Source organism: Staurois parvus, unplaced genomic scaffold, assembly GCF_062004578.1.
Source record: "Staurois parvus isolate SC_StPar_1 unplaced genomic scaffold, SC_StPar_1.0 ptg000503l, whole genome shotgun sequence".
Lineage (NCBI taxonomy): Eukaryota > Metazoa > Chordata > Amphibia > Anura > Ranidae > Staurois > Staurois parvus.
Window position 1 is genome coordinate 549,110 of NW_028318299.1, and position 72,089 is coordinate 621,198.

A 72,089-nucleotide genomic window follows, 5' to 3' on the forward strand; every position below is an offset into this window, starting at 1 on the left:
GCCCCTTTCTGTCCAATGAATGTGAGTTAGGGACCTTAGATTGTTCACCCCTTGAGGGTTAGGGACTGATGTGAATGTACAATATATATGTAAAGTGCTGCGCATATTGATGGCGCTATATAAGTACCTGAAATTAAAAATAAATAAATGTGGACGTATGTTCAGTCAGGACAGATGCAATGACAATCTAACAGAAACCAAATCAGTTTTATTGGGAGTGAGGATCTATATGTTATGACCACAGCTCGCTAACCTAAGGGGTCCTCTAAGGGCCAACATTCATTCTGTCTTCTACATTCTGTTCTATTTTGGCTAAACGGCCCCAATAACGCGTCTCACCTGTAAACAAATATGGGAACAAGGAAGTCAGTGGTAATGTTGTCCGGTTTATATTCTATCAGGGCTGACACCGCTTCCTTAAAGTTCTCTTTCCACTCCACAGGCTGATCCAAAGAATAAAAATTTCCTGGAAAGAAAAGAAGAGAACAAGAACTTGCAATCAGTTGACCCACTTCGACAAAGATACTGGAGAATGTGGCGTACGCGGTATCAGACCACTGCCCTTTAGACCAACTCGTGAGTCGTGACAAATGACTGGTTGATCTCAAACCTCGCTGTCACTAATACGTCACAATGCCATTCTCCGCCTCACCCTGCACAAAGGTTCTCCAGCTCGTGGGACCACAATCTAGGTGCCAGCAGCCCGAGAGCAATTGTCCCTGGGTTAACCACTTGACCTTCGGAAGATTTTTCACCCTTTATGACCAGGACTGTGTTTGTGATATGTCACTGCATTATTTTAACTGACAATTGCAATGCCATACATACTCTCACCGGTCACTTTATTAGTGTGATGGAGCGCCTGTCACCCCGATTGGGTGACTCCATCAGAGAACTGCTTCCTCACCACTGGGACACAGGTCATATTGGTTTATTAATTTATTTTGGATTGTTCTTTGGTGGTGGGTTGTGGTAACAGCAAGAAATTTACAGCTCCATTAAAAAAAAAAATGTTCGCTATTTTGGGCCAGTTTTCCCTTTATGATATAAAAAAAATTCAGGAGATATCTGTTACCAGTTAGATGTGTATCCTCCTTATACCCTCAAAAAGTTAATACTTTCCACCCTAGAAAGTGTTAGATATATATAAAAGCCTTTTTGTGATATGATAAATTCCCAAATTAAATTCAAAATCCTAAATACATCGCAAATAATATAAATGCAATAAATAACAAATTCCCCAAATCAAATAGTCCAATATTAAATCCAAAAATAAGTCCAAAATAAGTCCAAAAACAGTGTCCAAATTTCAATCTTTTTCCTCCAAATATGAGAATTGTTCCTCCAAACACGTACCTCGAGAAATAAAAATAGACAATCTAGTGCAATTCAATTAATTAAAGAAAATCACCCCATGAAACTCCACACTTCACTGCAAAAAATATATATTTGTGAAAAAAAAAAAATATATATATATATACTACTGTACTATATATACTTATATGTACTACTGTGTGGTGGTTGAAGGCACTCACTGAGTTGCAGTGATCACAGAGTGTGCACATTTTGGATTGATGTGTTTAATGCACTATGATAAAGTAATAAATTAAGATTGGTGGAATCTAATTCAAATATATATATATATATATATTTTTTTTTTTTCACAAATATATATTTTTTGCAGTGAAGTGTGGAGTTTCACGGGGTGATTTTCTTTAATTAATTGAATTGCACTAGATTGTCTATTTTTATTTCTTGAGGTACGTTTTTGGAGGAACAATTCTTATATTTGGAGGAAAAAGATTGAAATTTGGACACTGTTTTTGGACTTATTTTGGACTTATTTTTGGATTTAACCTCTTGCCGACCGCGCATAGCCGAAAGACGGCTTCACCGCGGCCAGCCAGTTCTGAGTGGACGTCACATGACGTCCTCCCAGAACGCGCTCTCCTGCGCGCCCCAGGGGGCGCGCACCCGGCGATCTCCGTGATCGCTGTGTCCTACGGACACAGCTGATCACGTAATGTGGTAAAAGGCCAATCCCACCGGCCTTTTACCACGTGATCAGCGGTGTCCAATGACACGCTGATCACAGGGAAATGCAAGTGCCGGTTCTCGGCTGCACTTTCCTCACGCTGTCAGATCGTGAGGAAAGTACTGCCGAGAACCGGCAGTTGTCAGAGCGAGGATCGGCACCGATCATCAGGGCACTGATGATCAGTGCCCTGATGATCGGTGCCCAGCAGTGACACCCGCAAGTTACGCCCAGCAGTGCGCCCACTAGCCCCGCCCACCCATTCCCAGCAGTGCCCCCACCTGTGCCCAGCAGTGCACCCACCTGTGCCACTCTGCAGTGCCACCTACCTGTGCCCAGAAGTGCCACCTACATGTGCCCATCAGTGCCACCCACCTGTGCCCACCAGTGCCACCCACCTGTGCCCACCAGTGCCACCCACCTGTGCCCACCCACCAGTGCTGCCCACCAGTGCCACCCACCAGTGCAGCCCACCAGTGCTGCCAGTCAGTGCCACCAGTCAGTGCCCAGGGGTTGTGCCAGTCAGTGCCGCCAGTCAGTGCCCAGAAGTGATGCCAGTCAGTGCCGTCTATCAGTACCCATCATCAGTGTCACCTATCAGTGCCGCCTATCAGTGCTGCATATCAGTGCCGCCTATCCGTGACCCCTAATTAGTGCTGTCTATCAGTGCCGCCTATCCGTGCCACCTCATTAGTACTGCCTATCAGTGCCCTTTAGTGCTGCCTATCAGTGCCCATCAGTGCCGCCTATCAGTGTCCATCAGTGCCGCCTCATCAACGCAAATCAGTGAAGGAGAAAAAATACCTGTTTGAAAAATTTTATAAAAGAAACAAATAAACTTTTTTTTTTTTTCAAATTTTTTGCACTTTTTTAAATTTATAGCGCAAAAAGTAAAGCGCCCAGTGGCGATTAAATACCACCAAAAGAAAGCTCTATTTGTGAGAAAAAAATGATCAAAATTTCATATGGGTACAATGTTTCATGACCGCGCAATTGTCAATCAAAGTGCGGCAGCGCTGAAAGCTGAAAATTGGCCTGGTAAGGAAGGGGGTATAAGTGCCCAGTAGGCAAGTGGTTAATATTGGACTATTTGATTTGGGGAATTTGTTATTTATTGCATTTATATTATTTGCGATGTATTTAGGATTTTGAATTTAATTTGGGAATTTATCATATCACAAAAAGGCTTTTATATATATCTGTTACCATTTACCAGCAAAAGAAAGTTCAATTTGTCCTGAAAAACAAAAATGCGCTATAATCCACCTGAATGTACAAGGTCCTCACGATGATATGGATGGTTTTCCTAACACATGTCAAAGCTGCAAAGTGGTGTTTAGGCAATAATGTTTGTTTTACCCTCCGTCACTAAGGGGTTAACCCTCTAACAGCACAGGGAATAGGTCTTCTAGTAGTTAATCAGAATAATTACATTTGTATTACTGGAAGTATTAGAATGCTCACTGTTACTCACCGAGTTGGGCGTAGACCTCGGCTCGTTCAAAGCTGGTCATCTTACTGCAGCCTCGGTTGTCCACGATGGTGATATTGGGGGTAAGCTCATAGGATTTTCTTATGAGTGTCATGCTGCCTCCATCTTCCCTCTGTCCAGCATGAGCATACATTTTAAATGGTCCTCCATCATTCAGGACATATTTACAGGAGTTTATGAAGGAGGATTTGCCATGACCAGTGTAGCCAAACAGCTGTAGGAGGACCCGCTCATAGCCCTGACTGCCCCGAACTCCATCACCCAGGCTGAAGGTCTCAATCATACTTCTCAGCTCCTTATAGTCCATTTCTCAGTATTTATAGCCCTCGGCGCTTCGTTTTCTCTCTCTTACAAAGATGAACTTTTCTGGAATACTTTCGGTTTCACTTGTTGGAAGAAGTCCATTGTTTTGCACAACTATGGCTGAGTTAAAGGGAAACAGTCATCATTTTGAAACTATTGTTTTTCTAATTTTTTTTATTGGGTTTTACAAGGTAAACCTGCACAACGTACAAGTGGCATTTTGAAGTTCTAGCCTCTTTGCAGTTGTGCTTCATTTGCCTCTTTGCAGGGATACTGTGTTACGCGGGATGAATTCAGAAATGCAGTAACCCCTCATGCACACTGGGGGGACGTTCTGTTAATTCTGGTAACGTTATCTGTGTAAAGTCACGTTAAAAATGGGTGTTTTTTTAGCTTTTTTGCATTAGCGTTTAGCTGCGTTTTTCAGCATTTAGCTTTGCTTTTTCGTGTTTGTGTTTTTTAGCGTTTTTTTTTGGGGGGGGGGGTAAAAAAAGTCAAAAAATGCTGGTTTGTGGCGTTTTGCTGCATTTTTCAGCGTTAGAGCGTTTTTACAGCTGAAAAACTCCTCTAGAAACCCACTAGTTTTGGGGTTTTTTTTCAGCCAAAAAACATTGATTCCCGTCTGTGTGTACAGACACATAGGATAACATTGTGGAGAGTTTACTGGCTGCAGAAAAAAACATCAAACGCCAAAAACAGTTGCTGTAAAAATGTCTTGTGTGCATGAGGACTAATCATTGCTTTTACATGCAGAAGTGTTAATAAATCTAAATTATGATTCGGCACTTATATTGATGGCAAGCTTGCAAAATATTTGGTTTTTATGATTAGTCATAATTAATATTAATATGTGTGAAAGGTCTTTTGACAAATGGTAGTATTACAATTCTTCAATTATAGCTGAGACCAAAAGATATACAAGTTAAGCTGAGACAGCTAAACCAGCTGAAGGCTGAGTATACTATATTTAGGCTGGTAGTTATGTCAAGGTTATTAGGAGGACTCATTACATTATGTATTTCAATTAGAGATGAGCGAATTATTCAAAAATTTGATTCGGCTGATTCGCCGAATTTGAGGAAGAAATTCGATTCAATGCGAATTTATTCACTACGAATTTAACTTATAAAAAGGGTTTCTAGGCTTTAGAGAGCCTTTAAATTAGTGCAGAACACTGTACCTTTAATTTAAATGCCCTTGGAGATGAGGAAGGAGAAGGAGAAGGATGAGAAGGAGAAGGAGAAGGATGAGAAGAAGGAGAAGGAGAAGGATGAGAAGAAGGAGAAGGAGAAGGATGAGAAGAAGGAGAAGGAGAAGGATGAGAAGAAGGAGAAGGATGAGAAGAAGGAGAAGGAGAAGGATGAGAAGAAGAAGGATGAGAAGAAGGAGAAGGATGAGAAGAAGGAGAAGGAGAAGGATGAGAAGGATGAGAAGAAGGAGAAGGATGAGGAGAAGGATGAGAAGAAGGATGAGAAGAAGGATGAGAAGAAGGATGAGAAGAAGGATGAGAAGAAGGAGAAGGATGAGAAGAAGGAGAAGGATGAGAAGAAGGAGAAGGATGAGAAGAAGGAGAAGGATGAGAAGAAGAAGGATGAGAAGAAGAAGGATGAGAAGAAGAAGGATGAGAAGAAGAAGGACGAGAAGAAGGAGAAGGATGAGAAGAAGAAGAAGGATGAGAAGAAGAAGAAGGATGAGAAGAAGGAGAAGGATGAGAAGAAGAAGAAGGATGAGAAGAAGGAGAAGGATGAGAAGAAGGAGAAGGATGAGAAGAAGAAGAAGGATGAGAAGAAGGAGAATTCCAAGCCAGCAAAAAGTGTATCTGCAGAGCTCCGCTATTTCTTAGCGGAGCTCTGCAGATACACTTAGCGGAGCTCTGCAGATACACTTTTTGCCGGCTTGGAATTCTTCTTATTTTCATCCTACTTCTTCTTCTTCTTCTTCTTCATCCTCATCCTCATCCTCTTCTTCTGAGGATGAGGATGAGGATGAAGAAGAAGAAGAAGTAGGATGAAAATAAGAAGAATTCCAAGCCGGCAAAAAGTGTATCTGCAGAGCTCCGCTAAGTGTATCTGCAGAGCTCCTCTATTTCTGACAGTTCTCTGACATTCACATTTACAGCGGTTGAAACATTGTATCTGTTTCCGAATAAAAACATCTGTATCCTAAATGGAAACAAATAGATACAATGTTTCAACTGCTGTACATGTGAAGGAACTGTCAGAGAACTGTCAGAAATAGCGGAGCTCTCTGCAGGGACACTTTTGCCGGCTGATCGGGAAAAATCCGATTCGCGCACCCAAAGTATGCTAATATTCGGATTCGACGCGAATCAAATTTTTCCTGAAATTCGAAACGAATTCCACTTCGCCTGGTTCGATACGCTCATCTCTAATTTCAATAGTATCTGTGTGTATTTAGTATACGTTTCTATCATTGATACATATATAGTTTAGTGATTCTACATTGATATGTTCTTAAGCTATACTATTCTTTAAATATATAGCTGAGGGTTCATCAGCATACATACTGTATGTTCCTGTCCATCAAACATCATATGTATAGCATCCCTTCCTTATATGAAATGGCTTTGCTAAGCAGTAATAATTTCCATAGAAGGCATTAAGATCACTAACTATGACGTAAATTTGCCTCATAAAAGGCCATGAGACAACGGACAAGTGGGATTCACACTCACGCTCACACACTAATATTGACACTTTGACATACACGTACACACACGTATGAGAAGCAGGAACAGGTGCTTACTGAAGACCAGATCATCCTTTCCGGCTGTTTCTTCACAAAGTCTAGAAGGACAGCATGAAGGACATGTTCGCACATGGCCGGACTTCTAAGTCAAATAATGGTGACTTATCTGTAAACGTTTGCTTGTTATTTCTACAGTAGTTTTATCTCCATGGAACTGTTCATAATACGCTTTACATTGTTATTTTACACCATTGTGTGATAGAATAAAATCACACTTCATTTTTTATTTCAATGGCTCTTTCATTCATAATCGCCTCAAGACACTAGAAGAAGTATTATATGTGTCTAAAAATCCAACAAGAAGTTTTCTATTCATGACATAATAATTCATTGTTCAATTTACACAACATTGGCATTATTATTATTATTATACAGGATTTATGGCGCTAACAGTTTGCTCAGCACTTTACAATATAACGGGAGACAGGGGCGGACTGACCATTTGGAAACTCGGGCACTGCCCAAGGGCCCGGGGTCAGTAGGGGGCTCCATGAGTTGTCAGTCTGCCCCTGACGGGACACAATACAGCCACAATACAGTTCAATACAAGAGGGATAGGAGGACCCTGATCCTGGGAGCTTACAATCTAAGAGATTTAAACCAATGGAGGCCATACATGAAACTGGTAAGGTTTTAACCCCCTCCGGTCACATCAAAGTTGAAGTGAAGTCGCGTGGTTTCAAGATCAGATGACCTGCCGATTTTAGTTGCGATTTGCAAGACTTCTGACACACATGTCTATGCAAAGCGTAACAAAAGTAATGCACGGACAACTTTAACAATCGGTGCGGCTCCGACCAAGTCAGAACCGCATCGATATGACCGCTCTAATACCAGACAATAGGGTGCAGGGGTGGACTGACAACTCATGGGGCCCCCGGGCAATAGGCAATCATGCGGCTCCTGAGTCCTCGCCTACACTCAAACTACACCCAAAAAAACCTATGAAAGGTACCAGGGGCATCTCATGGGGCCCCCTACTGACCCCGGGCCCTCGGGCAGAGCCCAAGTACCCTAATGGTCAGTCCGCCCCTGATAGGGTGCGACTTTCCATACGGTTTGCAAGTCACATAGCATGCAAATCGCACTCGATATGACCGGGGTGTAATTGTTATTCTTCTAACAAAAGTAGTCTATAGATAGGACTTTCACATCTGTACATTTCAAACCAACCCAAAATAGAGGAATGTAACTGTTACTCCACCATGTCAGATTTTTGAGGAAGAGGCGACTGCCAAACCTGTCGTAAAAAATGTAATTCATTCACAATGTTTCTCAATAAGATATTGGTTGAATCTGCAAGGATCCAAAACATACACAACTTGCTTAATTAACCCCTCGCCCTCCTGAGGATTACCCCACCCCCCCCCCCCCCCCCGAACTGACCAGGGCATTTTTTTGCGATACGGCGCTGCATTACTTTAACTGACAATTGTGCATGCATGTCATGCAACGCTGCACCTAAATTAAATTTACATCTTTTTTTACCACAAATTAAGCTTTCTTTCGGTGGTATTTGATCAACCGTGCGTTTTTAGTTTTTTGAGCTATAAAAAAAAAAGATCGACAATTTTGAGAAAAAAAAAATATTTTGGACTTTTTGCTATTAACTAGTTGCCGACCGCAGATAGCCGAATGACGGCTTCACTGCGGCCTGCCAGTTCTGGGTGGACGTCATATGACGTCCCCCCAGAACGCGCTCTCCTGCGCGGCCCAGGGGGCGCGCACCTGCCGATCTCCGTGATCGCTGTGTCCTACGGACACAGCTGATCACGAGATGTGGTAAAAGGCCGATCATACCGGCCTTTTACCACGTGATCAGCGGTGTCCAATGACACGCTGATCACAGGGAAATGCAAGTGCCGGTTCTCGGCTGCACTTTCCTCACGCTGTCAGATCGTGAGGAAAGTACTGCCGAGAACCGGCAGTTGTCAGAGCGGGGATCGGCACAGATCATCAGGGCCACTGATGATCAGTGCCCTGATGATCGGTGCCCAGCAGTGCCACCCACAAGTTCCGCCCACCTGTGCCCAGCAGTGCGCCCACTAGCTCCGCCCACCTGTGCCCAGCAGTGCACCCACCTGTGCCCAGCAGTGCCACCCACCTGTGACCACCCACCTGTGCCCACCAGTGCCACCCACCTGTGCCCACCAGTGCCACCCACCTGTGCCCACCCACCAGTGCTGCCCACCAGTGCCACCCACCAGTGCAGCCCAGCAGTGCTGCCAGTCAGTGCCACCAGTCAGTGCCCAGCGGTTGTGCCAGTCAGTGCCGCCAGTCAGTGCCCAGCAGTGATGCCAGTCAGTGCCATCTATCAGTACCCATCATCAGTGTCACCTATCAGTGCCGCCTATCAGTGCTGCATATTAGTACCGCCTATCCGTGACACCTCATTAGTGCTGCCTATCAGTGCCGCCTATCCGTGCCACCTCATTAGTACTGCCTATCAGTGCCCTTTAGTGCTGCCTATCAGTGCCCATCAGTGCCGCCTATCAGTGCCCATCAGTGCTGCCTCATCAACGCACATCAGTGAAGGAGAAAAAATACCTGTTTGAAAAGTTTTATAATAGAAACAAAGAAACTTTTTTTTTTTTCAAATTTTTTGCACTTTTTTAATTTATAGCGCAGAAAGTAAAGCACCCAGTGGCAATTAAATACCACCAAAAGAAAGCTCTATTTGTGAGAAAAAAATGATCAAAATTTCATATGGGTACAATGTTGCATGACCGCGCAATTGTCAATCAAAGTGCGGCAGCGCTGAAAGCTGAAAATTGGCCTGGTAAATAAGGGGGTATAAGTGCCTGGTAGGCGAGGGGTTAAACACGTCCAGTAGAAAAAAAAATTAAAAATCTAATTTTGTCATAAATTTAGGCCCATCTTCTCCGTGTCTTTGCAAACAAAAATCCCTTTTAGTGTAAATGAATTGGTTTACTTGAAAGTTATAGTATTTAGATATGGTGGCATATATACTGGGATTTTAATTGTTTTTTATTTTTACTAGTAATGATGGCGATCAGCGACTTATAGCGGGACTGCGGAGGACATTCTGACACTGGGGGGGAACTAACTTGGTGTCACTGACATCCCCAGTGATGCCAATACAGTGATCAGTGCTAAAAAAAAGCACTGACACTGTACTAATGGCACTGGGCAGGAAGGGGCTAACATAAGGGGTGATCAAAAGGTTAACTGTGTGCAGGGAGCGTTTACAAATGGCAGTATATATACTGGCATTTTTTTTATACTTATTGCTGGACTGTGGTGGGCATTCTGACACTGGGGGAGGGGGGACTGACTAACTGCCACTGGCATCTCCAGTGACACTAATACAGTGATCAGCGCTAATAAAAAGCACTGACACTGTACTAATGGCACTGGGCAGGAAGGGGTTAACATCTAGGGTGATCAAAGGGTTAACTATGTGTGTTTTCCTGGAGAGGCATGCTGTGCAATGCAGAACATTCCACTTCTTTCCCTTAAAAAACTCTTTGGTGTCTTTTGCAGTCTGCTTTGGGTCATTGTCCATCTGCACTGTGAAGCGTCCAATGAGTTGTGAAGCATTTGGCTGAATATGAGCCGATAATATTCTCGAAACACTTCAGAATTCATCCGGCTGCTTCTGTCAGCAGTCACATCATCAATAAATACAAGAGAAGCAGTTCCATTGGCAGCCATACATGCCCACGCCATGACACTACCACCACCATGATCACTGATGAGGTGGTATGCTTAGGACCATGAGCAGTTCCTTCTCCATACTCTTCTCTTCCCATCACTCTGGTACAAGTTGATGTCGGTCTCATCTGTCCATAGGATGTTGTTCCAGAACTGTGAAGGCTTTTTTACATGTCGTTTGGCAAACTCTAATCTGGCCTTCCTGTTTTTGAGGCTCACCAATGGTTTCCATCTTGTGGTGAACCCTCTGTATTCACTCTGGTGAAGTCTTCTCTTGATTGGTGACTTTGACACACATACACCTACCTCCTGGAGAGTGTTCTTGATCTGGCCAACTGTTGTGAAGGGTGTTTTCTTCACCAGGGAAAGAATTCTTCGGTCATCCACCACAGTTGTTTTCCGTGGTCTTCCGGGTCTTTTGGTGTTGCTGAGCTCACCGGTGTGTTCCTTCTTTTTAAGAATTTTCCAAACAGTTGTTCTGGCCACGCCTAATGTTTTTGTTATCTCTCTGATGGGTTTGTTTTGTTTTTTCAGCCTAATGATGGCTTGCTTCACTGATAGTGACAGCTCTTTGGATCTCATCTTGAGAGTTGACAGCAACAGATTCCAAATGCAAATAGCACACTTGAAATGAACTCTGGACCTTTTATCTGCTCATTGTAATTGGGATAATGAGGGAATAACACACACCTGGCCATGGAACAGCTGAGAAGCCAATTGTCCCATTACTTTTGGTCTCTTAACAAGTGGGAGGCACATGTGCAAACTGTTGTAATTCCTACACCGTTCACCTGATTTGGATCAAATTAAAGCTGACAGTCTGCAGTTAAAGCACATCTTGTTCATTTAATTTCAAATCCATTGTGGTGGTGTATAGAGCCAAAAATGTTAGAATTGTGTCGATGTCCCAATATTTATGGACCTCACTGTACTTTTAAAATGAAATACTACTCTATATACCGTTTTCCGGGCTCCGTGTGGTGAGCATTTCCTTTCAGAACATAAATGGACCATCGAGTTGTCGGAGAGTGGATAATACAGACCCTTTGTTACATCTGCTACCTAACAAGTAGTCCTCAGGTGAGTACATGGTGGTGGTGGATTGCACATTGGACTCTAGAGCACTGTGTGGGACTGAACACGATTCGTTGTGATTACTACTATCACACCACTGATACACAGATTCATCCTGGAAGGATTTTCGTTAATTATTCATTATATTGGTTGCACTGAGATACATGTACATTCAAGAATCCAATTACAAATCTGCCCCATGTGTATAAATACCATTTACTGCTCATATAGTCACAGAGGAGTCTGAGGTAAGTGTATAAATGGATTTTATTTCATTCTGAGACAGACAAAAGCAATTACAAACTGTTTAGATGATTGGATAAAAATAAAAACAGAGAGGTTAATATCTTGTGTTTCATACTCTCTTTATGTATTATGGTCATAATTAAAATAAAATTAGTTCAGAATATATTTCTATATTGTTCCCATTTAGTTAAATATGTATTGCAAAATTTGTAAATATTTGTATTATCCAGCCAACAGAGGGAGCTAACGGCTCCAGTGTTTCAGCTCCAGAATTCAGTGACTCCTCCCCCTCCCTCCCTTCCTTCATAAGGTTCTTTACAAGGTGTCAATCAGACAAGTGGAGCCATGAAGCAGGCAGCATCTCCTGTGCCCTCTCTCCCCATAGTGACTGTATACATATAGATAAGAAAAATTTTAAAGATATAAAAGACGAGTTTAAAACTTTTAAAAACTATTTCAGAAGAAGATATTAAGGTAAAACTAAAGGCAACACTTTTTTTTTTGTTTGAGTGGAGAGGGACTAGAACCCCTAGTCCCTAGTTTGAGACTGGGATCTGCTTTTAACCTGTCATAAAAAAAAACATGGTGCTGTCATGGATGACCTCCTTCTTAAAATCCTAGGTGCTGGCTGTCATGATGATACTGTGACCTTAGATTTTCTTGACTTGAAATTAGCATGCAGCCAGTGAAGTCATGCTTTGCATACTTTTTGAGGGTTAGCAAGGTTTTTTTACTCAGAGAATAGGTGCAGGAACTCGCTCCTTCACCCCTTGCAGAGGGAGCCATACAGGGGATCGGTTCCAGTAATTGCCCCCCCCCATCACCCTCTCTGTGCACTATACATTTCCCTCTGCTGCCTGGGCCCCCCTGTATGCCCCCACCCCTGCAGTGCTGCTGGCTTCCCTCCTCTCCAGCAGCTGCAGTCACGCAATAGGATCCTTTAGGATGGAGAGTGGGGGAAAGGTCTGGTAAATATATCACATTTATCAGCCCCTTCTTTTCCTGAGTGAACACAATGATTGATTGGCACCAATCACTCACTGTGTTCAATCATAACTGAATGTCAAGGTCCTACCTTTTCCCTGAGGTTATGTTACTCCATGTGCTGGCGTCCATCTTGGATTTCTGCTGAGCATGGTGGGAATCCTTTATGCCTTCAGGTCTCTGAGGTCCATCCCCCAGAGGGGTGTGGCTGATGACATATAAGCCTGTGGTCCGCACATGCTCTTTGCACTTGTGTCTTGTGTCTTTGTGTTGCTACTACTCTGTTCTGACTCTCGTGACTCTCCTGGAATCTGACTCGGCTTGTGACTCGACTATTTTTTGCGTTCTCCTTTGATCTGACCCTCCGTTGCTAAACCCGGCTCGTGACCTGTGATTCTCATCTGCTGTCCTGTACCGTTTTGTCCCGTTGTTATTGACCCGGCCTGCCTGACTACTCTTTTGTCTTTTCCACCAGTTCGCGCCATTGGCGGTGGCCATTACCGCAACTGAGGTGTCTCGGGGGCCGCGACCTGGTTCCTGGCTGCGTCATGTCCATCCCCACCATCAGGGGCCCTGGTGAAGGGCAGCCTGGGACTTAGACTCCGCGCCCTGAGGGACTTCGGTCTGTGGGTGGTGGTTGTCGTCAGCCAGTGCCTTACATTGTTAGTCCTGCCTGTCCGTTCCTCTGCTCCTGCCCTGACACTGAAACCTAGTAAACTGTTTTTTTTCCCAAGGGGCCCTGTCAGGTTGGCTGTATGGTTTCTAACAGCAGCCCTGCCGCCCTGCCAGCTAGAATAGATCCCCCCAGCAACAAAGGACCACCCGAAACAAAATATCCCCCAACAACAATTGACCACCAGAAGAAACAACAGTTCTCCTTGCAGCCAGCATCAATAGACCCTCTTGCACCCCTTGCTATTACATACATTCAGTGAGTCCTGCTGAAAAAGCCCTGAGGGTTAGCATTTTCTGAAGGAGGTCAGCATTAACCACCAGATATTTCTTTGACACAGGTTTCCTTTAAAAAGCTAGAAGGTGAATTTCAAAGCCTTAACTCCGACCAAAAACATCTTTGTTTTGGATGGTGTGGGCAAGGGTTAGAGCCTTTTTTGGGTTTTTATTGCCATCTGTGTCCTGTTGGCGAGATTTCTCTACATTGGGATTCAGGACTCTTTTTGTAGAGTGAAGAAGAACTTCTGGCTGGGTTTTTATGGTTGTCTGTGCCTTCCTGTCTCAGTGACAACGTCTCCCCATTTATTGGAAGGGACAGGAAGTCTCCCCAAAGGGGTCACAGGCAAAACAGTGAATCCTGGCAGCAAGTGACTCTTCTTCACTATGACCAAAATTAAAAAAAAAATGACTGGAGTTTGGCTATAAAAAATTTGCCATAATGTTCCTAAAAGAATAGATTGGTGGGACCAACTGGTGATGCATAGCAAAAATTGGCCAGATCCAATGGAAATCCTAATTTTGGAGAACCAGTCCAATGATCCCTACTCATCATCACAATGTTACTGAAGTACACAAAATTTCTTAAAAAACCAGTTAGTCTTCTCCTGGCTTGTGTCGTCCTTCATTAATTTTTCTGTTTCGCATTTGAGCTCTGCCTCGTGGATGTAGTTGAGCAGAAATTTCTTCCTCTCTTTCTGGTCTCTTTTCGGGTCTCTTGGTAGACCCAGGCAGAATGTGACATTTTCCAGAGCCTTTTGTATGATACTCAGGATGTCGGTGGTTCTTCCCAGAGTTTTCACATTGCTGTCCTCTGTGTAATTCTCAATGATGATCATTGTCTCCGCTCCCATTAGTTTGAATGTTTTCTCTACCTCCATGAAGTCTCCACAGGTTTTATTGGTGATAACAACAATGGGGACAACACCTGGAAAATACATTTCAAATTGAAATTGAGTCCCACACTGCAAACCAGAACAATGTTCATCCCATCAAATGATTTCACAGGCTAGCCAAGGAAATCATCAATTTATATTTTGTTGGTTATATCCTGCAAGTACCTTTTGAAAGCTTCAAATTTTCCTTTTCTTTGGAAGATCAGCAATCAAGTTATCAACTTCCCCCTAAGTTTTCTTCCCCTCCCACAGACAGACCATAGGTACAATGACCGCTTATAAGCAGGTGCTTACAAGGGGTGCTGCTATTAGACAGGAATTCTAGGCTGCCTAGGCAGGAAGGGGTTAACTCAGGTTCTACAGTTTTCCCAGGTTTTTATGGGCCCTGCCCTTCACCCTGTGCTGTTGATAAAAGGTGGGAAGGCTCTGCTCAGAGGGAATCCACTGTGGCTGCATGGGAAAAAGGATCAAGAGGCTTGCAGTTCCATATGTAACCAAGAGCAACCTGCAAGCACCCTCCAATGGATTCAACCAGTCTATGACTTTTCCAAACCATGGACTATTACCTAGAAGGGTATACCTGGGCAGCCTGAGACTAGTTAGTTAGGGTGAGGCTGTGGTTATACTTTGGACTGTAATGTTGAAGAGTGTCTTAGTAAGAGTTGTTATCCTTCAAATGCCTGGTCTGTAGTCACTACAAAGGGGTGCATGGTGGGTACAAAGAACAAGGCCTGCAACACACACACGGGGGGAAGAGGAAGACATGTGGTTGCTAAGGGCAGCCAGTGCAAAGGAATTACATGACAGCCAGACAGCAGGAGTACAGTACTGGCAGGGGTGATAGGAGCGCATTGCTGTTTCCCCTAATTGTCGGTGTCCCAATTAACCAGGACCAAATTCACGTGGTGTAGACCTCAGGGACCTAGCCGCAGATACAGGAGGAGTAAAAATCGTGCACTCAGAAAGGTTCACGTGGGTACAGGGCAGAACCCACAAGTTATCACTCGGAATAAGGTGATAGGAAGGCTGGATATGGTGGAACGGGGTATATGCTCAGTAGTGTCCCCTTCAAAATGTTGCATACAGTCCATACAGTTGTATGTATCATGGGACAGTGTGGATCACGCAGTAAAGCCTACATTAGGACACTGCTGCATCAGAGTGCCGCCTTAACGTTGAATCACCATGAACCTGGCTCTGCCTTGTCCTGGGCATTACTGAGCGTGTACACTGGAGGGGGGAGAGGAAAGGCCACTGGTGTACAGGCGAGGTGGCTCCACTCACACACTCTGTTTAGGCAACCAAGATTGGCCAGATGGACTGCGGGGGGAGGCAGAACTTAATAAAGTTCTCAGCTACACTGCTTACCCCTGGGATTGGAGATCTTCCTGGGAGCACAGAACAAAGATTTGAAGGTCCTTGCAGGTTGCATAGTTGTTAAGGCAGAATAAAGTCTCCAGTGTGTGTGTGTGTGTGTATTTATGTCTCTACCACCTCCCATATCTCTGTATATTGTGTTCAGTAAGATGTCCATTTAATAGTTTTTTTAAACTTCCCGCTAAAACCACCAATTGTGGAAGGGAGATCCACATCATTACCATTCTATCAGTAAATAACCCCCTACGCAGTTTAGGATTCAACTGATTGTTCAGCTTCACTGAGTGGCTGCTTGCCTTCTTAACCCCTTTGCGCCGGCCGCACACAAATGTGTGCGCCGAGCGGCCGCACATTTGCGTCCATGTAACTAAATACATATGTGCTGAGAGCGCGCGCCCTGCGCGCTCCCAGCACACATGTTTGGTACTCACGGAAAGGTCCCGGTCCGCTCTTTCGAACGGGACCTTTCCCGATCATGTGACCGCCGTGACGCGTCATCACGGCGGTCACATGAATCCTAAACCACGCCCCAACCGCCCCGCTTCCCGGCGTCTGAATCTCTTAAAGGGCCGGGAGGCGTCGGTGGGAAGGGGTTAATCTCCCTGAGACTGAAAAGTTTCCTCCCTAGGCTAGAATCACCATTGAGGTATTTGTATATCGCTGTCATATCTCCCCTTAAAGTGTTAGTAAACCCGGGACACTCAATCACTATATCCGCTCTCCCCGGACCCCGCATTCACTATATCCGCTATCCCCAGACCCCGCATTCACTATATTCGCTCTCCCCGGACCCCGCATTCACTATATCCATTCTCCCTGACCCCGCATTCACTATATCCGTTCTCCCAGCACCCTGCATTCACTATATTCGCTCTCCCCGGACCCTGCATTCACTATATCTGCTCTCCCCAGACCCTGCATTCACTATATCCGCTCTCCCCGGACCCCGCATTCACTATATCCGCTATCCCCAGACCCCGCATTCACTATATTCGCTCTCCCCGGACCCCGCATTCACTATATCCATTCTCCCTGACCCCGCATTCACTATATCCGTTCTCCCAGCACCCTGCATTCACTATATTCGCTCTCCCCGGACCCTGCATTCACTATATCTGCTCTCCCCAGACCCTGCATTCACTATATCCGCTCTCCCCGGACCCCGCATTCACTATATCCGCTCTCCCCGGACCCCGCATTCACTATATCTGCTCTCCCCGGACCCCACATTCACTATATCCGCTCTCCCCGGACCCTGCATTCACTATATCCGCTCTCCCTGGACCATGCATTCACTATATCTGTTCTCCCCGGACCCTGCATTCACTATATCTACTCTCCCTGGACCCTGCATTAACTATATCCGTTCTCCCCGGACCCTGCATTCACTATATTCGCTCTCTCCAGACCCCGCATTCACTATATCCGCTCTCCCCAGACCCCGCATTCACTATATCTGCTCTCCCCGGACCCCGCATTCACTATATCTGCTCTCCCCGGACCCCGCATTCACTATATCCGCTCTCTCCAGACCCCACATTCACTATATCTGGTCTCCCCGGACCCCGCATTCACTATATCTGCTCTCCCCGGGCCCCGCATTCACTATATCTGCTCTCCCCAGACCCCGCATTCACTATATCTGCTCTCCCCGGACCCCGCATTCACTATATCCGCTCTCTCCAGACCCCACATTCACTATATCTGGTCTCCCCGGACCCTGCATTCACTATATCTGCTCTCCCCGGGCCCCGCATTCACTATATCTGCTCTCCCCAGACCCCACATTCACTATATCTGCTCTCCCCGGACCCCGCATTCATTATATCCGCTCTCTCCGGACCCCGCATTCACTATATCCGCTCTCCCCGGACCCCGCATTCACTATATCCGCTCTCCCCGGACCCTGCATTCACTATATCCGCTCTCCCCAGACCCCGCATTCACTATATCCGCTCTCCCCGGTCCCTGTATTCACTATATCTGCTCTCCCCGGACCCTGTATTCACTATATCCGCTCTCCCCGGACCCCGCATTCACTATATCCGCTCTCCCCGGACCCCGCATTCACTATATCCGGTCTCCCCGGACCCCGCATTCACTATATCCGCTCTCCCACAGTACACACAACATGGAAATTGTACGCCCCTTGAGGGTTAGGGACTGATGTGATTGTACAATATATATGTGTAAAGTGCTGCGTAAATTGACGGCGCTATATAAGTACCTGTAATAAATAATGGAAGTGAATGTTCTACTTTTTTTTTCTGCACCGGAACGCACTGGAACTGCAAGCACTATGACATTGACATCCATATAACCTACTTTCTGTGCCTCTTTGGATGCAGAAAAAAAGAAACTAAAACACATGGAGTGTGAACTGGCCCCAAGGGGCCACACATCAATGCTTGCAGTTCCTGTGCATTCTGGCTGCAGAGAAAAAAGTAGAACAGGCAGCATTTTTCTTGCACAGAAATGTACTGGAATGCAGTAAAATGCATACAAAATGCACCGGAATGCAGCAAAACACACCAAAAATGCACCGGAACGCACATGTCCCTATTTAAATTTAAGAAAAAAGAAAATTAAATTTAAAATTTTTTTATTACATTTCCACATTTATAAAATCATAGGGCGGCATTCAGTGCACTGAATATTACTGCAGCTGCAGCATTTCATTTCTGGTCTCATGCTGGCAGTCCATTAACTAGTTGCCGACCGCAGATAGCCGAATGACGGCTTCACTGCGGCTGGCCAGTTCTGGGTGGACGTCATATGACGTCCCCCCAGAATGCGCTCTCCTGCGCAGCCCAGGGGGCGCGCACCCGGCGATCTCCGTGATTGCTGTGTCCTACTGACACAGCTGATCACGAGATGTGGTAAAAGGCCGATCATACCGGCCTTTTACCACGTGATCAGCGGTGTCCAATGACACGCTGATCAGAGGGAAATGCAAGTGCCGGTTCTCGGCTGCACTTTCCTCACGCTGTCAGATCGTGAGGAAAGTACTGCCGAGAACCGGCAGTTGTCAGAGCGAGGATCGGCACCGATCATCAGGGCCACTGATGATCAGTGCCCTGATGATCGGTGCCCAGCAGTGCCACCCACAAGTTCCGCCCACCTGTGCCCAGCAGTGCGCCCACTAGCTCCGCCCACCTGTGCCCAGCAGTGCCACCCACCTGTGCCCACCCACCTGTGCCCACCAGTGCCACCCACCTGTGCCCACCCACCAGTGCTGCCCACCAGTGCCACCCACCAGTGCAGCCCAGCAGTGCTGCCAGTCAGTGCCACCAGTCAGTGCCCAGCGGTTGTGCCAGTCAGTGCCGCCAGTCAGTGCCCAGCAGTGATGCCAGTCAGTGCCATCTATCGGTACCCATCATCAGTGTCACCTATCAGTGCCACCTATCAGTGCTGCATATTAGTGCCGCCTATCCGTGACACCTCATTAGTGCTGCCTATCAGTGCCGCCTATCCGTGCCACCTCATTAGTACTGCCTATCAGTGCCCTTTAGTGCTGCCTATCAGTGCCCATCAGTGCCGCCTATCAGTGCCCATCAGTGCTGCCTCATCAACGTACATTAGTGAAGGAGAAAAAATTCCTGTTTGAAAAATTTTATAATAGAAACAAAGAAACATTTTTTTTTTTTTCAAATTTTTTGCATTCTTTTTATTTATAGCGCAAAAAGTGAAGCTCCCAGCGGCGATTAAATACCACCAAAAGAAAGCTCTATTTGTGAGAAAAAAATGATCAAAATTTCATATGGGTACAATGTTGCATGACCGCGCAATTGTCAATCAAAGTGCGGCAGCGCTGAAAGCTGAAAACTGGCCTGGTAAGGAAGGGGGTATAAGTGCCTGGTAGGCAAGGGGTTAATTTGGAATTTTATGGCTTATATATAAACATTCATTGGATGGATGTCCAGCACATTTGCGCAGGCTGCATGAATATTGGCTATAAATTCTCAGAGTAATCCCTATGGTCGCTGTCCCTATCTAGTGGCCACCATGCGGCATATATTTTCTCATTGAGGTATTTCAGAAAGTGATACTGAATTCTGGCCACTAGATAGCGCTGAAGATCATAGGAATTCATCTATTAAAATAATGATGGCCGGAATTTGCACAGCGCCCACAAACGTGAGGGACATTCGTTGAACAAATGTATAATTGGATGCATTCGTGTGATGCAGAAAACAAGGAAAATAAATACTGAATGATAATGCACCACAATGGACTGAAAAAGTCTTAAAGGACCCTTAGGATTTTCACTTACATTAATTAAGAGGCTATTTACCTGTCATCTTGTCACAGTTCAGAAGAAAAGCTTTCACGTCCTCCTGTTCATGTGGTGAAAGTTTGTATTTAGCGCTAATTAAAAAAAAAGAAAAAAAAATCAAAAAGAAAAAAGAAAAAACAGAAAATATAACACTGGCTCTACAGAGGTGACATGGTTGGAACCTTTCATTGCGAGTTTCATTTTTTTGGCTACTGAGCGTGTTCATACTTTAACCCCTCGCCCTCCAGAGGATTTACCCCCCCTTCTTAACCAGGCCATTTTTTGTGACACGTCAAGCAACGCTGCACCCAAATGAAATGTACGTCCTTTTTTCTTTCTTTCGGTGGTATTGGATCATCTCTGTGGTTAGCACTTCCGCCTGACAGTACTCGGGTCGTTGGTTCAAATCCCAACCATGGCACCACCTGCGTGGAGTTTGCATGTTCTCCCTGTGCCTGCGTGGGTTTCCTCTGGGTACTCCGGTTTCCTCCTACACTCCAAAGACATGCTGGTAGGTGAATTGGCTCCTGTCTAAATTGGCCCTAGTATGTGTATGAATGTGAGTTACAGAAAGAACAAATTGGCACTGGGAGGGGACCACACATGTAAAAATCAAAATTAGGTTAATGACAAAATGCAGATAAGGAAGAGCAAATAAAAGTATATAGAAAAATACAATGATAAAAAAATGTATAGTGATAAGGCGAAAAAGGGACAAACAAGACATAAAAGTCAATAGTCCAGGGGTCCTAGGTAGAGGATGATGGGCGAAGGCAGCTCCTCATAGAGCGAAGCAGTACTATGCAGAAGATAAATCGGACAGAAGGGGGCGCCAATCTCAGTGTAGAGGCCTAATAATTTATTGGTAACAGATGGTGTAAAAACTATTCACAAACATAAGAAGTAATGAGGCATGGTCTAGTGACCTCAGTGGTCTGAAGAAGAAGCAAGTGCTTCGAAACGCGTCACCTAGCCTTGTTCCTGCGTTGCCATTGGTCGCCCGCTGGGGTCCTGACTTCCTCGCAGTCCACACTGGTTTTGGCACCATTTTCAGAACTCTCTGCACTGCTGAAGGTTGCATCTCTGCTCATCCTGTATGAGGAGGACCAATTTACACATCGCTGGCAGACTGACGGCTTACCAAAGGAATTCTTTTACCACGCCTCATTACTTCTTACCTTTGTGAGTAGTTTTTACATCGTTTGTTACCAATAAATTATTAACCCTCTATACTGAGATTGGCGCCCCCTTCTGTCCGATGAATGTGAGTTAGGGACCTTAGATTGTACGCCCCTTGAGGGTTAGGGACTATTCTGACTCAGACTATGAGGCCATAAACCTTATCTCCAGCGATGTATACAGCTATACCACGTGGTGTTGAATTCATCCCTTGCATCGGGTCGGACAGTTTAACTCAATGAATAAACTCACATGTTGAGGAAGTCAGATGAGGAAACCCATTCAAAGGTTCCATTTAATGGCGAATATTCATAGGTAGAAAAACGTTAAGGCTCTGGCCTCATGGAAGATGCATTCAGGAAGACAGGATACAGTGGAATGATTACAGAGAGAGGCAGGGGGGAGGAGTATACGGTGAGAGAAAGAGCTCGGCTTAGACAGATGGAGACAGCTTAAAGGCACAGAGCAATAATAAACAAGTGATGATCACAGAGAAATAATAATGAATCAAATAGTGTAACACAACAGGGACTGATGTGAATGTACAATATATATATGTAAAGTGCTGCGTATATTGACGGCGCTAAGTACCTGAAATTAAAAATAAATAAACGTGGACGTATGTTCAGTCAGGACAGATGCAATGACAATCTAACAGAAACCAAATCAGTTTTATTAGGCGTAAGGATCTAGATGTTATGACCACAGCTCGCTAACCTAAGGGGTCCTCTAAGGGCCAACATTCATTCTGTCTTCTACATTCTGTTCTATTTTGGCTAAACGGCCCCAATAACGCGTCTCACCTGTGAACAAATATTGGAACAAGGAAGTCAGTGGTAATGTTGTCCGGTTCATACTCTATCAGGGCCGACATCGCTTCCTTATAGTTCTCTTTCCACTCCACAGGCTGATCCAAAGGATAAAAATTTCCTGGAAAGAAAAGAAGGGAACAAGAACTTGCAATCAGTTGACCCACTTCAACAAAGTTACTGGAGAATGTGGCGTACGCGGTATCAGACCACTGCCCTTTAGACCAACTCGTGACAGGACATTGTTTGCGGAAGTGACGTAGGCCAAGAAGACGGCAGACCGGAAGTGCGTCAACGCGTTTCGCCCCACCCACAGGGCGTTTTCAAGACCCTAGTATTACAGTATTACACTATGTAGCCTTTCTTTCCTTGCACACTATTGAGGATTCCATGGAGAAGTAGAGTGGAGTCGATTGCTGTATCTAAGCAGGGTGAAGGCGATTTGAGTTCCTCCTGAGGGGCTATAGGATCCCTTATATCCTATGAGGCTAATTACTCACCTCCATCTGGTGAGTGCGGTCAATATTATTTTTCACGTGGTGATTAGGTGGAAGCACATTTTGGAACATTGTTTTGAAAATCCTTTTGGGAAAATAAGGACTTATGTTTGAAATATTATATATATATTTTTGCACGGACATTTATTTATTTGTGATTATTTTTATTTATTTAATTTTTGCGCTGTTTTTTGTGTTATTCATTATTGGTGGTTTTCACTGGTGCACAGCTGCATAATTGTATACTTTCTTTGATTGGCGCTGGGATTTTTTTAGTTCATATTGGTTTATTAATTTATTTTGGGTTGTTCTTTGGTGGTGGGTTATGGTGACAGCAAGAAATTTACAGCTCCATTAAAAAAAAAAAATGTTCACTATTTTGGGCCAGTTTTCCCTTTATGATATAAAAAAAATTCAGGAGATATCTGTTACCATTTACCAGCAAAAGAAAGTTCAATTTGTCCTGAAAAACAAAAATGCGCTATAATCCACCTGAATGTACAAAGTCGTTGCGATGATATGGAGGGTTTTCCTAACACGTGTCAAAGCTGCAAAGTGGTGTTTAGGCAATAATGTGTGTTTTACCCTCCGTCACTAAGGGGTTAACCCTCTAACTGCACAGGGAATAGGCCTTCTAGTAGTTAATCAGAATAATTACATTTGTATTACTGGAAGTATTAGAATGCTCACTGTTACTCACCGAGTTGGGCGTAGACCTCGGCTCGTTCAAAGCTGGTCATCTTACTGCAGCCTCGGTTGTCCACGATGGTGATATTGGGGGTAAGCTCATAGGATTTTCTTATGAGTGTCATGCTGCCTCCATCTTCGCTCTGTCCAGCATGAGCATACATTTTAAATGGTCCTCCATCATTCAGGACATATTTACAGGAGTTTATGAAGGAGGATTTGCCATGACCAGAGTAGCCAAACAGCTGTATGAGGACCCGCTCATAGCCCTGATTGCCCAGATCTCCATCACCCAGGCTGAAGGTCTCAATCATACTTCTCAGCTCCTTATAGTCCATTTCTCAGTATTTATAGCCCTCGGCGCTTCGTTTTTGCTCTCTTACAAAGATAACCTTTTCTGGCGTACTTTCGGGTTTCACTTGTTTGAAGAAGTATGTTGTAATGTTTTGCACAACTATGGCTGAGTTAAAGGGAAACAGTCATCATTTTGAAACTATTGTTTTTCTAATGTTTGCAGTTGTGCCCCATTTGCCTTTTTGCAGGGATACTGTGTTACGCGGGATGAATTCAGAAACGCAATAACCCCTCATGCACACTGGGGGGACGTTTTGCTAATTCTGGTAACGTTAGCTGTGTAAACTCACGTTAAAAATGGGCGTTTTTTAGCTTTTTTGCATTAGCGTTTAGCTGCGTTTTTCAGCATTTAGCTTTGTTTTTTCGTGTTTGTGTTTTTTAGCGTTTTTTTTTTTGGGGGGGGGGGGGGGTAAAAAACGTTCAAAAATGCTGGTTTGTGACGTTTTGCTGCATTTTTCAGCTTTAGAGCATTTTTACAGCTGAAAAACTCCTCTAGAAACCCACTAGTTTTGGGGTTTTTTTTCAGCCAAAAAACATTGATTCCAGTCTGTGTGTACAGACACATAGGATAACATGCTGGAGAGTTTACTGGCTGCAGAAAAAAACATCAAACGCCAAAAACAGTTGCTGTAAAAACGTCTTGTGTGCATGAGGACTAATCATTGCTTTTACATGCAGAAGTGTTAATAAATCTAAATTATGATTCGGCACTTATATTGATGGCAAGCTTGCAAAATATTTGGTTTTTATGATTAGTCATAATTAATATTAATATGTGTGAAAGGTCTTTTGACAAATGGTAGTATTACAATTCTTCAATTATAGCTGAGACCAAAAGATATACAAGTTAAGCTGAGACAGCTAAACCAGCTGAAGGCTGAGTATACTATATTTAGGCTGGTAGTTATGTCAAGGTTATTAGGAGGACTCATTACATTATGTATTTCAATAGTATCTGTGTGTATTTAGTATACGTCTCTAACACTGATACATATATAGTTTAGTGATTCTACATTGATATGTTCTTAAGCTATACTATTCTTTAAATATATAGCTGAGGGTTCATCAGCATACATATGTTCCTGTCCATCAAACATCATATGTATAGCATCCCTTCCTTATATGAAATGGCTTTGCTAAGCAGTAATAATTTCCATAGAAGGTATTAAGATCACTAACTATGACGTAAATTTGCCTCATAAAAGGCCATGAGACAAGGACAAGTGGGATTCACACTCACGCTCACACACTAATATTGACACTTTGACATACACGTACACACACGTATGAGAAGCAGGAACAGGTGCTTACTGAAGACCAGATCATCATTTCCGGCTGTTTCTTCACAAAGTCTAGAAGGACAGCATGAAGGACATGTTCGCACATGGCCGGACTTCTAAGTCAAATAATGGTGACTTATCTGTAAACATTTGCTTGTTATTTTTACAGTAGTTTTATCTACCTGGAACTGTTCATAATACGCTTTACATTGTTATTTTACACCATTGTGTGATAGAATAAAATCACACTTCATTTTTTATTTCAATGGCTCTTTCATTCATAATCGCCTCAAGACACTAGAAGAAGTATTATATGTGTCTAAAAATCCAACAAGAAGTTTTCTATTCATGACATAATAATTCATTGTTCAATTTGCACAACATTGGCATTATTATTATTATTATACAGGATTTATGGCGCTAACAGTTTGCTCAGCGCCTTACAATATAACGGGAGACAGGGGCGGACTGACCATTTGGAAACTTGGGCACTGCCCAAGGGCCTGGGGGTCAGTAGGGGGCCCCATCAGTTGTCAGTCTGCCCCTGACGGGAGACAATACAGCCACAATACAGTTCAATACAAGAGGGATAGGAGGGCCCTGGTCCTGGGAGCTTACAATCTAAGAGATTTAAACCAATGGAGGTCATACATGAAACCAGTAAGATTTCAAGCCCCCCCCCCGGTCTCATCAAAGTTGATTTTGAAATTGTGCGACTTACAGTGAAGTCGCACGATTTCAAGATCAGGTGACCTGCCGATTTTAGTTGCGATTTGCAAGACTTCTGACACACGTCTATGCAAAGCGCAACAAAAGTAATGCATGGACAACTTTAAAAAACGGTGCAGCTCCAACCAAGTCAGAACCGCACCAATGTGACCGCTCTAATAGCGGACAATAGGGTGCGACTTGGCACACAATTTGCAAGTCGCATGTCATGCAAATCACACCCGATGTGACCGGGGGTGTAATTGTTTTTCTTCTAACAAAAGTAGTCTATAGATAGGACTTCCACAGTACCACATCTGTACATTTCAAACCAACCCAAAATAGAGGAACATAACTGTTACTCTACCATGTCAGATTTTTGAGGAAGAGGCGACTGCCAAATGCAGGGGCGGACTGACCATTTGGAAACTCGGGCACTGCCCAAGGGCCCGGGGTCAGTAGGGGGCCCAATGAGATGCCCCTGGTACCTTTTTCATAGGCTTTTTTGAGTTTGGGAAAGGACACAGGGGCCCCATGATCCCCTATTGCCCGGTGGCCCCATGAGTTGTCAGTCCGCCCCTGGCCAAACGTGTCGTAAAACATGTCATTCATTCACAATGTTTCTTAACAAGATATAAGTGAAATCTGCAAGGATCCAAAACATACACAACTTGCTTAATTAACCCCTCGCCCTTTTAAGGATTTCCCCCCCTTCCTGACCAGGACAATTTTTGCGTTACGGCGCTGCATTACTTTAACTAACAATTGCGCGGTCATGCAATGCTGCACCCAAATTAAATTTACACCTTTTTTTCCACAATCTGAGCTTGCTTTCGGTGGTATTTGATCACCTGTGCGGTTTTTTATTTTTTGCGCTTTAAAAAAAAGACCAACAATTTTGAGAAAAAAAACAATATTTTGGACTTTTTGCTTTTAAACATGTGCAGTAAAAAATTTTTTACAAATCTAATTTTATCATAAATTTAGGCCAAAATGTATTCTGCTCCATGTCATTGCTGAAACAAATCCAAATACGTGTGAATTAATTGGTTTACTTGAAAGTTATAATGTTTAGATATGGTGGCATATATACTGGGATTTTTTTTTTAATTTTTACTAGTAATGATGGCGATCAGCGATTTACAGCAGGACTGCGGAGGACATTCTGACACTGGAGGGGAACTGAATTGGTGTCACTGACATCCCCAGTGACACCAATACAGTGTTCAGTGCTAAAAAAAAAGCACTGACGCTGTACTAATGGCACTGGGCAGGAAGGGGTTGACATGAGGGGTGATCAAAAGGTTAACTGTGTGCGGGGAGCGTTTACAAATGGCGGTATGTATACTGGCATTTTTTTTTTATACTAGTAATGGCGGCAATCAGCGACTTATTGCTGGACTGTGGCAGGCATTCTGACACGGGGGGAATTAACTGCCACTGACATCCCCAGTGACACCAATACAGTGATCAGTGCTAATAAAAACACTGACACTGGGCAGGAAGGGGTTAACATCTGGGCTGATCAAAGGGTTAACTGTGTGCTGTTTTAATAGAGAGGCATGCTGTGCAGAGAGATACAAAGCAGCATGTCCTTGCTGGCAGGGGAGAGATCTGTGTTGTTTACACACAGGTCTCTTCTCTGTCAGTTTTGCCAACAATCACCGAGTGCCACCCGGGACTCCGTGATTGGCATCCCCAACTGCCAAAATTGGCGCGGGTAGGGTAGCATGCATGCACGCTCCCTACGCAGAAATGCAGATCACGTATATATACATGATTTTGTGCTGTCGTTCCGCCCTGTAGCAGTATATAGGGCAGATGGCAAGGGGTTAATAGTGCCCATGTGGTCAGTTGTCAGAGATCGGGATGTGTACCTGGTTGCCTAGCAGACCAGTAAGCTGACAAACTGCAGGTGGTGGCAAGCTGCCCAATATCATGTGTCTGGCTTTTGAGGGTGTGTGTGGCAGTGGGAAAGATGAAATTACACCAGGATTCCAGATTGCAGGATAGTTTGGAGAATCTTAGAAGGGTGCAGGAATGACCTAGTTGCTTCACAACCCATTCGGTATAAGTATAAAAACATTAGTCTTCAGCATTTGCCCAGGAACAACAATTTATCACGGTATTTTTTGCAATATGATAATCTTCTATGATTACCAGCTCCATCTAATAGCCATAATGAATGCAATATTTTTCTAAAATACCTCAAATAAAAAAGTACCTCATTATGGCAGCTAGATGGAGCTGATGATCATAGGAGATAATCATATGACAAACAGTATGGTGATAATTCGTTGTGACATTCACACAGTACATTTTATACACATATATACCCCTTACAGTGCACCAGATCATATAGAGATACACTATATTTCCAAAAAGTATTGTCCCCACCCTCCAAATCATTGGATTCAGGTGTTCCAATCACCTCCATGGCCATAGGAGGCCCCTAGCCTCACGCCCCTAGGCATGCAGACTGCTTCTATAAACATTGGTGAAAGAATGGGTCGCTCTCAGGAGCTCAGTGACTCCAAGCGTGGTCCCGTGATAGGTGGCCACCTGGGCAATAAGTCCATCCGTGACATTTCCTGGCTACTAAATATTCCACACTCAACTGTTAGTGGGATTATAACAAAGTGGAAGCAACTAGGAACAACAGCCACTCAGCCACCAAGTGGTAGGACAGGTCACATGACAGGGCAGAGTCAGCACATGCTGAAGCGCACAGTGCGCAGAAGTCGCCAACTGTCTGCAGAGTCAATAGCTAAAGACCTCCAAACTTGGTGTGGCCTTCAGATGAGCCCAACAACAGTGCGTAGAGAGCTTCATGGAATGGGTTTTTATGGCCAAGCAGCTGCTTCCAAGCCTTCCATCACCAAGTGCAATGCAAAGCGTCAGATGCCATGGTGTAAAGCACGCCGCCACTGGACTCTAGAGCAGTGGAGACGTGTTCTCTGGAGTGACCACTCTTCTGTGTCTGGCAATCTGATGGACGTGTCTGGGTTTGGCAGTTGCCAGGAGAACGGTACTTGCCTGACTGCAATGTGTCAAGTGTAAAGTTTGATGGAGGGGGGATTATGGTGTGGGGTTATTTTTTTAAGGGTTGGATTTGGCCCCTTAGTTCCAGTAAAGGGAACTCAAGACATTTTGGACAATTTCATCAGTGCCTAATCTCACAAATGCGCTTCTGGAAGAAGGGTCAAACATTGCCATAGACCTTGTGGGCGGCCTTTCCAGAAGAGTTGAAGCTGTTATAGCTGCAAAGGGCGGGGCCAACTCAATATTGAACCCTACGGACTAAGACTAGGATGCCATTAAAGTTCATGTTTGTGGAAAGGCAGGCGGCCCAATACTTTTGGCAATATAATGTGTGTATCTGCTTCACATCTCTGTTTTACTTTCCCCAAGTAGGCTTTCTCCTCATTCTTCCTCCACCAAACAAGGATCTTGCTCCAGTTACTTGGGTTTGTTTATACCCACCTACATCCAATCTGATCTGATCTGCTAAAAAAAAAAAACGGAAGGGGATCCATCTGCATCAATCTAGGTGGATGGGATCAGAAGGCAATTGGGTGTAAGTAGATAGTAGAGTCAGTTTACACCCAACCGCCCAAAGAGCTCTGACCAACAGGGGATTAGCAGACAGATCTCCCGCTGCTCTCACTGAAGTCAGCCTCCTGTGAAAAGGGCCTAATAATCAAATAAAACAACAAGAATATTTGATAGTGCACAATGCCTTTTATTATATTTTTTTATATTTTAAAAATTTTAAAAAAAAATAATTTTTTTACATTTAAATAAGATGTGCTGTTTTCATTTGATTAAGCAGCTGGGTAGGACCCTAAAAATGTTGGATATAATATAGAGTTGTCCCCATTCAGAAATTTGTGGCTTAGCAAGGGTGAAGTTCCCATTGTTAGCGCTTAAAAATGATGGACCAAAACCTTATTTTTGGTTCGAGTTGTTTTTTTCTTGCCCGTTCCTCTTCTTTCCTTATCTGTTCTTCTTGTTGGGCCAGCTTGGCATTGTGGAAGTGGTTGAGGAGGAATGATCGATGGCCTATCCGATCCCTCTTTGGGTTTCTTGGCTGCTCCATAAGATATTTGGCATTTTTTAGAGCGCTGTCCATGAACATCAGGATGTCTGTTGTCCTTCCCAGAGTTCTCATGTGGTCATCCTTTGTGTAGTTCTCAACAGCTATCACCACCTCGGCCTGCATACGCTGGAACGTTTTCTCCAGCATTGTATAATCAGCTCTGTGTTTATTTGTAAGGACGATAATGGGGTACATTCCTAGAAAAATCAACAATTTTGGGGTTCAATAAAATACCACACATGGCAGGGCCATGATTAGACATCATACACAGAGATGACACCCTCTTATACAAGTTCCTCATCTTGTGTCATTATGATATGGAAAACTAATGCTAGAATGAGCTATTGTCTTCTATGTAGAGATACTCTTCTGCCCTATAGACCACCAAACAGGAGAGATGGTTTCATGTTCCCCGCACTATAAAGAGCCTTCTAAATTCTGTCACCATCCCCCGCAATCTCCTACACGTAATGAAACGGGAAGAAATTGGGATCAGTTTACTGTGGTCTTACATTTTGAGTTTAGCCCCCTCTAACCCTGCTGCCGTAAAACTGGCCTACAAGGGCCACTGTGGTAAATTCAACCAAGAAGTTGACTATTTTGGTATAATTTGTCAGATTTTTTTTTTGTATAAATAGCCCCAAGAGCAGTTTTTTTTTTTATAGCTCAAAAAATTTATCAAATACCACCAAAAGAAATCTCCATTTGTGGGGAAGTAAAGAAATACATTTCATTTGGGTGCAGCGTTGCATGACCGAGCAATTGTCAGTTAAAGTAACGCAGCGTCGTATTGCAAAAAATGGCCTGGTCGGGGGGGGGGGGGGAATCCTCTGGAGGGCAAGGGGTTAATTTATCATTTCACACTCTAACCGATGTGCAAAAGGAAATGTTGGGTCTACGCCTCACCTTTTTGTCCAACCCAGGAAATTAACAATTTTGAAATGGTGAAAGATCTTAATCTCTGCACGAAAACTCACTTATAAATTTTATTTTTGATGGCGATCGTAAGAAAAAGAAACCCGATAGAGAATTGATGGAACAGTGGAAAAAATTCACTTCCTGTGATTTTTGTGGATCTTTTGGAAGAAAATGAAGATTCCTTAGACCCTCCCCCTTCTTCTCCCCCGGGACTCCATTGACCGATCCTCAGGAGGGGACGATTCTTCCCTTGATACATACAAGTCTACCAGGAATTCCAAAGAGGATTTTATAAACTAAACAGCTACTGATATTTTTAATATTAAAAAGAAATCTGAAACTTTTCCTCCTTACAAACAAATCCAAACATACTGTACGTTTGTCGTACGTTTGTATGAAGCTATCTAATTCCGAAACGCGTTGATGTATCTGGATTTGGACAAGCATGTGCATATACAATAATTACCTTACAGAAGTGTGCGTATACATTCGGGTTAGCTGATCTACAGGTCCAGTAGAGGATATTTGTAAAGAATCTGATTTTAAGTATCTACATGTGCTTTTTAAATATTAAGAGATTGTATTCATAATAAATGTTTTTTGTTCTATAATTTATGTCTCGTGGTGTACCTATAAAGTCCATATTTTAATATGAGTTGGCGGAGATCTTTTTTTCTCCTCCAGTTTCTTTTCCTTTTTTTCTGTTTCATTATTTTGGATGTGGCACTCTGAAAGTCTCTAGCTCATTACTTAGCTTTATACAAAGTAACACAATTATTCTCTGAAGACGCAGGTAACCATTATTTATTCATTTGGCAGTTCAAACAGCTTCTATAAACTGTATGTATTTCATCTGATGAAGTCACGTGCTGGGCGTGACGCAACGCGTCGGTACGTTGGGAGGAGCTTCGTTTAACGCAGTGACGTCATTTCCGGCGTGGGGGCCATATTGGATCACCCTGTTTGTATTACCCATGCAGTACACCCATAGCATGCGGTAGGAAGCTGGATGAAATCATTACTTATGTGAGTGGAACTCTATTTTATCTGTCTATCGCATAATTAAAACTGGTTGCACTATGGAGGGTCTCTGTTTGTGTTTTATTATGACCCTGGGAGGAGCTGGCTGCTAACCTGGTAAATGCTGGAGGTGGAAAGTGAAACCCAGAGAGAAATCCATTCTGATAGGATCTTTTGATCCTTAAAGCGTGCTGGCCCTGTGGGGTCTAAGTAAGGAGGTGAGGGGGCATTTTAGCCGTTAAAGGATTGGCACGTGTGAATCACGCCCACTGCACATTATTCTTGCATGAAGAGTGGAGTGGGAAGACCACCACAAAGTCTTGCATTTGTTATCAATTGTTTGGACTTTTTTGTTTTTGAATATTGGTTCACTTATTTTGAGCACTGTACGTTTTTGCCACTATATTGGACCTTTTTGTATATTGGTTCACTTGCTTTGAGCACTGTATGTTGTTTGCCACTATATTGTTTTATGAGTATATTTGTCACTTTTTGCACTGTATATTCCCTATGAGGGATTACACGCATGACACTACCATATAATCATCTATAATCTGAAGGGGTATATATTGAGTTTATGTATTTTATTCACTGGATACTTCTATTTATTATTTATTAGCGCTGCACTGTTTATTTTATTGTATATATAGTTGTTAATTTTGACTGGTGAAGCTTTAATTGTATATTGATTATTATTTTTATATATTCTAAGAGTTCTGATTTGACTCATATTTACCTGTCATGAGCCGACAGTTCCTGATAAAAGAAGACAGTTCACCCATGCCTTGTTCTGGAAGCAAATCTTTGACACTGTAGTAGACATAAATCGTTAAAGCACAAATCAAATGGGCCAAAAAAACCCAAAACTAAATATTTTATTAGATGACAAAGAAATGGAGGTGTTTCCATAAATGTTTAGCCATCAAAACTACATGTCAATTCTTTCTGTGTGAATGCAACAAAATCAAATGTTCACAGGCTATGCTCTCTGCAGATGAAATGTGTGTATCACATACCTGGTGAACCCGAAAGTACAGGGTGACCAATGGGAGTTAGATGGTTTTGATAAAAAACAGTACTCCGTAGATTTTCAACTAAAAATGTATTTATTTTTACAAAAATAGAGGTCAAAACATGCCATTTGAGTTACTTAACCCCCCTGGTGGTATTCCCGAGTGTAGCTCGGGGTAAAGTTTCAGCACCACAAGCGGTAACCCCCCCCCCCCAGCTACACTCGGGAATACACTGCAGCGTTGCTCCGGGATCTCTTCTGCACTTACCTTGTCCTGGGCTCCCGCGATGTCCCCCCTGCAGTGTCCCCCCTGCAATGCCCCCTCTGCAGTGTCCCTGGCAATGTCCTCCGGCATCTGTCTTCCGGGTTCCGTTCCGTTCGGGGGATGGACCGGAGGGAAATTTTAAAATTTTAAAAGTGACATTCACTAAAATCACATAGTATAACATTCCTGTATCAAACCATTTCAAATACATTTTGTCCCGAGTGCTTTGTCCGGCGCCCTGCCTGCATTTTTACTGTTCTTTCTGCCTGGAAACTGAGAAACGTCCATGGCGTCCAAAAAGCGTCCCTTTAGGCCAAAATCAGTTTTAGACCGGCTAGAGAACAGCGATAGTAAATCAGAACCACTTGCAGAATTGAGTGATAATGATTGGTGGGGGAAATTCCTCATCAGACACTGAAAACGATTCTGCGACTGAGCTCAGCGATGTGCGAACTTGGCGCTCTATTTCACATTTCAGTGTTTTTGGTTTGATTATATTATTGAATTACATTTATTATTATTATATTATTATTTTTTATGATTATTTATTAAATTATAATTTATGATTTCGTGTTTCAAATTTTATCATCCCCGGGATGTTTACTAGACTCTTGTTCAGACAGATTTCAGTGAGTTATTCCTAAAAAGTACAGCCTACAATAAAAAAACGACATATTTCCATTGAAAACAATGTACTGCTTTGAGCACAGAAATATGGACATAATCAGACCGCTAGGGAGGTTAATCAGTAATGAAAAATAATGTCATTTAGATGACGACCACCCTCTTGAATGCAGCTTTCAATCCTTCGCTTGAAATTGTCCATCTCTCAGGCCAACAGCTGTTGATCAATCGTGAGCACTTCTTGTCGGATGGCATCCTTCAATTAATTCAAACTACAGGGTTTATGAGTGTACACACGGCTCTTCGGGTACCCCCACAGAAAGAAATCACATGATGGCCAAGTCAGGAGATCTTGGGGGCCATGGCACTTTTTTTGAGGAACTTCCATTGGTGGGTTGGCAGTATGCGCTGTGGTACCATCCTGCCGATATACTACTGTGCTGGCGTAGAGCCCCATTGGCACTCAGGATAGTAGGAATGCCAGCATAAGTAAAACTGATCTGATGAGCAATCTACATTTCATCTTGAAACTGCCGCTCCCATTATCTGATCCTAATATGGATGTATACATGTGAGCTCCTCGGGCCATGGCCCTTGACATGTTTCGCCCCACCTAGGGGTCCCTTGTGATTAGGCCTTGGTGGGTGGGGTGAAATGGGATGGGCAATTACTGTAACCGATCCCCTGTATGGCTATCTCTGTAGCAGTTGAAAGCCAGCAGGAGGGAGAGAAGAAGAAGCCAGCTGTCAGCTGCTGTAGGGAGAGCCATACAGGTGATCGGTTCCAGTAATTGCCCGCCCTGCCTTGCCGATCACCCTCCCTGCCCACATCCTGTTCACCCAGCTGCCTGGGCCCCCCTGTAGGCTTGGTCCCCATACAGGAGGTACTCCCTTATCCACGGCCCTGACGAACTAGAATAGTACATCTAACACTGCCTCTTCGCTTAGAAGTATGAGCATGTGGCATAGGCCCATACTGGTTTTCTTTTGCTGGGAATCTGGTTTTCCTTACAGTGTGAATGTGGAAAATACCGCATTACAGCCACAAGATGGAGCTGAGGAGCATACTTATTTCCTGATATACTCTGCACCATCTAGTGGCCATATTGAAGTAATTTTCCTATTCGTTCAATCTGCAGAAATGATAGTTGGTGAACATTTGATTTTGCGCCATTAGCACAGAACAATTTTACATGCTGTTGTAATGAACAAACAACTATGCAATTAAAAAAAAAATACACACCAGTGACTTTTTTTTTTAACTATAAAACAGATGAGCTCTCACCTATAGACAAAGACAGGGATGATGAGGTCACTTTCATTGGGTTCCATCTCTGCTTCCTCCAGATACTTGACCACCTCGCTGTAACTCTCTCTCCACACCACCTCATTGTCAAGAGGAAGGAAGTTACCTAAAGACAACACACAGAACTAAATATATTGAACGTAAAGTGTTTGTAAAGGCTGAAGGTTGTTTTATCATTCTATGCATGAAGGTAAAAAACGTTCTGTGTATAGCAGCTCCCCCAACCGCCTCAATACTTACCTGAGCCCCATCGATGTGCACAACAGCCATGGCTGTCCCGGGTCTCTGTTTCCTCATTGGCTGAGACAGCAAGCGGGAGCCATTGGCTCCCGCTGCTGTCAAACACAGCCAATGAGGAGAGAGCAGGTGCGGACAAGGCATGGCTCCATGTGTGAATGGACACACAGAGCAGAGGGGGCCCCCATAGCAATCTGATTGTTCTGAGGGGCAGCCAACAAACAGGAGGAGCCAGGAGAGCCTGTGGGGGACCTGAGAAGAGGAGGATCTAGGCTGTTGTGTGCAAAACCACTGAACACAGCAGGTAAGTATAACATGTTTGTTATTTTACAAAACAAATTAACCTTTACAATCTCTTTAACCACTTGAGCTCCAGAGGATTTACCCCCCTTAATGACCACGCCTTTTTTTGCTGTTTGGCGGTGCACTAATTCAAATGATAATTGCGCGGTCATGCAATGCTGTACCCAAACAAAATTTACGTCCTTTTTTTCACACAAATAGAGCTTTCTTTTGGTGGTATTTGATCACCTGTGCGCTTTTTATTTTTTGCGCTATAAACAAAAAAAACACGAAAATTTTGAAAAAAAACAATATTTTCTACTTTCAGCTATAAAAAATATATCGTAAACTTAAAGTTAGTCATAAATTTAAGCCAAAATGTATTCTGCTCCATGTTTTTGGTAAAAAAAATCCCGTGCATTAGCGGGCAAACTGGCGCTATCTAGGAGGGGCTCTAACACTATCGGAAGTCACCAGCGACACTAATACAGTGATCAGTAAAAATCTGTTCACTGTAATCAATGACACTGGTGACAGGGCAGTGAAGGGGTCAACTCGGGGGGGGGGGGGGGCGATCAAGGGGTTAGACGGGATTATTGGTGCACTAGCGGGCAATCTGGCACTATCTGGGAGCGGCGCTAACACTATCGGAAATCGTCAGCGACACTGATACAGTGATCAGTAAAAATTGGTTCACTGATCAGTGACACTGGTGAAAGGGCAGTGAAGGGGTTAACTGGGGGGGGGATTAAGGGGTTAAATGGGATTACTGGTGTACTAGCGGGCAATCTGGTGCTATCTGGAAGGGGCGCTAACACTATCGGAAGTCGCCAGCGACACTGATACAGTGATCAGTAAAAATCTGTTCACTGATCAGTGACACTGGTGACAGGGCAGTGAAGGGGTTAACTGGGGGGGCGATCAAGGGGTTAAACGGGATTACTGGTGTACTGGCGGGCAAACTGGCGCTATCTGGGAGGGGCGCTAACACTATCGGAAGTCGCCAGCAACACTGATACAGTGATCAGTAAAAATCGCTTCACTGATCAGTGACACTGGTGACGGGGCAGTGAAGGGGTTAACTGGGGGGGGGGGGGCGATCAGGGGGTTAAATGTGTCCTAGGTGTGTTCTAACTGTGGGTATGTGCTGTTTTACTCACTTTTACTGTGTCTTCTTCTCTGTCTGGAACGGAATGTGTCCAGGCAGAGAAGAATGACATCATATCCTGTCCTGTGTAAATGTCAACACAGGACAGGATAGGACAGGGACCGATCATGTGATTTCAGCCAGAAATCACTGTCTGAAATCTAATCATTGATCCCTCCTGGATCGAATCGTGTCACCCGCGGGTCGGCGGGAGCACGCGCGCGCGCCCCCTACCTGCGAAAGTGTCGGGAGCGCGGAGCCTGTTTTAAAACGTGGTTTTGCGCTCCACTGCCGCCCTGCACACGTATATACACAGTGGCAGGGCGGCAAGCGGTTAAAGTAGAACTATAGACAAAACTTTTTTTTTTTTTTTAAATTTTGGATAGAGTAAGGGAGAGTTATAACCACTGTCAGTTTATTTTTGCCATCTGTGTCCCTTCATTACCTGTCCCAATAGTCAAAACAGGAAGTGAGAATATCTCTCCAAATTAAGAGAATCCCTTGAGCCCCCCCCCCCCCCAGGTCACCAGAACTAGTGTCCCCATTGGAAGATTCCCCCTCTATTACTTTTCTGGGGACAACCCAAAGTTTGGGATTTCTTTTTCAATGATAATGGTAAACAGGACAAATAGAGAGGAGGAACCTTCCTAACGGGGACACAGGGAGCACTTCAAATTTGATAGGTGTTCTAATCCATCTCCATTCTGTCTGAAACAAAAGCTAAAAAAAAAGTTTTGCCTTTACTTATACTTTAATATAAGATCTGTAGTAGTTTAATCACTACGGAAAGGCTACAGTAGCAGGCAATGTATTCAAACTGCTGGGCAGTGCAGTGTGCATGCAATGTTTTGTGGTGAGCTACATCTACAAAAAAGATTCACGTTCATTTTTTTTGCTGCGTTGTGGTACATTGACCGCCCATTCAAAATGAAGGACTCCCTTAACTCAATGCATGCTACCAAGGATGTGCTAATACGCCCCAACACAATTCTAAGGTATGAAAGGGGGCATTAAGGGGGCTTGTGTGTAAAGGACTTTAATGCCCAAACCAAAGGTTTTACACCATTCTACTTTTAGCTCAATGGTAAATCAACATTTAATAATATTTTCTCATATTTATTATATATTTCAATTATAAATGTATAATAATATTTATAAAATGTATAAATATACAGAGCCTTGAAAAAGTATTCCTACCCCCTGAAATGGCCCCCATGTTGTCATGTTACAATGTATTTATTGGGATTGGATGTGACAGACCAACACAAAGTGGCACATAGTTGTGAAGTGAAATGAAAATGAGAAATGGTTTATCAACATTTGTGACCAATAAATCTGTGAAAAGTGTGGCAGCATTTGTATTCAGCCCCCGGAGTCAATACTTTGTAGGACCCCCTTTGGCTGCAATTCCAGCTGCATCTTTTTGGGGATGTCTCTCCCAGCTTTGCACATCTATAGAGGGACATTTCTGCCCATTCTTCTTTGCAAAATCACTCAAGCTCTGTCAGATTGGATGGAGAGCATCTGGGAACAGACATTTTCAAGTCTTGCCACAGATTCTCCATTGGATTTGGGTCTGGACTGTGACTGGGCCATTCTAACCCATGAAGATGCTTTGATCTGAACCATTCCATTGTAGCTCTGGCTGGATATTTATGGTCGTTGTCCTGCTGGAAGGTGAACCCCCGCCCCAGTCTCAAGTCTTCTGCAGACTCTAACAGGTTTTCTTCTAAGATTGCCCTGTATTGGGCTCCATCCATCTCCTCATTAACTCTGACTATCTTCCCTGTCCCTGCTGAAGAATAGCAATCCCACAGCATCCCTAACAAACCTCTGAGGGCCTCACAGAACAGCTGTATTTATACTAAGATTAACCTCCCTGGCGGTATTCCCGAGTGTAGCTCGGGGTAAATTCAGTACCACAAGCGGTAACCCCCCCCCCCCCCGAGCTACACTCGGGAATACCATGCGGCGCTGCTCCCCGATCCCTCAGTCACTTACCTTGTCCTGCGCTCCCGCGATGTCCCCCCTGCAGTGTCCCCGGCAACATAATCCGGCGGATGCCGGCATCTGTCATCTGGGTTCCGTCCCCTGCGAGCGTCGGGACATACGGGGGACGGAACGGCGGGAAATTTGAAAATGTCAAAAAGTGACATTCACTAAATACAGTAAAATCACATAGTATAACATTCCTGTATCAAACCATTTCACATACATTGTGTCCCGAGTGCTTTGTCCGGCGCCCTGCCTGCATTTTTACTGTTCTTTCTGCCTGCAAACTGAGAAACGTCCATGGCGTCCAAAAAGCGTCCCTTTAGGTCAGATGCGGTTTTAGACCGGCTAGAGAACAGCGATAGTAAATCAGAACCACTTGCAGAATTGAGTGATAATGATTGGTGGGGGAAATTCCTCATCAGACACTGAAAACGATTCTGCGACTGAGCTCAGCGATGTGCGAACTTGGCGCTCTATTTCACATTTCAGTGTTTTTGGTTTAATTATATTATTGAATTAAATTTATTATTATATTATTATTTTTTATTAATATTTATTAAATTATAATTTATGATTTTGTTTTTCAAGTTTTATCCTACCCGGGATGTTTACTAGACTCTTGTTCGGACAGATTTCAGTGAGTTATTCCTAAAAATTACAGGCCTACAATAAAAAAAGACATATATCCATGCACAATAATGTACCACTTTAAGCACAGAAATATGGACATAAACAGACCGCCAGGGAGGTTAAATGATACACAGGTGGACTGACTAATTAGGTGACTTCTGAAGGCAATTGGTTCCACTAGATTTTAGTTAGGAGTATCAGAGTAAAGGGAGCTGAATACAAATGCATGCCACACTTTTCAGATATTTATTTGTAAACCATTTTGAAGACCATTTATCATTTTCTTTCCACTTCACAATTATGTGCCACTTTGTTGTGGTCTATCACATAAAATCCCCATAAAATACATTGATGGTTTTGGGTGTAAAATGACAAAATGTGGAAAATTTCAAGGGGTATGAATACTTTTTCAAAGCACTCTAATACATTTATAAATAGTTATAATACTTTTTTCAGTAAAGAAGTGGGCTAACCTGCAGCACTCACAAACCATCCCTCAACTTAATTACAATATAATGACTCCTGATTGGCTGCAATAGGTTGGTTGCGCTTTGTGCCTCACTCCATCCTGTTCAATAAACCCATTCCAGTTTAGGCCATACACATACATGGTGTTCACTGTGTTGGAATGGCAGTGACAGGGATCGGGTATTTGCTCAATGTGTGACCTTTCTAGATAAAAATACATCAGCTGTTTGTAATCTTGAAAGTTTGCTTCTTGTTGGCTATTTTTAGTTATTATATCTAAAGGGCGTATTTGCAGGTTCATGCGCCATGACACTTCCCAAACAACACGGGCTATAGAAAGTTCTGATCCAGTGCGCCTTCTTGCTGTCTGCCCTCGAAATTGGTCATTCATCTTCTAATCTGAATATAATGATCAAATGTCAAATTTGCTCTATAAATGTGAATCGGATAATATTAGGCCTACAAATAGTTACATAGTTAGTCTGGCTGAAAAAAGACAAAAGTCCATCCAGTTCAACCATAAAAAAAAAAAAAGTTATAATCCTTTACCCACAGTTGATCCAGAGGAATACAAAAAAAACCCAGCAAAGCACGATCCAATTTGCTCCTGCAGGGGAAAAAATTCCTTCCTGATCCCCGAGAGGAAATCGGATATTCTCTGGATCAACTTTACCTATAAATGTTATATCCAGTTATATTCTGTGTATCCAAGAAAGAATCCAGGACTTTCCTACAGCAATCCACTGAGCTGGCCACAACCAACTCTTGAGGGAGTCTATTTCACATTCTCACAGCTCTTACTGTGAAGAAACCTTTCCGTGTTTGGAGATCATATTTACTTTCCTTCAGATGTTAAGAGCGCCCCCTTGTCCTCTGTGATGACTTCAGCATGAATAACTCTACACCGAGTTCACTGTATGAACCACTGATGTATTTATACATGGAGATGATATCCCCCCTTATGTATTATACATGGAGATCATATCCCCCCTTATGCATTATACATGGAGATCATACCCCCCCTTATGTATTATACATGGAGATCATATCCCCCCTTATGTATTATACATGGAGATCATATCCCCCCTTATGCATTATACATGGAGATCATACCCCCCCTTATGTATTATACATGGAGATCATATCCCCCCTTATGTATTATACATGGAGATCATATCCCCCCCTTATGTATTATACATGGATATCATATCACCCCTTATGTATTATACATGGAGATCATATCACCCCTTATGTATTATACATGGAGATCATATCCCCCTTATGCCTATTCCTCCCACTGACACCAATGATGGGGCACTATTCCTCCCACTGACACCAATGATGTAACTTTTTTACTCCCACTGGTTCCAAGCCTATGACATCATGCACTCCCACTGGACACACTCGGGTCCCCCTACAGTTTCAAAGGCAGTAAACTGGCTCTTTGTTTTGAAAGTTTGGAGACCCCTGCTTTAGAATAATCTTACATCATAGTATTTTGCATTGTGCTACATTGTAACATGCTATCAACATGCTCAAATTGCAGGTAATGTGCTGAGCATATTTGTTATGCATCTGTTTTTCCTCCAGGCTTTTCCCCTCCCCCCATTTGGAGAATATTTCCTAAGTTTCTAACCTTTTTAGTTTTGCACCACAGGACTTCCTTCTTTCTCCACCAAGCTAGAATGACATAGGCCCCCTGTTACCTCCAAGTCAAACATCCCAGGAGTGAGTTTTACTGATCGGCACATGTCCACCATGGCATTCCACACTTGCCACAGTTCTGCAGTATATCTATATGAACACACAAGGTCCTCGATACCAGTGCTGTGCGCCAAGTCATGGCAAACCTCTGCGCATGCCAAAGACAGGGAAGAGACCTGCAGCATATCTTCTTGTGAGCAAAATGTTCAAAGATGGTGGCGTTGGTGAGGAGGTGTGGGACCACAACATCGGTGGACTGAAGTTCTCTTTATACAGTATAGCACATAAATGATGTGAATTTGCTCACACAATCACCACTTGTAACACCATTTTCTGGCATTCACCAACATTTGGCTTCAGGTGAAAAGGTGCTTGCCCTGTTTATAACAGATTGAATGTTATATATCCTGCGCATTCACCAGGCATCATTGCCCAGGCTGATAGATCATAGCAGTTTATAATGAAAATGTAAATTTGCCGATGGATTGTAATTGTGGAAATGATCATTTTACAAATATGACCCTTGTCTTTCATATTTCAAGTGGACCTCTTTTTGCTGTTAGCTTCCAAAGAGAACAAGGGGCTCAGTCTCTGAAGCACAGTCCCACAGTTGAAGGTCTGAGTGATGTGAAAGATAAAATTTGCTCAAGCATGTGTGTCCATTAATATTGCTCTACTAATTTTAGATGGGAATAGTGTCCTCACTGCTCCCCCCCCAGGTCTATAATAGAATACTTTATCTCAGAGTACTCACCCAGTTGAGCATATATTTCAGCTGTCTCAAAGTAATTCATTTTTGGGCAGCCCCTGTTGTCCACCAGGCTGATGGTGTCCGTCAGCTGATATGATCTTCTCACCCACGTGCAGATTGTCCCTGAATGCCCAACTTTGGCATATTCAAAGAACGGTCCACCATCATCCAGAACGTACTTACATGAGTTAATTAGGGAGGATTTACCATGACCAGGCAAACCGAAGAGTTGAAGGAGGACCCGGTTGTAGCCTTGGTTCCCTCTGGGGCCATCGTCTAAACTGAAGTTCTTGATGTTCTCTTTAAGCTGACTGTAATTCATTTCTGATACTTGTTCCTTCTCAGTCCCTTAGTATTTCTGCTCTGTTCTTTGAATAGGAAGTAAAATGCATAAATAAAGGTGTGTACCAAGTCAAAGTCTGATATTGCTGACAATAACTATAGTTACCCAACTCAAGTAGACAGAGAGTTGTATTTTTTTTTTACTAAATGGAGGAAATAACTAGATGTGACTTGTATGGTAAATTAGGGCACCATTCTCCATAGGAAGATTTCCAGCTGGGGTTCCTTCATCCTGGCCTAATGTCTCTCTTCCCTTCTTTTCAAGAAATATGTAAGGCTGCAAGAAAACATTTCACCAACCTGGCAAAGGGTTAAGCAGTTAGGTAGGATGTCACCCACCCAAAAATAATGGGCAAATGTAAATACAAATACAAAAATACAAATGTAAAAACACTCTTCCCATGGAGATACAGTCAAAATTCCAGGTGTCCTTAGCAGGTACATTTTATGGCCAAATGTCTGAGGATGTATGACCATCAAACCTATGACTAAAAGTATGTAGGCACCCCTTAAATGATTGAGTTCAAGCATGTGCAGTGATGGGAGCTGTTAATGTTACAGAATATGAGGACATTTTAGACAATTGCGTGCCTCCAACCTTGTGGAAACAGTTTGGATAAAACCCTTTTCTGTTCCAGCATGACTATGTACAGTCAGCTCCATAAAGACATGGTCTGAACATTTTGGTATGGAGGAGATAGAGTGTACTCAACCAGCCTTCTGAACTCCTTTCGGATGAATTGTTATACAGTGGGGATCGAAAGTTTGGGCACCCCAGCTAAAAATTTGTATTAATGTGCATAAAGAAGCCAAGGAAAGATGGAAACATCTTCAAAAGGCATCAAATTACAGATTAGACATTCTTATAATATGTCAACAAAAGTTAGATTTTATTTCCATCATTTACACTTTCATAATAACAGAAAACAAAAAAATGGCGTCTGCAAAGGTTTGGGCACCCTGCAGAATTTATAGCATGCACTGCCCCCTTTGCCAAGCTGAGACCTGCCAGTGTCATGGATTGTTCTCAATCATCGTCTGGGAAGACCAGGTGATGTCAATCTCAAAGGTTTTAAATGCCCAGACTCATCTGACCTTGCCCCAATAATCAGCACCATGGGTTCTTCTAAGCAGTTGTCTAGAAAACTGAAACTGAAAATAGTTGACGCTCACAAAGCTGGAGAAGGCTATAAGAAGATAGCAAAGCGTTTTCAGATGTCAATATCCTCTGTTCGGAATGTCATTAAGAAATGGCAGTCATCAGGAACAGTGGAAGTTAAAGCAAGATCTGGAAGACCAAGAAAAATATCAGACAGAACAGCTCGCAGGATTGTGAGAAAAACAATTCAAAACCCACGTTTGACTGCACAATCCCTCCAGAAAGATCTGGCAGACACTGGAGTTGTGGTACACTATTCCACTATAAAGAGATACTTGTACAAATATGGTCTCCATGGAAGAGTCATCAGAAGAAAACCTCTTCTACGTCCTCACCACAAAAATCATCATTTGAACTTTGCAAATGAACATATAGACAAGCCTGATGCATTTTGGAAACAAGTTCTGTGGACCGATGAGGTTAAAATTGAACTTTTTGGCCGGAATGAGCAAAGGTACGTTTGGAGAAGAAGGGGCACAGAATTTAACGAAAAGAACCTCTGTCCAACTGTTAAGCATGGGGTTGGATCAATCATGCTTTGGGGTTGTGTTGCAGCCAGTGGCACAGGGAACATCGCACGAGTAGAAGGAAAAATGGATTCAATAAAATTTCAGCAAATTTTGGATGGTAACTTGATGCCATCTGTGAAAAAGCTGAAGTTAAAGAGAGGATGGCTTCTACAAATGGATAATGATCCTAAACACACCTCGAAATCCACGGGGGATTACATCAAGAGGCGTAAACTGAAGGTTTTGCCATGGCCTTCACAATCTCCTGACCTCAACATAATTGAAATTCTATGGATAGACCTTAAAAGAGCCGTGCGTGACAGACAGCCCAGAAATCTCAAAGAACTGGAAGACTTTTGTAAGGAAGAATGGGCAAAGATACCTCAAACAAGAATTGAAAGACTCTTGGCTGGCTACAAAAAGCGTTTACAAGCTGTGATACTTGCCAAAGGGGGCAGTATGAGATATTAACTCTGCAGGGGGCCCAAACTTTTGCAGACGCCATTTTTTTGTTTTCTGTTATTTTGAAAGTGTAAATGATGGAAATAAAATCTAACTTTTGTTGACATATTATAAGAATGTCTAATCTGTGATTTGATGCCTTTTGGAGATTTTTCCATCTTTCCTTGGCTTCTTTATGCACATTAATACAAATTTTTAGCTGGGGTGCCCAAACTTTCGATCCCCACTGTATGGATGTGAGCCTTGACTTCACTAGAGATGGGCAGAACTAGAGGGTTTGGTTCGAGGTAGGTTCAGAACCAAATCAGAATCCCATTGAAGTTAATAGTAGCCGGATGTTAAAAACCAATAATGGACATTTTCAAGGCAGATTTGCTAGGGTTTGTCGAACAAATGGCAGGAGGGGCTGGGTACTGTCCTGGGATACACGTACATGTGGTATACATGTTAATGGAAAACCCCAACTAAAGACAAAAACACACAGGGTTCCCCCTAAAAATCCATAAAAGACTCTTTATCTTTGATGAGGGCCTGGTATGGATGTCAAGGGGAACCACATAAAAAAAAAAAAAGTGTGGAGTTCCCCCAAATTCTATTTGGGTCTGATAAGGATGTTAACGGGCAACCCCACACAAGAAACAAGAAAAAAGCATAAGGTCTCCTCCAAAGTCCAAACTAAACCTTTATTCAAGTATGCAAGATTGTATGCCAGGAACGTGGGGAGATGAGGGTAAGCAGAAGCTTACAGGGTACCCATGAAGGTATTAGATGTATTGCACTATGCCAGGGGTGGGCAACTGTGGCCCTCCAGCTGTTGGTGAACTACAAGTTCCATCATGCCTCTGCCTTTGGGAGTCATACTTGTAACTTTCAGTTTTGCAATGCCTCATGGGACTTGTAGTTCTACAACAGCTGGAGGGCCACAGGGCCACAGTTGCCCACCCCTGCACTATGCCATTGTATAGTTAGTTGGCTGCCCAGATGGGGAAGGAGTTAATTGTGTGTTAGTCTATTTTTAGTCATTTTTGGGACCTCCCCCTGCAGCCATGAAAAAATAGAAAAGGTGGGAGCCCTGGAGGGAGACAAAAAAGCAGAGGAGAGCTGAGCAGCCAGACCCCTCTGTTCACCCTATAGGACTGGAGGGGACGGCTTGCTGCAGTATGTGATTTGGAACTCTAATGACCGAGTCACCCCTCCTTTGGGAGTTCTCCCCTGGAACCACAATTCTTTGACTAGTGCACTAAACCGACTCTTATCTGCTAAGGTATGATCTGGGCAGCCGTGTTAGTTAGAACTGGACTTCCGTGATACATGTATGTGCTGCTGGACTGTGTTCTGAAGAGTTCAGTAAAGTTCATTAACTGTTTCACGCCCGGTCTGAAGGTATTGTAAAGGGGTGCATAAAGGTACATGGTGACTGCATAAGAACAGGGCCTGTAATGGAGACACGGGGATGAGGAGGAAGTGTTAGAGAGCCACTACAAGGAACTGAAAGTGTGAAGGAGTTGGTGGGAAGTTGTGTAATTGGTAAAAGCAACCAGGACCAATGGGAGTGTATTGGCAGCCAGCCAGTGGGAGAGTGGTATTGGACTTGGGATGATGGGTCCTCCGGTTAGCAAGAGGGTCAGCGCTGCAACTCCCTCCCTAGCGGTTGGTGCTCCAGTGTCAATCAGGACTGAATCCACAGCACAGAGACCTCATGGACCTAGCCGCAGGTATGATGTGAGCTAATTAGTGCATGCACTGTGGTCTGCGCTCAGTGCACGGCGGAACCCCTGTTCTGCCACTGGGAGTGAGGTAGCATAGTGAAACCTAGGCTGATGGAGCAGGAAACAGGCTCAGTGGTGTACCCCTCAAAACGTCCCACTCTGGAAGACAAGGTGTACAGTGCCACAGAAGTGTCCCCATATGTCAGGGCGAGTGGGCCCCACCCACAAGAGTTTGCGCCTCCCCTCCTAACACATTAAAAGACCACATTCCCTCAACGTGGGCCCCTGGCAGAGCACCTTATCCCCATGTTGATAAGGACAAGGGCTTCTATCCCACGATGAAAGATTGTGAGAGTCTACGGGTGGGAGGCTTATCAAAACCTTTTAAAGAATGTCACATTCAAATATCCACTCCCCCCACATCTATGTGAAGAGTGAGGAGTACAAAGTACCACTATTCATTTGCAAACAAAATTGAGTCTGGCCACTAGATGGCACCAACGATCATAGGAAATAACTATGCTTCTCAGAGTCATCTGGTGGCCATAATGTGATATTTTTTTTTGCATTCACACATTCGAACAGCAGAAAATAGAGCTTGAGAGCTTTTAATTTTGACGCTTTAGACTAGAGCAAATTTACATTTTGATGAACCAACAGCCGTGCAAATGTTTTCATCTTTTTAATTATTGGATACACCTTTATGTCTAAGCTTGAGCTGTTATTTTTTCAGCCAAAAATCTGGACATAGATTTTCCTTTTTTTTTTTTAAGAAGGCAAACATAAGTAATTACTATTATATAATATTATTAGATCATATTATAATCAGAACTCCCAGAAGTAAGTAATTATTTTACAGGTAAACTCCATATTCATTACAAATAAAGGTACAGTATATCACGTTGGCAAAAACCACTGTGTAACCAGCTAAAAAAAAAAAAACATTTTTAAGTTATTTTTTGATTGTTGTGTGCCCTTGATGGGTAGGACAACTCTTTCTTTTTGTCTTGGTGGCTATTATCAGCCAGCAAAAGCAGGAAGTGATTTTATATTCAAAGTTGTAGAGTTGTCACCAGAGCAGGAAATGCTTCTTAAACCCTATTAGTTCTGTTGACCTGGAAATACGAGAATAAATTCAACTGATATAATTCTAAGAAACCAACATTTGTATTTAGCTGCAACTGAGCTAATTTATGAACTTTCTCCCAAAATGTACAGAAACCCCATTTTATCTTAATTTTCCTCTTCTGAACTTATTCTTCTACTATCTGTTATCCCAAAATTTTCTATTTGTGTCACTCTTGTGGATAAAGTTGAGCAGGAATTTTTTTCTCTCTATGAAATCTGTGATTGGGTCTCTTGGCTGCCCCAGTCGGTATTTGACATCCTTCAAGGCACTGTCTATCACTTTCAGAATGTTGGTGGTCCTCCCCTGAGTTTTCATGGAGCTCTCCCGTGTGTAATTCTCTATGACGATCACCGTCTCCGCTCCCATGAGTCTAAACTTTTTCTCTGTTTGAAGGTAATCTCCACTGGATCCATGGGTGAGGACAACAATGGGGAAGACTCCTGGGGGAGAGAGAGATCTGTTATAACAAGTATATAGGACAACATGTGACTTAGCACTTTTTATTTTGTGAAGGAAACATACATGATCAGGAAATTGGAACCAGCATATTTAAAGAAGTACAGCCAATGCTGTTTTGGTTTTACTTCTCCTGTAGATCACGAGAGTGCAGTTTGTTCTGCATTCCTGTGACTCTTTTTCAGCTGACAGCGGGCTAAGCCTGCTGTTGGCTGATGTCACTAAACCAGTCAAAGCTGGGGAAAGATCCCGACTTCAGAGTCGGGATTCACCCCAGAGTCTGGAGCGGCACCTGGCTCACCCTCTCAGCAAGCCACTGAGAGCCTGAGCCAGCCACTCCCTCCCCCTCCACAGCCCAGCGCTCCAGTGCACATAGGTGCGGGGGGGGGGGGGGGGCAGAGCAGACAGTGGTGACTGACAATCACCACTTCCTGTTCACATCGGCAGTGAAAACGCAGCGATCAGCGGTCATCTCCCCAAGCCAGTGGGGGACAGATGCAGCAACGGGGCACTGCCGCATCCACCTAGGTAAGTATAGATGGGGAAAAACTGTCCAAACTTCTCTTTTAAGGAGTATTTAAAGGGAAAATGTAATGGTTTGTGGTCAATGGTATCAAAGATTAAAGATTTCTAAATCAATGCTTTACAACTTTGTCTATGACACCTTAGCTTGCCAACATATGCTGAGCTTTCTAATAAGTAAAGGATGTGTTGCCGTATCTGTTCCCCTGTAATATGTCACAGTTTTCCAATCCTTAGATGTGGTGGCTTCATTAGTTTTCTTTTTTTAGGCTTTTTTCCCTTTATTTTCAGCTGATGATACTGCCAGTAACATACACTCACCGGCCACTTTATTAGGTCCACCTTGCTAGTCCCGGGTTGGACGCCCTTTTGCCTTCATTCCTTATGGCATAGATTCAACAAGGTGTTGTAAACATTCCTCAGAGATTTTGCTCCATATTGACATGATGGCATCAAGCAGTTGCTGCAGATTTGTTGGCTGCACATCCATGAACCATCGATACAAGGCAGGATGGATCCCCTGCACCATGCCACCACCACCACCAGCCTATACCATTGATACAAGGCAGGATGGATCCCCCACACCATGGCACCACCACCACCACCAGCCTGAACCATTGATACAAGGCAGGATGGATCCCCCCACCATGACACCACCACCACCAGCCTGAACCATTGATAGAAGGCAGGATGGATCCTCCACACCATGACACCACCACCACCAGCCTGAACCGTTGATACAAGGCAGGATGGATCCCCCCACCATGACACCACCACCACCAGCCTGAATCATGCATACAAGCAGGATGGATCCCCCACACCATGACACCACCACCACCAACCTGAACCGTTGATACAAGGCAGGATGGATCCCCCACACCATGACACCACCACCACCAACCTGAACCGTTGATACAAGGCAGGATGGATCCCCCACACCATGACACCACCACCACCAACCTGAACCGTTGATACAAGGCAGGATAGATCCCCCACACCATGACACCTCCACCACCACCAGCCTGAACCACTGATACAAGGCAGGATAGATCCCCCACACCATGACACCACCAGCCTGAACCACTGATACAAGGCAGGATGGATCCCCCACACCATGACACCACCACCACCAGCCTGAATCATGCATACAAGGCAGGATGGATCCCCCCACCATGACACCTCCACCACCAGCCTGAACCGTTCATACAAGGCAGGATGGATCCATGCTTTCATGTTGTTTACGCCAAATTCTGACCCTACCATCTGAATGTCGTAGCTGAAATCCAGACTCATCAGACCAGGCAACGTTTTTTCCAATCTTCTGTTGTCCAATTTTGAAAATTGTAAGCTCAGTTTCTGGTTCTTAGCTGACAGGTGTGGTCTTCTGCTGCTGTAGCCCTTCTGCTTCAAGGTTGGAGGTGTTGTGTATTCAGAGATGGTATTCTGCATACCTTGGTTGTAATGAATGGTTATTTGAGTTACTTTTGCATTTTTCTATCATCTGGAACCAGTCTGTCTATTCTCCTCTGACCTCTGACATCAACAAGGCATTTTCCTTCACACAGCTGCTGCTCACTGGATATTTTCTCTTTTGTGGACCATTCTCTGTAAACCCTAGAGATGGTTGTGCGTGAAAATCCCAGTAGATCAGCAGTTTTTGAAACACTTAGACCATCCCGCCTGGCACCAACAGCCATGCCATATTCAAAGTCACTTAAATCCCCTTTATTCCCCAGTCTGATGCTCTATTTGAACTTCAGCAAGTCGTATTCACCACATCTAGATGCCTAAATGCATTGAGTTGCTGCCATGTGATTGGCTGATCAGCAATTTGTGTTACCAAGCAATTGAACAGGTGGACCTCATAAAGTGGCCAGTGAGTGTATGTTGAATTTAGTAGTTTCCATCCACATCTAGAATCTTTTTATAGGTCTCTTTGATCCTTTAAAATTAAGCAAGATTATTTGTGTTATCATTAGTAATTGAGAACATCAAGCGTTTGAAATGGCAATATGTTTCAGTTTCTGTAAAGAAGATGGAAGAAATATCAGTCTTGTAAGGTGCCACTAATATCTGTGTATAAGGGCTGATGACCAAACTGAAGTCCAGAGTTGACATGTGGCCCCTGCAGACAGTAGTCTGTATTGTGGTGATTACTCAAGCCTGGAAAGGCAAAATATTCACAACAATGGACGCTAGAAATGGTAATGGTTGGGTTTCTTACTTTTTATATGATTTCAGTTCTTTTCTCTTTTTATGCTGGTTTTTTTTCTCTATACTGGATCTTGCTGAGAGAAATATTACATTTGTAAGATGTATTTAAGGATTGCAAAGGTGGAAGAACTGGTTTCTAAAGGGCTGTAATGGCAGTGATCTCTAGCAGTCTCATGTAGCATGTCTCCGGGTTCACACAGAAGTACATTACCTGTCATTTGTGTACAGTTATTCATAAAAGTTCCAATTTCATCCATTTCCTCAGTTACTATCAGACATTTGCAGCTAAAAGATGAAGAAAATGCAAAAGAACAAACATGTGTTTAGTGAGACATAAGAATGGTTCTGTCATCATATTCTGACTACCGATTGTTACTTGTACAATACCGGCCATCTACAAAAGGCAGCTACCATACCATAGCTATATTCTACCATCAAATTATGCAGCTACAAACAGACCATTACCCTAGGTTCACCCTAATGCAGATTTCAGGGCAGTTTCCAGTTTGCAGAACCCACTACAGACCATTTAACATGGTTTTCTATGGATCTAGTTCACGTCTAGGTGTTTTGAGCAGGTGCATTTTATGGAAAGGATCAGGGACTTTTTGTTCCCGCAGCAGATTGTGTTTTTCATGTAATAACCCTAATCCTAGCCATTAACCCTAACCCTAGTCATTAACCCTAATCCTAGTCATTAACCCTAATCCTAGCCATTAAACCCTAACCCTAGCCATTAACCCTAACCCTAGCCATTAACCCTAACCCTAGCCATTAACCCTAATCCTAGCCATTAACCCTAACCCTAGCCATTAACCCTAATCCCAGCCATTAACCCTAACCCTAATCCTAGCCATTAACCCTAATCCTAGCCATTAACCCTAACCCTAGTCATTAACCCTAACCCTAGCTCTTAACACTAATCCTAGTCATTAACCCTAACCCTAGTCATTAACCCTAATCCTAGTCATTAACCCTAACCCTAGCTCTTAACCCTAATCCTAGTCATTAACCCTAACCCTAGTCATTAACCCTAACCCTAGTCATTAACCCTAACCCTAGTCATTAACCCTAACCCTAGCCATTAACCCTAACCCTAGTCATTAACCCTAACCCTAGTCATTAACCCTAACCCTAGTCATTAACCCTAACCCTAACCATTAACCCTAATCCTAGCCATTAACTGTAATCCTAGCCATTAACCCTAATCCTAGCCATTAACCCTAATCCTAGCCATTAACCCTAACCCTAACCATTAACCCTAATCCTAGCCATTAACTGTAATCCTAGCCATTAACCCTAATCCTAGCCATTAGCCCTAATCCTAGCCATTAACCCTAACCCTAGCCATTAACCCTAACCCTAGCCATTAACCCTAATCCTAGCCATTAACCCTAATCCTAGCCATTAACCCTAATCCCAGCCATTAACCCTAATCCTAGCCTTTACACCTAACCCTAGCTCTTAAACCTAATCCTAGCCATTAACCCTAACCCTAGCCATTAACCCTGATCCTAGCCATTAACCCTAATCCTAGCCATTAACCCTAATCCTAGTCATTAACCCTAATCCCAGCCATTAACCCTAATCCTAGCCTTTACACCTAACCCTAGCTCTTAAACCTAATCCTAGCCATTAACCCTAACCCTAGCCATTAACCCTAAGCCTAGCCATTAACCCTAATTAGCCATTAACCCAAACCCTAGCCATTAACCCTTATTCTAGACATTAACCCTAACCCTAGCTCTTAACCCTAATCCTAGCCTTTAAACCTAACCCTAACATGCAACTTTGGTCACATAAAGGTTCCTGCACCACTTTGATGCTACTTGAGTGCCAGAGAGTGTTGTATCAAAGTCGCGATGCATGAACAGACCTGCCATACTTTTCTGCTAGAAGAAAAAACTGCAAAACTCATCAAATACATGTGTTAAAAAAGCAACATGCACAGCAAAACAAGCTGGAATAATGCATCAGCAGCAGCCTGCATAGATGTGAACTTAGCCTTACTATAAGTCTCAAATGGGTTCTCTGCCACCACGCCCAAATCTGGGCTCAATATACCTTGCAAATGCACCCCAATGCACATGAAACGCAACGCACCACAAGGCACACATGGTCCTTGTCCAGTGTAGAATATGTCGCGGTACATTGGAAGTCCATTCAAAATTAACAGCTGAAGAACGTAGAAAAATAGTGCTGGACCTGTGAGGTTATCTTATTGATTTTGCTATTTCAAAATATCGAGAATGATGTAAGTAATCTGGTTCCTGGGCAGGTGACTTCTACACCCCAGAAGATCTCCATGGTCTCCTTGCAGTGGTATGTAACAAAAATGGAATGTGACGCACCGCACCACTGCTAGGTCTAGATACAACTTTATTCCAATAAAAGTTATGGAGTAATGATACAATGTAGCTAATATATGGGCTCAGTGATACCCCTATGTAACAACTCTAGATGTGGCAAGATGTGATATTAATGAGGACCTGATATCTCCCACTACTTGGATCGTTCCTACTGTTGTCCTTATCAAGTCTGCATAGGACGTCAAAAAATTCTGAGATATCTCCCTATTTGGGTACCCTTGTCATACCATGCTTAAAGCTTCCTTGGGGTATCTGATTCGGCATGGACATCTCACAGCCAAGTCATACAAGTCATCACTATCAAACAGATCTAAATTGAGGATGGTTTCTTGGTACTATCCCTACTGTGAAGGTGATAACAACCTGCCAGTCCCTTGGTGTTTCCTTTACAGGGATACCCTGTGATAGCATTCAGGTTACATTCCTGTAAATTCCAATTGAGAGACCTGAGGAAGCAGATGAGCTAAATGCGTTTACCTTTTTGGATTACCAGAAATGAAGAATTATATCAACTGAAGAAATGATCCATATATTTGAGTGATGACTGTGGAATTTGTTTATAGTTTTTTTGTTAGTCTTGTTTTTTAATATTGTAATAAAAACTAACATTTAATTGACAAATAGTGTGTTCCTTAGTACCAGTAAAGTCCAATAATATTTTGTACCTTTTCTCTTGATATACTGTATATTGGGATGTTGGTACTAAGTGGAGGCAGCAACATTATATACTTTACATTGTCCCCGGAGTAAGATGCTGCAGATACCTTGTGTGTATGTCATATACAATACAGTTGAAGTTCATGTTTCACCAGTGACAACCCCCTGCATACTTTAAAGTTTGCATTGAGATATTCAGTGGTTGCACTTCCACACTCTACTGTTACTGTTGTTACTCTACTCACTCCTAGGTTTCTCATTGGACTATTATCCTCCTAGATTGTAAGCTTGAAAGAGTAGGGCCCTCTTACCCCTCGTACGCTGTCTGTCTTTGTAGTACTGTGCTATGTATTGTCCCCCCTATTGTACAGCGCTGAGCAAACCCTTTGGCGCTATATAAACTCGATGTAATAAATAAATAAATAAATAAATAAATAAATTAGGACTATGATTTTTTATGTATAACTATTACTGACTCATACTGGATTGTCTAGAAATCTCTCTTTAACAATTGAATGTGGTTATGAGGGCATGGTTGGTAGAAATATTTGAATTTTAGATGCTTTTAGACTGTAGACTGTGTCTATGCAGTGGTACTCAGGGCCAGTGCTAGACCATTTTGTTCCCTAGGCAAGACCAGCTACTTACTCCCCCCCCCACCCAAAAAAAAACACAAAACTGCTAAATTTTTTTAATTTGCAAAAATAAGTGGCATAAGATGCCACCAGCACCAATATTAAAGACAAAAAATATATTCTCCAACTATAAAGTAACTGTATTAACCAGACAGAGAAACAAAAAAATGGAGACAGAGTTTCAAAACTCCACAGTGTTCAGCAGCCACCAACCGGCATACCGTAAGGGACTGAGTCTGAGAGGAACACTAAAAGGAGCAGCAGCTCAGCTGATACACTGGCCCCAGACACCTGGCATCTTTCTGTCTAAATGGTCATGTGTGTGGACAGGCTGTGAGACAATTGTGCAGAGTAAAGATACCATCATTCCCTCATCATTCTCTGTGTGTGAAGAGAAGGGGACTCTGCAGAGAAATTATGAATTAATACAAGAGGTCCATAGGCCACAGAGAGAGAATGCTGGCCTGAGCTGCGCCCAGGCACCCCTAGAGGGCAGTGAGTTCTAGGCAGCTGCCTAGTTTGCCTAGTGGAAGCACTGGCACTGGTGGTACTTTTATAACAAGTCTACTCGATACAAGTTTAAATTTGATACAATTTATAAAAGACATTTGGGGGTTTCTAAAACAATCAACATCCATACTCACTGCTAACACTGCAACTTAAATTTGATTCTGAAGCTGTCCTAGGTTGGCTCTAAAACAGAGAACTGAGCAATTACATAACCATTGATCTCTCAGTCCTTGGTCTTGTTAGAGAGGAGAGCAGTGACTGACAGTCATTGCTCTCCATTCTGCCTCTCCAGCACTCACTGGAGAACTTGGCTTCGGAGGGTGCAGCTGGCTTTAGTGTGCTGAGAGGCAGAGCCAGCTGTCAATCACGCAGCTGGGTGGATCCTGACAATATGGCAGGCTATAGTCCAATGTCAGCTGACTCTAGGTCACGGGAGTGCAAAAGTAAGTGCACTCCTGTGACTTACAGGAGAAATATGGGCAGAAAAGTTTTGGCCAAACTTCTGTTTCAATAAAGTGATACACTGTTTTTGTAAATGAAATGTGCCATTTGGCTCATTCTTATCTCCATTTAGGGTTTTTTATTTTTTATTTCATAGGAATGTGACATGAACACACACTAGAACTAGATGGATCTAAATTATTCAAAGTAATTGTCTAGGACACCATGCTCTGTTCTGGTTTCTTTTACAGGGGTAACTTCCTCCTCCTCATTAGGTTACAGTGGTCAGGCCTAGTTAGTGATTGGCTGTTTGGGCCTAGGCAATGCATCCTCGGAGGAAGTCATATCTCTGGAATCAGCAGCTATTTGCTAAAGGCTCCAACAGAGCAAATAGACCAGGGAAAACACAGAAACGATGACTATTTACAGGGGTTCTTGATAGATTCTTGAGAAAGAAATCATAAAGTTATAAATTGTATCTTTGAATATTAGAATGTATCTATATAACATAATATTAATGTTTCACAATATAACCTTTTACCTAAAAAATATCTTCTTGTCAGCTGAAATTTTAATTTGTAGGAATTTGTAAGTGTCATTTGGAGGAATAGTGTCCCTATGTTTGTGGTGTCAACTTGTACCGAAATGACAACCTCTACTACTTTTTTTTGGAAATCATTTTATAGTTTGTGCTAATTCATTGGTTTAAATCACTTACTCTTATAATACTTATAGTATAAAACAGGGGTCTCCAAACTTTCAAAGTGGGAGGAATAGTGTCCCATTAACAACATTGGGGAGAATAGTGCTCCACCATTGGTACCAGTAGGAGGAATAGTGCCCCATCATTGGTATAAGTGGGAGAAATAGTGCCCCATCATTGGTATCAGTGGGAGGAATAGTGTCCCATCATTGGTATCAGTGGGGGGAATAGTGCCCCATCATTGGTATCAGTGGGAGGAATAGTGCCTCATCATTGGTGTCAGTGGGAGGAATAGTGCCCCATCATTGGTATAAGTGGGAGAAATAGTGCCTCATCATTGGTATCAGTGGGAGGAATAGTGCCCCATCATTGGTATCAGTGGGAGGAATAGTGCCCCATCATTGGTATCAGTGGGAGGAATACTGCCCCATCATTGGTATCAGTGGAAGGACTAGTGCCCCATCATTGGTGTCAGTGGGAGGAATAGTGCCCCATCATTGGTATCAGTGGGAGGAATAGTGCCCCTTTGTTGGTATTCTTAGGAGGAATACTGCCCCATCATTGGTATCAGTGGGAGGAATAGTGCCCCATCATTGATATCAGTGGGAGGAATAGTGCCCCATCATTGATATCAATGGGAGGAATAGTGCCCCTTCATTGTAATCAGTGGAAGGAATAGTGCCCCATCATTGGTATCAGTGGGAGGAATAGTGCCTCATCATTGGTATCAGTGGGAGGAATAGTGCCCCATCATTGGTATCAGTGGGAGGAATAGTGTCCCATCATTGGTATAAGTGGGAGAAATAGTGCCCCATCATTGGTATCAGTGGGAGGAATAGTGCCCCATCATTGGTATCAGTGGGAGGAATAGTGCCCCTTCGTTGGTATTCTTAGGAGGAATACTGCCCCATCATTGGTATCAGTGGGAGGAATAGTGCCCCATCATTGATATCAGTGGGAGGAATAGTGCCCCATCATTGATATCAATGGGAGGAATAGTGCCCCTTCATTGTAATCAGTGGAAGGAATAGTTCCCCATCATTGGTATCAGTGGGAGGAATAGTGCCCCATCATTGTTGTCAGTGTGAGGAATAGTGCCCTGTCATTGGTGTCAGTGGGAGGAATAGTGCCCCATCATTGGTATCAGTGGGAGGAATAGTGCCCCATCATTGGTATCAGTGGGAGGAATAGTGTCCCATCATTGGTATAAGTGGGAGAAATAGTGCCCCATCATTGGTATCAGTGGGAGGAATAGTGCCCCATCATTGGTATCAGTGGGAGGAATAGTGTCCCATCATTGGTATAAGTGGGAGAAATAGTGCCCCATCATTGGTATCAGTGGGAGGAATAGTGCCTCATCATTGGTATCAGTGGGAGGAATAGTGCCCCATCATTGGTATCAGTGGGAGGACTAGTGCCCCATCATTGGTATCAGTGGGAGGAATAGTGCCCCATCATTGGTATCAGTGGAAGGACTAGTGCCCCATCATTGGTGTCAGTGGGAGGAATAGTGCCCCATCATTGGTATCAGTGGGAGGAATAGTGACCCTTCATTGGTATCAGTGGGAGGAATAGTGCCCCTTCGTTGGTATTCTTAGGAGGAATACTGCCCCATCATTGGTATCAGTGGAAGGAATAGTGCCCCATCATTGATATCAGTGGGAGGAATAGTGCCCCATCATTGATATCAATGGGAGGAATAGTGCCCCTTCATTGTAATCAGTGGAAGGAATAGTGCCCCATCATTTGTATCAGTGGTAGGAATAGTGCCCCATCATTGGTATCAGTGGTAGGAATAGTGCCCCATCATTGGTGTCAGTGGGAGTAATAGTGCCCCTTCATTGGTATTCTTAGGAGGAATAGTGCCCCATCATTGGTGTCATTTGGAGGAATAGTGTCCCATCATTGGTGTCATTTGGAGGAATAGTGCCCCATCATTGGTGTCATTTGGAGGAATAGTGCCCCATCATTGGTGTCATTTGGAGGAATAGTGTCCCATCACTGGCACCAGTGAGAGGAATAATGTCCTATCATTGGCGCCATTGAGAGGAATAGTGCCCCATCACTGCTATCAGTCGGAGGAATAGTGCCCCATCATTGGTATTCTTAGGAGGAATAGCGCCCTATCATTGGTGTCATTTGGAGGAATAGTGCCCCATCATTGGTGTAAGAGGGAAGAATGGTGCCTCGTATTGGTGGAAGGAATAGTGCCACAAGGGCCTAATAAAGGCAAGCAAAGGGCCACATCTGGCCCGCAGGCCGCAGTTTGGAGACCCCTGGTATAAAAGAAGAGAACAATGTGAAGCAAAGTAGTACAGCATCGGATCCCCTGTGAAGTCTAATATCACATTAGCCACCATCACCAGACAATTTCCTTAACATTCTTTTGTTCCTTCAGTTACCTATACCTCGGTATTCCTTCTCTTCTGGTCAGTTGTGGTGACTGTGACTCATGATATATCATTTAGTTCACCCGTCACTTACCTGTACACAAAGATGGGGACAATAAAGTCTGTGTAATTTGGTTCCATTTCTAATTCTTCTATCATAGTTCTAAAGTCCGATTTCCAGTTAACGTTCCTTCCTATAGGGATGAAGTTTCCTGTGGATGACAAGACAGGGGTGATACTGAACAGTCTGGATACAAATCCATCCCAGACGAATAACAGTGCAGTAAAAAAGTATTTGCCCCCTGATTTTTTTTTCCGCATATTTATCACACTTAAATCATTCAGATCATGAAACAAATTTTAATATTACACAAAGATAACCCAAGGAAATATAAGATGCAATCTTTATTTCATTTATTAAGAGAATAAAGCTGTCCAAAACCTGCCTGGCCTTTTGAGAAGAAGTAACCCCCCTTTGCTAAATCATGAATGAACTGAGTAACCATTTTTTGGAAAGCTGAGTTACATTTCACTTGCCACACCCATGCCTGATTATTACCAGACCTGTTGAATCAAGAAATCACTTGACTAGAAGCTGTCTGACAAAGTGATGCATGCTAAAAGATCTAAAAAAAACCTCATCATGCCGCAATCTAAAGAAATTCAATAACAAAGGAAAAGCAAAGTAATTGACATGTATCAGTCTGGAAAGGGTTATAAAGCCATTTCTAAGGCTTTGGGACTCCAGAAAACCACAGTGAGAGCCATTATCCACAAATGGAGAAAACCTGTAACCTTCTCAGGAATGGCCTACCAAAATTACTCCAAGAGCACAACAAGCACTCCTCCAGGAGACCATAAAAGAACCCAGAACAACATCTAAAGGACTACAGGCCTCACTTGCTCCAGGTTAGGTCAGTGTTCATGATTCAACAATAAGAAAATGACTGGGCAAAAATGTCCCCCATGGGAGAGTTCCAAGGCCAAAAGCCAATGTTGACTAAAAAGAATACAAAGGCTCGTCTTACATTTGCCAAAAAACATCTTCATTATCCCCAAAACTTTTGGGCAAATATTCTGTGGACTGATGAGACAAAAGTTGAACTTTTTGGAAGGTATGCATCCCGTTACATCCGGAGTAAAACTAACACAGCGTTTCATAAAAAGAACATCATACCAGCAGTCAACCATGGTGGTGGTAGTGTGCCCCTGGGGCTGCATTGCAGTTTCAGGATCTAGATGACTTACCATAATTGATGGAAACTTGAATTCTACGCTTTAACAGAAAAACCTGAAGAAGAATGTCCGGTCATCAGTTCCAGACCTCAAGCTCAACCGCACTTGGGTCATGCAGCAGGACAATGATCTGAAACACACCAGAATATCCACTTCCGAATGGCTAAAAAAAAACCAAAATTATGGTTTTGGAGAGGCCTAGTCAAAGTCCAGACTTAAATCCGATTGAGATGCTGTGGCATGACCGTAAACAGGCCGTTCATGCTCAAAATCCCTCTAATATAGCTGAATTAAAACAATTCAGCAAAGAAGAGTGGACCAAAATTCCTCCACAGAGATGTGAAAGACTCATTGCCAGTTATCAGAAATGTTTGATTGCAGTTGCTGCCACCAAAGGTGGCATAACCAGTTATCAGGTTTAGGGGGCAATTACTTTTTCACATAGGACCAGGCAGGTTTCTACAGTTTTTTTGCCTTAATAAATGAAATTATTATTTAAAAACTGCATTTAGTATTTACTCGGTTTATTTTTGTGTAATATAAAATGTATTTGATGATCTGAATCATTTCAGTGTGAGAAATATGGAAAAAAAGGGAGGGGGCACATACTTTTTCACAGCACTGTATATCTCAAAACTAACCTGTACTTTGCTCATAGCAAGCAAATCTCAGGTTCTCCTTACAGGAGGGACCATGAGCAGCATGTACAGTACTTACCTTCTCTGTTGTCTCTAAGCTGCGCAAGACTGCCCAAGACTTGTTCATCTAGCTGATAGTTAATGGACTACTGAACATGATACATTCACCAAGCCTTTGCATTACTTGATGTTGTTTGTGATCTCACTTCTGTAGGACTACCCCCTGTAGGAGCCTCTGTATGATTGTCTAGGGTTCTATTTTTCAATGGTTGCCCTGCAGCCCGACACACATTTACAGTCAATCTTTGGTTCAATGAACAGTGCAGGGGAGTTCCTTTTGGTATTTTTATTTGTTTGGTAACGTCTCAGATATTGGTTGCCTCCTGCCAATATCTTCCAGACATCTCTACCAGTAACCTCAGACGAGATCCTCAGATGACAGCCCCTCAGTCAGCTTTCAGCGACTTTCAGCATCCAGGCCTCTCAGCAAGCCAAGCTGAGGCCTCAACAAACAGCAAGAACATGGCAGGGTTACCTAAGGGGACAACCAGCCCTCCTTAGGCTATGATCACCTCCAAAGGACAAGACAATTCTGCTCCAGTCTCAGACTATTTATACACTTGCAATGTCTGGCAGGCATTGGCAACTTGGTGGTTTGTAAAACTTGCCAGCCCCCAGCCCAACCTCCACCCTGCCGCCCCCTCCCGATTCCTCCATTTTCATCTACCTCTGTTCCCCCTCTTTCTTTCCCCTTTATCCATCTCCACCTCTCCCCACTCCCCATCTCCCACTCCCTTCCCTTCCATTTTCCCTACAACCTTGCCTCCCCCTCTCTCCCCAGCTTCTCCCTTTCTATCTACCTCTGCCCTTCCTTTCTCTCTCTCTCTCTCTCTCTCTCTCTCTCTCCTCCTTTTCTATCTCCACCTCTCCCCATTCCCCATCCCCCACTCCCTTCCCTTCAATCTTCCCTACAATCCTGTCTCCCCCTCTCTCCCTGGCTTCTCCCTTTCTATCTACCTCTGCCCTTCCTTTCTCTCTCTCTCTCTCTCTCTCCTCCTTTTCTATCTCCACCTCTCCCCATTCCCCATCCCCCACTCCCTTCCCTTCAATCTTCCCTACAATCCTGTCTCCCCCTCTCTCCCTGGCTTCTCCCTTTCTATCATTCTCTGTCCTTTCTCTCTCTCTCTCCTCTTTTTCTATCTCCACCTCTCCCCACTCCCCATCCCCCACTCCTTTCCCTTTCATCTTCCCTACAATCCTGCCTCCCCCTCTCTTCTCGCTTCTCCCTTTTTATCTACCTCTGCCCTTCCTCTTTCTCTGTCTCTCTCCTCCTTTTCTATCCCCTCTTCCCCCACTCCCCATATCCTACTCACTTCCTTTCAATCCCCCCCCCCCCAGCCTCTCTCCCTTCCACCCTCTCCCTTTCTTTCACTCACCAAGCTGGGCATAGACTTCAGCCTGATAGAACCACTCCATCATAGGAAATCCTCTGTTGTCCACAAGGATGATGTTATCACTGAGTTGAAAAGTATTTCTTCTCATGGTTACTCCTCCATGGGCATCTGCAACATGAGCATGCTCTTTAAATTCTCCGTCATGCAAAGCATACATGCAAGAGTTAATGAAGGAGGATAGACCATGTCCGGTGTAGCCAAACAGTACCAGGAGGACCCGTTGATAGCCCTGGTCCCCCTGGGGTTCTCTGTCCAGGCTGAAAGTTTCAATGTTCTCTTTGAGCTCCTTATAATCCATCGTTATGTCTTTTTCTCTCTAGTTTCTGTATTTCCTGGTTAACGAATTTGATTTCTGCGTCTTCCTTTCATTTTTTACTAAAAAAAGATCCGAAGGAAACACAATGAGATAAAAGGCAACAAATGCAAACATGCAGACAGGATGGGAAGAGATTCCTAAAAACAGAAGTGAGTTATTTCTGTCTCCATCCAGGATTAAAGTTTACATATGTATACACAAAACACAGTTTCCTGTTAGTTTCAGAGAGATTATCGAAGGCTCTCCCTTGACCTGAAAGTCTGCATGCTTCACCCAACCACACCTTAAGCATGTGCATTCCACCTTGAAAAAAAAAAAAAAAAAACTGTAGCTGCTGACTTTTAAAATACACCCCTGTACAATATCCGTCCCTCGGTCCACCGGGGTCCTCACCACGGCTGGTTTCACCAGCCATCTTCTCTCCATGGCACCGGCATCTTCAGTGTGGGCACCCGGCTGTGACAGCTTGTGGCTTCACACTGTGCATGTGCGAGAAGTGCTGCACTCTGTGAATGGCCCCGTAGTCTTGTGGGACCTGTCAAATGTCCCAGAAGACTACAGGGAGGGAGGGTAGGAGAACAACATCTGCTTCCCATCGCCTAGGCGGTCGCAGCGAAAGTGGGAGCGGGTACCTGTCAAATTGGGGTACCCACCGCCTTAAAGTTGCCACTCCTTAATGGGGAGCGGGGGGCAAAGGCTTAAAGCGGAACTTCCCTTTTGGGTGGAACTCCGCTTTAAGATTTTCAAAAATTGCAAAGATTGCATTCCTTAACTTTAACCACTTGCTGCACAGGCCAGCTTTGCCAATTCTCACATACATATTAAAATCAGTATTTTAGAAGATTACTTAGAACCTCCAACAGTATATGTTTTCTGAAAGCAGAGGCCCTGGAGAATAAAATGGTTTTGCAATATTTTTTTATGTTCCACAATGTTTGCACAGCTGTTTATCAAATGCAGATTTTCAGGAGAAAAAAAAGCATTTCGATGAACTTTAGTGCACACTGACAGAATTTAATACCCCAATTTTCTGGTTAAATATAAAAATGTGATGTTGCATCGAGTAAATGGATACCAAACATGTCAAGTTTAAAAATTTCACATGCCTGTGAAATGGCAACAAACTAAGGTACCTACAATTATTCATAGGTAATGCTTTAAAACTCTTTATAGGTTATCAGTTTAGAATTAAACATGAGCTCTGGCATGATAATTATCGCTCTCCAATGTCAATTTCATTGACAAAACTATTTTTGTCGTAATTTTCATCGCCGGCATGTTTTCTGTGGAGAAAACTAGATGAAAATCAATTAGAATTTTCAGCAATTAACAAAAACTGAATGAAATTGAGCGCCAGTTCATATATATTTAAACTGGATGCATTTTGAACCACATCCAATTCTCATGACGTGTGCAATAACATTGGTTTCTATTGTGCCTGTTCACATATGGTGTACCCGCGGTGCAAATTCAGTTCTGTGTTCTGAGCAGTGCGGTCAGGTTCAGGTGGGAATTACAGGCCCATTGACTTCTATGGGAATCTTCTGAATCACATGTTTGCTCTCAGTCACAGAATTGGCAGCTGTATGAAAAATGCTGTCCTGAGGCAAACTTGTCCTGCATCTGATCTAAACCTGTCCTGATCCTGATTTAAACCTGTCCTGAATATGATCTAAACCTGTCCTGAACCTGATCTAAACCTGTCTTGATCCTGATCTAAACCTGTCCTGATCTAAACCTATCCTTAAACTGATCTAAACCTGTCCTGATCCTGATCTAAACCTCTCCTGAACATGATCTAAATCGGTCCTGAATCTGATCTAAACCTGTCCTTATCCTGATCTAAACCTCTCCTGAACATGATCTAAATCTGTCCTGATCCTGATCTAAACCTGTCCTGAACTGATCTAAACCTGTCTTGATCCTGATCTAAACTTGTCCTGATCTAAACCTATCCTTAAACTGATCTAAACCTGTACTGATCCTGATCTAAACCTCTCCTGAACATGATCTAAATCTGTCCTGAATCTGATCTAAGCCTGTCCTGAACCTGATCTAAACTTCTCTTGAACATGATCTAAACCTGTCCTGAACCTGATCTAAACTTGTCCTGATCCTGATCTAAACCTGTCCTGAACGGATCTAAACCTGTCTTGATCTAAACCTATCCTTAACATGATCTAAACCTGTTGTGATCCTAATCTAAACTTGCCCTGAACCTGATCTAAACCTGTCCTGAACCTGCTCTAACACTGTCTTGATCCTGATCTAAACCTGTCCTGATCTAAACAAGTCCTGAAACTGATTTATACCTGTCCTGAACCTGATCTAAACCGATCCTGATGTAAACATGTCCTGATTCTTATCTAAACCTGTCCTGAACCTGATCTAAACTTGTCCTGAACCTGATCTAAACTTGTCCTGAAACAGATATAAACCGGTCCTGAACCAAATCTAAACTTCTCCTGAACTTGATCTAAACCTGTAAATCCAATCAGATAAAACGAGCGCTGGATAAACATATAAAAAGGAGCAGCTAGCATGAAAAGGTAAAAACCTCAAACCCTCTCATTAATAATAAAATAAAATAAAACTCATGCAGCGCTAAAAGTATGATAAAACACATAAAATCGTAAATTATAAATTATATGATACTGATATAACACAATTAAAAAATATGAAAGTGACCAAGTTCAATGATCTTATCTGTTATAGTGACATAAACAGATAATAATATAAGATGACAAGCTATAATATCCGCAAAGGTTTAAAAATATGAAAGTGACCAAGTTCAGTGATCTTACCTATTATAGGGACTGAAAGGATTAAATGGAATATAACTGAATCCATTTTGTATACACGAATACAGGATGCTTGTTTAACATATACAGTATATATATGACGTTTGTACACACTAAACAAAACTGTCTATGCCAGCTTCATGTAGAAATAAGTGTTTTTGCAAACTTTACAAAAAAAGCAGACAAGGTTTACTCTCACTTCTGGAAAGTTTTAACCACAACTTGGGTGTTGCGTCAGATTACAGCCATGGTCTGGGCGTTAGGTCAGATTACAGCCATGGTCTTGGGTGTTGGGTCAGATTACAGCCATGGTCTTGGGTGTTGGGTCAGATTACAGCCATGGTCTTGGGTGTTAGGTCAGATTACAGCCATGGTCTTGGGTGTTGGGTCAGATTACAGATATGGTCTTGGGTGTTGGGTCAGATTACAGCCATGGTCTTGGGTGTTGGGTCAGATTACAGCCATGGTCTTGGGTGTTGGGTCAGATTACAGCCATGGTCTTGGGTGTTGGGTCAGATTACAGCCATGGTCTTGGGTGTTGGGTCAGATTACAGATATGGTCTTGGGTGTTGGGTCAGATTACAGATATGGTCTTGGGTGTTGTGTCAGATTACAGCCATGGTCTTGGGTGTTGGGTCAGATTACAGCCATGGTCTGGGCGTTAGGTCAGATTACAGCCATGGTCTTGGGTGTTGGGTCAGATTACAGATATGGTCTTGGGTGTTGGGTCAGATTACAGCCATGGTCTTGGGTGTTGTGTCAGATTACAGCCATGGTCTTGGGTGTTGCGTCAGATTACAGCCATGGTCTGGGCGTTAGGTCAGATTACAGCCATGGTCTTGGGTGTTGGGTCAGATTACAGATATGGTCTTGGGTGTTGGGTCAGATTACAACCATGGTCTTGGGTGTTGGGTCAGATTACAGCCATGGTCTTGGGTGTTGGGTCAGATTACAGCCATGGTCTTGGGTGTTGCGTCAGATTACAGCCATGGTCTGGGTGTTGGGTCAGACTACAGCCACGGTCTGGGCGTTAGACCAGAAATGGCGTAACAGATAAAGCAGAAGAGTGTAAATGCAAACCTCATAGAAATAATTGTTAAGGTAAAACAATGTCCATGTATTTGATTGGAAGGTCTGAGGGTGTGTTTGCCCAAAGACTACAGTATAATAACCCCGATGTTATGCCAAGAAAACTGAAGTGTTTGCAATCGCAACTGAGGTGACTTGAGTGCATTCACTTTCCGAGATCTCGTAGCCGTGTCCAGGGGTGACCGTTGGTATCTTGAGGGGGCCCCCAAGGAATAAAGGAAAAAGACCACCTACCTACTTTCAGTGACATAAATAGATGACAAGATATAATATCCGCAAAAATTTAAGATGCCAGAAATCAATACACGCACTGTGGCGTATGGTAACGTTATTATCTATTTATGTCACTATAACAGATAACGTCATTGAACTTGGTCACTTTCATATTTTTAATTTTGTTATATCAGTATCATATAATTTATAATTTACGATTTTATGTGTTTTATCATACTTTTAGCGCTGCATGAGTTTCATTTTATTTTATGATCTAAACCTGTACTGAACCTGATCTAAACCTGTCTTGATCCTGATCTAAACAAGTCCTGAACCTGATCTAAGCCTGTCCTGAACCTGCTCTAAGCCTGTCCTGAACCTGATCTAAACTTCTCCAGAACATGATCTAAATCTGTCCTGAACCTGATCTAAGCCTGTCCTGAACCTGATCTAAGCCTTCCTGAACCTGATCTAAACTTCTCCTGAACATGATCAAAAACTGTCCTGAACCTAATCTAAACTTGTCCTGGTCCTGATCTAAACCTGTCCTGAACTAATCTAAACCTGTCCTGATCTAAACTTATCCTTAACCTGATTTAAACCTGTCCTGAACCTGATTTAAACCTGTCCTGAACCTGATTGAAACCTGTCTTTATCCTGATCTAAACATGTCCTGATTCTGATCTAAACCTGTCCTGAACCTGAGGTAAACCTGACCTGAACCTGATCTAAACCTGTTCTGATCCTAATCTAAACTTGATCTGAACCTGATCTAAATCTGTCCTGAACCTGAACTAAACTTGTCCTGATCCTGATCTAAACTTGTCCTGAACCTGATCTAAACCTGTCCTGAGCCTGCTCTAAAACTGTATTGATCCTGATCTAAACTTGTCCTGATCTAAAGGATCTAAAGTCCTGAACCAGATATAAACCTGTCCTGAACCTAATCTAAACTTCTCCTGATCCTGATCTAAAACTGTCCTGATCCTGATCTAAACCTGTCCTGATCTAAACTTTTCCTGGACCTGACTTAAACCTGTCCTGAACCTGATCTAAACCTGTCTTGATCCTGATCTAAACATGTCCTGAACCTGATCTAACCCTCTCCTGAACCTGATCTAACCCTGACCTGAACCTGATCTAACATCAAACAAGGATGTTTCCTCACCTGTTTCTGAAGCTTGGATTTATTTATAAAGATGTTACATATCAAAACGACTAAATCTGTGTCTGTAGTGCATGTTCAAACCTTAATACCATAAATAATAACGTGATTAGATTTTTACTCCAGGAGTATACGATGAGTTTGGAGATTCCAGAGAAATGCTGAAATAATGCATTACAACTTAACTAAACCCATTAGAATTTTGTCGACTAAAATGTATTGGAGATTTTAATCAACTAAAATACAACTAAAACTAAACAGGCATTTTAGTCAGAAGCCTACGACTGAAACTGAATGGAAATTTGACCTCATAATTTACAACCTTCACAGCAATACCTCACATGTGCCTGGGCCTATGTGCAAGATTCCATTTGTGTGTAAGCACAGAGGGATGGGGGTGCTTGTATTTTTTTTTTTTTACATGTCATATACTTTTTTTATATACTTTTTTTCCTTTAACTTTATTGCTATCACAAGATCAGTTCCCATCAGTGCTGCCAATCAGTACCCATCAGTGCTGCCTATCAGTACCCATCAGTGCTGCCAATCAGTACCCATCAGTGCTGCCTATCAGTACCCATCAGTGCTGCCAATCAGTACCCATCAGTGCTGCCTATCAGTACCCATCAGTGCTGCCAATCAGTACCCATCAGTGCTGCCTATCAGTACCCATCAGTGCTACCTATCAGTACCCATCAGTGCTGCCAATCAGTACCCATCAGTGCTGCCTATCAGTACCCATCAGTGCTGCCAATCAGTACCCATCAGTGCTGCCAATCAGTACCCATCAGTGCTGCCAATCAGTACCCATCAGTGCTGCCTATCAGTACCCATCAGTGCTGCCAATCAGTACCCATCAGTGCTGCCTACCAGTACCCATCAGTGCTGCCAATCAGTACCCATCAGTTCTGCCTACCAGTACCCATCAGTGCTGCCAATCAGTACCCATCAGTGCTGCCAATCAGCTCCCATCAGTGCTGCCTATCAGTACCCATCAGTGCTGCCTATCAGTATCCATCAGTGCTGCCAATCAGTTCCCATCAGTGCTGCCAATCAGTTCCCATCAGTGCTGCCTATCAGTACCCATCAGTGCTGCCTATCAGTACCCATCAGTGCAGCCTCATCAGTGCACATCAGTGAAGGATAAAAATTACATGTTTGCAAAATTGTACAATAGAATCAAAGAAAACCTTTTTTTTTTCAAATTTTCTGTTCTTTTTTCGTTTACAGTGCAAAAAATAAAAAACTCCAGCGGTGATTAAATACCACCAAAAGAAAGCTCTATTTGTGTGACAAAAAGATAAACATTTCATATGGGTACAATGTTGCATGACCGCGCAATTGTCATTCAAAGTGCAACAGCACTGAAAGCTGAAAATTGTCCTGGGCAGGAAAAGGGTAAAAGTGCCCAGTAGGCGAGGGGTTAAACCTGGTCTTGAGAACGCCCTGTGGGTGGGGCGAAACGCGTTGACGTACTTCCGGTCCACCGTCATTCTGGTTCGCGTCATTTCCGGTGATTGGCACGCACGCCAAGGGATGCGTTCCAAGCGGCCATCTTGGAGGTAGTAGGCTGCTTCATCCTCTGCAATTCTACAGAATCGTGAGATCCCCGTCTTCAAACTTTGGAGTGTGGATACATTCAAGCCATTAAGGCTATTAACCATTAGCCGCCTGGCCAATGGCCGTTTGGCGGCTTCAAAAGTGCTCCTGCACTCCGGGTGCACACCATGTGGCGTGCTCCCGCACATGCGCAGTTCGCGCTAATGCAGAGCCGCACAGCGGCGCGATCTGTCACCGGCTGTGTACCTCGGACACGGCCGATGACAGATCTGAGTACCGGCCCCCGTTGCCGGTACCATGTGACCTGCTGTGACCAATCACAGCAGGTCACATGACAGTTGTATACAATGGATGGCTTCATTCATGCCATCCATTGTATACTACTGCCTAGCTGTGAATGGTCACAGCTGATCACATGCACATGTCATGTGATTAGCTGTGACCAAATCACAGCTAAGCCCAAAAAAAAAAAAAAACCTGAATGAATCGATGTCATTCAGGTAAATGCTTGCTTATAGCAAAGTAATTCTTTGCTATAAGCAAATTGTGTAAAAAAAAAAAAAAAATACTGATCACTTCCCCAAAGTAGTACAATGTTACTATGGTAACATTGTACTACTTTGGTCATAGTAAAATATGAAAAAAAATCTTAAAAAAAATAATAAAAAATTAAAAATAATAAAAAAAATAAAAAAATATATATATATTTTTTTTTTTCATACTGTCACCAGTTAGTGTCCCTGATCACCGCCATGCCAGTTATATGATGACGCTGTACTGCACTGGTGACAGTATGCAAAAAAAAAAATAGTGAAAATATTTTTTTTAATTTTCCGAAAAATTATGACAAAAAAAATATTTCAAAAAACTCGCCATTCCTCTTATGAAGTACGTCGGACTGTCTACTCTGCAAAAAGGGGTCATTTGGGGGATATCTGTACTATTCTGACATTCTTGGACCTCAAGAAATTAGATTGGCCGTCAGTACTTCAGGATTGATCCATTTTCAGATCTATACCATAGTTTGTGAACTCTATAACTTTCGTACAAACTAAATAATACATCCTAATTTGGGTTATTTTCACCAAAGACATGGAGCAGAATACATCTCGGCCTAAATTTATGAAGAACAATTATTTATTTGTAAATTTTTATAACAGAAACAAAGAAAAACGTGTTTTTTTTTAAAATGTTTGGTCTTATTTTGTTAATTTAGCAAAAAATAAAAACCCCAGCGGTGATTAAATACCACCAAAAGAAAGCTCTAGTTGTGTGAAGAAAATGATAAAATTTTAGTTTGGGTACAATGTTGTATGACCGCGCAATTGTCATTCAAAGTGTGAGAGCGCTGAAACCTGAAAACTGGCCTGGACAGGAAGGGGTAAAATTGCCCGGTATGGAAGTGGTTAAACAAGGATTTCTATTTTACTCTGTCATGTGAGTGGCCTGGTTTTGTTTTTATATATAATACAATGTGGCCGTATTACACTATGTAGTCTCTTTTTCTTTGCAATATTGAGGAGCTCATGGAGGAGTAAGATGGAGGCGAGCAATATATCCATTCAGGGTGGAAAAGAAGATTTGATCTTTTTGGAGGGGGTAGAGGATCCCTTATATCCTATAAGGCTCTATACTCCCCTTGATCTGGTGAGTGCGGTTGATATTATTGATCACGCGGTGGAAGGTGGAAGCATATTTTGAATAATTTACACATTCATATCGATGGGATTAAGGACTTTTATTTGCATGGACATCTGATTTATTGTTTGTTCACTCATATTTTGTATATTTGGAGGTTTTTGTTTGCGCTGGTTTTTTTGTTGTCATTTAAAGGGGTTAAACCTTGCCCTCGGGTTTTGAGGGGCCAAAGTGAGCGAGTCCTGCCGTTTGATCGTTTTCCTTGCTCACCTTCGGGACAAAAAAAGAACACCCCAGACTTGACGCTTTGGGGTAAATTCTGATTAGCAGGCCTGTCTCCTTTTACATTACAACTTTTATGTCTAATAGTGTACAGTAATATTTTAATTTTGTTCATGATACATGGCTAGTGTCACAGAGCAGAGATGAGTCACGTATGATATGACATAAGAACACGCTGGATGTGACGTGGAATGTCCATTTACTCACCATGGCTCCTTTTCTTGTATTTCCCACAACTACCTGCATTCCTGAACACACCCAGGGAAGATATATTTCTCTGCTACCACCTCAGAGAGGCCACACCTGATGAGACAGAGGTATCTGGGCAACTTGTCTGCAGCCAGATGAGAGGCTCTCCACTGTCAGAACCAGCATGTGGGACGCTGGGCCAGAGCCTATTGACATGCAGCTTCTTTGGAAGGCCACGCTACTGTAGAGAATGCCTCTCCAAATGCTATCAGTGTACTCCATTTTAAGTGTGTGTGTGTGTGGGGGGGAGGATGGGGGCTTGTGTCTTCAGGATCCCTCTAGATGTTCACCTGTGTTACCAGAGCTACTCTAGAGTGTACTGAGAGGGACATTGTCTATGAGGATAATCACAAGCTGCAGTTGAGTTCTGAACTGTTTTACTGAAGTAATGATTCTGAGCTACTGCCTTTGATGTTGTAGAGCAGTGGTCTACAAACTGTGGCCCTAGGGTGGGATGTGGCCCTTCACTAGCCTTTATCTGGCCCTTGGGGCATTATTCCTAACACTGACACCAAAAGTGGGGCATAATTCACCCAACTGACACCAGCAATGGGACACTATTCTTCCCACTAATATTAATGATGAGGCCCTATTCCATCCACGAACATCAATGATGGGCTAATATTCCTTCCAGTGATAGCAATGATGGGGCACTACTCCTCCTACTGACCACAGGCACTATGCAACTGAACACCACACCTGAGACCAGTCGAAGGTGAAACCTGGCGGCGTCGGATGGACCGAAACATGATATCCCAGAGGTGTTCTATTGGATTTAGGTCAGGCCAGCGTGGGGGCCATTCAATTATATAAATTCCTTCATCCTCCAAGAACTGCCTGCATACTCTCCCCACATGAGGCCAGGCATTGTCATGCACCAGTAGGAACCCAGGACCCACTGCACCAGCGTAGGGTCTGACAATGGGTCCAAGGATTTCATCCCGATACCCAATGGCAGTCAGGGTGCCATTGTCTAGCCTGTAGAAGTCTGAGAGTCCCTCCATAGGATATGTCTCCCCAGACCATCATGACCCACCACCAAAACGGTCATGCTGAACGATGTTACAGGCAGTAGAATGTTCTCCATGGCTTCTCCAGACCCTTTCACGTCTGTCACATTTGCTCAGGGTGACCACATATGGGTCAGAAGTCCATGAGGGCTAAGATAGTTCAAGTACACTCTGTGGGAAAGCAG

The 72,089-nt window shown here is 43.2% G+C and overlaps 4 protein-coding genes across 4 annotated transcripts in view; all 4 read right to left on the bottom strand.

Moving 5' to 3' along the window:
- The window catches only part of LOC149451953 (uncharacterized), a 13,471-nt gene extending 9,590 nt beyond the window's left edge, over positions 1-3,881 (bottom strand). The window contains exons 1-2 of the mRNA XM_089689910.1: positions 3,510-3,881; positions 340-466 (exon numbers count right to left, since the gene is read on the bottom strand). Of these exons, the coding sequence (XP_089546036.1) occupies positions 340-466; positions 3,510-3,834 (452 nt within the window). The 5' untranslated portion in view covers positions 3,835-3,881. The remainder of the gene's footprint in view (positions 1-339; positions 467-3,509) is intronic.
- A 9,089-nt stretch (positions 3,882-12,970) lies between these two features.
- On the bottom strand, positions 12,971-23,633 carry LOC149451954 (uncharacterized). The gene is made up of 4 exons (XM_089689889.1): positions 23,261-23,633; positions 22,058-22,184; positions 20,094-20,167; positions 12,971-14,454 (listed from the first exon to the last, which is right to left on the bottom strand). The coding sequence occupies exons 1-4, from the start codon at positions 23,583-23,585 to the stop codon at positions 14,090-14,092; spliced, it is 891 nt and encodes a 296-aa protein (XP_089546015.1). The 5' UTR covers positions 23,586-23,633; the 3' UTR covers positions 12,971-14,089.
- Positions 23,634-29,321: 5,688 nt separating this feature from the next.
- LOC149451955 (uncharacterized) lies at positions 29,322-42,404 on the bottom strand. The gene is made up of 4 exons (XM_089689888.1): positions 42,050-42,404; positions 34,812-34,938; positions 32,363-32,436; positions 29,322-29,885 (listed from the first exon to the last, which is right to left on the bottom strand). The coding sequence occupies exons 1-4, from the start codon at positions 42,366-42,368 to the stop codon at positions 29,509-29,511; spliced, it is 897 nt and encodes a 298-aa protein (XP_089546014.1). The 5' UTR covers positions 42,369-42,404; the 3' UTR covers positions 29,322-29,508.
- A 4,415-nt stretch (positions 42,405-46,819) lies between these two features.
- LOC149451956 (uncharacterized) lies at positions 46,820-62,303 on the bottom strand. The gene is made up of 4 exons (XM_089689911.1): positions 61,564-62,303; positions 58,348-58,465; positions 50,760-50,833; positions 46,820-47,796 (listed from the first exon to the last, which is right to left on the bottom strand). Exons 1-4 carry the CDS (start codon positions 61,877-61,879, stop codon positions 47,492-47,494), a joined length of 813 nt encoding a protein of 270 aa, XP_089546037.1. The 5' UTR covers positions 61,880-62,303; the 3' UTR covers positions 46,820-47,491.
- Positions 62,304-72,089: the final 9,786 nt, after the last annotated feature.

What these genes read in the sequence shown, in the direction of transcription:
- LOC149451954 (XM_089689889.1), bottom strand. Translation starts at nt 23,585, where the DNA reads ATGGACTATAAGGAGCTGAGAAGTATGATTGAGACCTTCAGCCTGGGT. An exon ending in CGAGGTCTACGCCCAACTCG is followed by an intron (nt 22,185 to 23,260) that starts GTGAGTAACAGT and finishes TTTTCTTTCCAG; the next exon opens with GAAATTTTTATCCTTTGGAT. An exon ending in GAACTGTGACAAGATGACAG is followed by an intron (nt 14,455 to 20,093) that starts GTAAATAGCCTC and finishes TGTATTTTCCAG; the next exon opens with GTGTTGTCCCCATTGTTGTT.
- LOC149451955 (XM_089689888.1), bottom strand. Translation starts at nt 42,368, where the DNA reads ATGAATTACAGTCAGCTTAAAGAGAACATCAAGAACTTCAGTTTAGAC. An exon ending in TGAAATATATGCTCAACTGG is followed by an intron (nt 34,939 to 42,049) that starts GTGAGTACTCTG and finishes TGTTGTCTTTAG; the next exon opens with GTAACTTCCTTCCTCTTGAC. An exon ending in GAACTGTCGGCTCATGACAG is followed by an intron (nt 29,886 to 32,362) that starts GTAAATATGAGT and finishes TGATTTTTCTAG; the next exon opens with GAATGTACCCCATTATCGTC.
- LOC149451956 (XM_089689911.1), bottom strand. Translation starts at nt 61,879, where the DNA reads ATGGATTATAAGGAGCTCAAAGAGAACATTGAAACTTTCAGCCTGGAC. An exon ending in TGAAGTCTATGCCCAGCTTG is followed by an intron (nt 58,466 to 61,563) that starts GTGAGTGAAAGA and finishes TGTCATCCACAG; the next exon opens with GAAACTTCATCCCTATAGGA. An exon ending in TAACTGTACACAAATGACAG is followed by an intron (nt 47,797 to 50,759) that starts GTAATGTACTTC and finishes TCTCTCCCCCAG; the next exon opens with GAGTCTTCCCCATTGTTGTC.